This window comes from Gavia stellata, chromosome 1 (assembly GCF_030936135.1).
Source record: "Gavia stellata isolate bGavSte3 chromosome 1, bGavSte3.hap2, whole genome shotgun sequence".
Taxonomy (NCBI): Eukaryota; Metazoa; Chordata; class Aves; order Gaviiformes; family Gaviidae; genus Gavia; species Gavia stellata.
Genome location: NC_082594.1, coordinates 98,389,103 through 98,459,482, shown reverse-complemented (window position 1 = coordinate 98,459,482; position 70,380 = coordinate 98,389,103). Strand labels below are relative to the sequence as shown.

General features: G+C 43.6%; 2 protein-coding genes across 3 annotated transcripts; both read right to left on the bottom strand.

Annotated features, from left to right (window-relative positions):
* Positions 1-11,356: 11,356 nt before the first annotated feature.
* Positions 11,357-50,901, bottom strand: C2CD2 (C2 calcium dependent domain containing 2). Its single transcript, XM_059820288.1, has 14 exons — positions 50,620-50,901; positions 48,329-48,427; positions 37,930-38,049; positions 37,361-37,462; positions 33,352-33,474; positions 32,931-33,051; positions 29,717-29,825; positions 26,579-26,640; positions 24,044-24,183; positions 23,582-23,753; positions 22,666-22,779; positions 20,105-20,232; positions 18,643-18,955; positions 11,357-13,243 (listed from the first exon to the last, which is right to left on the bottom strand). Exons 1-14 carry the CDS (start codon positions 50,899-50,901, stop codon positions 13,017-13,019), a joined length of 2,112 nt encoding a protein of 703 aa, XP_059676271.1. The 3' UTR covers positions 11,357-13,016.
* Positions 50,902-67,130: 16,229 nt separating this feature from the next.
* On the bottom strand, positions 67,131-70,322 carry ZBTB21 (zinc finger and BTB domain containing 21). 2 transcript variants are annotated; one of them, XM_009816072.2, is made up of 2 exons: positions 68,726-70,307; positions 67,131-68,122 (listed from the first exon to the last, which is right to left on the bottom strand). In XM_009816072.2, the coding sequence occupies exons 1-2, from the start codon at positions 70,305-70,307 to the stop codon at positions 67,131-67,133; spliced, it is 2,574 nt and encodes an 857-aa protein (XP_009814374.1). The 2 variants fall into 2 exon arrangements, with proteins under 2 accessions (XP_009814374.1, XP_009814373.1); XM_009816071.2 differs by having other exon boundaries at positions 67,131-70,322.
* Positions 70,323-70,380: the final 58 nt, after the last annotated feature.

The window sequence follows — 70,380 nt, the reverse complement described above, 5'->3', positions numbered from 1 at the left end:
CAAGAAGCCCAAACGTGTGTAGGTTCACAGGCATTTCTCTCTGAGGCAATGCTGTCTCACACCGTTCCCCATCCCTCCTCTCGCCAACCTCCAGCCTTTCCTGCAAGTCCCCTGCTATAAGCTCCTGCGGAGCCTCAGAACAAGCAGGGCCAGAGAACTAACCAGCAAAAACCACTGCAGAAACAAGGCCCATCTGGTTCCGTGCAACATTTTATTGAACAGTAGGTTAAAAAATAATCTCTGTAAGGCAGCTCACTTATTAAATAAACACAATAATCTTAAGAACCTAAAAACTGCAGAACGTAAAAACAATCACAGATTTGTTCCAAAGGCAAAGGTATACTGTGGTAACAAGCATCAGAAAACCTGGGAAAACAAATGCCATCTTTGTCACTGATCTTCCATGAAATGGTAACTCACCAATTTGCTTTCACCCATAAAATAAGGATAATCTACAGTCACTTTTATAAATCAGTTTTGGCAGCGTGTATTACAAACTTTCATAAACGCTATTTATTGCTCCTCAGTGATGTCTACACAACCTAAATTATGGTTGGCAAGTAGTCTGTGATTATGTATGACTAAGATCATGACACAAGCAGTATCTAAAAGATAGTTTTCCCTTTTCTAACCATGAAAAGGCTCTCCTTTCAATTTTTCCAATGCCCCAGTGAGAGGCAAAGCAACACGAAGATCATGACCCAAGTCGAAGAGATAACGAGGCTGCAGAAACAGCAAGCACATTGGTCAAGAACAGGAAGGAGTAAGAGACTGAACCCATGAGAGGGAGGAGGACAGCAGGAGAGGAAATGTGAATGAAGACACACTAAGCTAGCAGAGCCTGGTTCATAAAAAGATAAAGCATTTGCTACTGCAACAACAAAAGCCAAGCCAAAGATACATACAAGCACAGCCGTTACTCAGGATCAGCGTAGGAGCAGGACTCCCCGTTACGAGTTTACTCTTGAACACTGATGCTTCATATGTTCTGCCTGGCTGGGCCGTGGAAATATGCCTCAGGCTGGAGCCTAGAGCATCACCTATTTCTGCACAGGTACTGGCTCTACTGACTTCTCAGCCCAAGTGAAGTCCCTGTCCCACACAACCCCTTTAACTGTTTCAGGAAGGACTCCACACTTGCTCCAAGTCTGCTGCTAACACCACAACAGCACCTGGGCATGCTAGGGAGCAGTATCTGATACACAGCTACCAGCTGCACCCATGCTCCACTCCACCTCAAGCCTCCACCAGAAGTAGCAAACAGGTTCCTTGACCAATCCGTAGGCTACTCCCAATTAGCAAAGGACAGTCCATCGCCACACGGAAATGTGCTGGGTGGAAAGCCAGCACGTCAACTGATGGGAACACAAAGTGACACCTTGTCGCTGTGGCTCTTGGTCGTGGCAGGAGAGATCCTGCTGCCCAGTTATCTGGGCAAGACCCTAAGGAGGATTTTGGTCACCGAGTCTGGGCACCCTGGCATTGCTCCACAGCTCGTCCCAAGCATTGCCCTCCTCCACTCCGCCAAATGTCAACAGCACAATCCCTCCTAACACCTGCTTCCCCAGTAAGGGGCCAGCACTGCCCACCTGCGGCACAAGCTAGGCCTTCCTTAGCTACGGCTTTTGGGGACTGGACTCATATAATAAAACACAAACATTTATACAATAGCCCAATGCTGAGCACAACCAGCAATTCATGGAATTTCCCTAAAGCTGTTTTCCTGAAAACACTGTAAACAATGCAACAGGTATTTAGGGAAACTCTGAGTATAATGGTGCAAAACAAGCCACAGAAAGCACATTGTAGGTTGATGTAAGAAATGGTTTATTTTGCTTTTTAACCAAGATGTTTTATGGATGCTCTGCGCTATTTCAAGAGACATACGTCCAGTTATTTTTAGATAGTTTGCGTCCTAACAAGACTTTAATCCTAAATATGGCTGACTTAACAAATATCCTTCTCTGTCAATGGTTCAGATATGCAGGGGACACAGTGCAGCAAGACCAGCAATACTGCTGTGTGACCTGCTCGTCAAAGGCATTCGCCTTCTAGGACTTTCCTGTGTCACTTTCTTCACAAACAGCAGACTGATGACATGCAGCATTACAGAAGCAGCAACGTCAGTCTTGTTCTAGGGGCCGTCAGATGAGAATAGCAACAAAGGGGCGGAGAAATCATAGTGGCATAAATGTCGTTCAAGGTGATGGGGAGAAACTGGAAAGGTCCCTCAAACACCTCACATAGCTGATAAGGACACTTACCAACTTGTGTCCTTGACAGGACAAGAGGAAATGGCCTCAGGTTGCACCAGGGGAGGTTCAGGCTGGATATTAGGAAAAATTTCTTTACTGAGAGAGTGGTGAAACACTGGAACAGGCTGCCCAGGGAAGTGGTGGAGTCAGCATCACTGGAAGTGTTTAAGGAACGTGTGGATGAGGCATTGTGGGACATGGTTTAATGGGCATGGTGGGGTTAGTTGATGGTTGGACTTGATAATCTTACAGGTCTTTTCCAACCTTAATGATTCTGTGATCTCAGTTATTATCTGCATTAGCATAGTTTTCATTTTTGTAGCAAGTACTTTTCATTTTCCACATCACAAAATTTCTGATTTGTCATCCATCTTTCCTATGCTCAGCACAATGACCTGCTACGCTCTGAAATAAACAGGAATGGGTAATGTATTATTTATTAAATAAACTCACACCTCAACAGGCAGGTGTAAAAAGAGGACTACCTGGCATTAGTATTTGCACCTTGTTACAAATTCCTGCGTGGTCTTTTTTTCCCCCCTTCCTACTTTACAGAAAGCGTAGGAAAGAAAGAACTGCACCAAAGTGGGTTTAACGATTCTGCTTTGCAGACACATACTAGTTCTCACCCATAGACTTCAAAACGCCTCACAAATCTCAACTGTATGTCCCAAAAGTTTTTGAAATAAATGACACTATGCCACCCGCTCCAGCTGGTAAACTGAGTCATGAAGTGCCATGCTAGCTCACATGATGGCACTGAAGACAGACTTCAAATTTTTTTACCGTCAACTGCTGTTGTTCTGGGTGATGTCTGGGGGGGGGGGTTTGGTGTTTTTTTTTTTCTTTTCAAGCATTTGTATCAGAAAAATAATTCCCTTAAGTCACTCATCCTACCGCACAGAATTATGTTCTTCTCTTGCAGAGATAATCAAAGCTTCTGGGAATTCCAGATGTTTTTATATAAAACAGAGAGCAATCATTAAGCAGTGAATAATCAGGTGAAAAGCTACACAGAAAAAATTAGACCACAGGTACAAGGCCTAATTCTGACTGCAGAAAAAGAGCAGAAAACCAGAATTTTCTGCTTGTGTAATTAACTGAGTGACTTTTATGCCCGAGACTAGAGCTCACAGCTAAGCACACAAACTCCAGCTGCAACATGGGCCTCCAATCATTTTTCAAACTCAAGGGAACCCAAATGAAGACACTGAGGGGCTGCAGCATCACAGGTATCTGCTTGCGGAGCATGACGTGCAGTGTTAGTGTCAGGGAACCACTCAAGCCAGAAGCTATCAAAAAATGTAAGACCTGGTGCAAAAGCATACTTTCCCCTAGCAAACCGCTGAAGAAAGAAATCAGGCTCCAGTGGTAAGTTGCGTAATTTTGATCTTGCAAATGGATTTAAAAAAAGTAGGTAAGAAGAATTAAAAAATAAACCCAATCCCTAGAAAATCTGTATTTGAATTTAATGACCAACAAAGTAAAATTAAAGATTCCCTTTCTTGTTTCTTCAGTTTTCCATTAAAGTTCTAGAATGGGCTTCTGCTAGTGTGAATAAGTAACCTGAAAACACATGCGGATGGGTACTGGAAATACATATGTGCAAGCAGAATGCACTTAAAAATACCCATTGTTTTCTTCATGATGGAAGTCTAATTTGTTCATGCTATTGCTCAAAGTAATCAGAAACTACGTGGTAGAGTATCTGGTAAACTACAGGGAGGCCTTGCATTGCTAAGTAATTATGACCATTCTGTCAATTACTGTTGAGAAGGGGAACAATTTCAGCACCAGTTAGGGGGAGCAGAGAGTAACAGAGTGGGTGTCGGCTTTATGCCACCTGCCCTTTCCCACATTTCCTGTGATCACGTTCGCCCTGCCTAGGGTGATGAAGTATACGCAAAGTTTAATGAATGTGAGCTGAAAACGAGCATTTTGCAGAAAAAACGTGTATATGAGGCGCTGCAGACTGGGGCTTTCACCCTTTTGTCTTGCCAACACACCGCACCTTCTTCCAGAAGGCAGGCACCCGGAGACCCAGGGCAGGGGAAGGGCAGAGCCGCCAGCCAGCGGGTCAGCCGCCGGCCCCGTGGCCGGTAAGGGCCGGTTCCCATACTCGGTGACCGGACCGGCCTCCTCCTCCCACCCTCTTCCGTTTGGACCTCGCCCTCACACCTGGAAGCAGCGCACCGCGCCACCCCCCCCACCCCCCGCCGAAGGCGAATCCGTGCTGCGCCGAGGCGCTCCGCGGCCCCTCGCCCCGGCTGCCGGCGGGGAAACGCCGCTGCCCGCGGCACCAGCCCCAACAGGGCCGTTTCCCGCACAGGGCCCGCGCCCTCCCCGGACCAACGGCTTTACCGGCCGAGCCGAGCCCCGCCTGTGGGGACAACCCCCCCGTCCCCGTCACACAGCCCCAGCGGCTCGTCCCCCCGCCCGCGGGCCCCGCAGGGCGCCGCCGCCGGGGCGGCCCCAGCCCGCCTGACACACCGCCCCGGCGGGGCCGGCGCCCGGCAGCGCGGCGAGGTGCAGCCCGGCGGCGGGGCCGAAGCCTCACGGCGCCGCGGGGCGTGTGTGAGCGTGTGCGGGGGGTGACGAGGCCTCGGCGCGGCCTCGCGCCCGCCGCGGGCACGGCCGGCGTCGAGCGGCAGGACCGCGCCGCGGCCGCCAGCAGCGCGGCGGGGCCCGGCCCGCGATCCGGGAGCGGCTCCGCCGGGTTTTGCCTCGGACCCGCCTCGCCCCCCTCCCTACTGCCCTCCCTCCGCGCGCCGCGGCGCGGCCGCTGTAACAAAGAACAGGCGGCATGGAGGAGGAGGCGGCGGCGGAGGAGGAGGAGGCGGCGGCGGAGGGGCCGCAGCCGCCGCCCCGGGAGCCCTCGCCGCCGCCCCCGCCTCGGCCCCGCGCGCCCTGGGGAGCGGCGGGGCGGCGAGAGGAGGCGCGGCGGGCCGGGCCGCACGGGTCGGGCGCGGGACGGCGGGTCGGGGGTCCCGCCTGGAGGGTCCCGTGCGTGGGCCGGCGGGGGGGGGGGAGCGCGGCGGGCGGGAGCGCGGGGAACCGGCGTTACCTGCCTGGGGAATGGCCAGACCCGGATCGGATCCGGACTCCGGGTTCCGATCCGCTCCGGAAACCACGCGACACCGGAAGCCGGCGCGGCCGGCCGCAAAGCACGGCGGGAAGTGCAGTCCACCCGCGGCGGGGAGGGCCGGACGGCCCCGGCGCCGGCGCGAGCCGCCACCGTTAGCGGGGGGCGGCGGCAGGTGGGGAGCGGCCGGGGAAGGGGCGGGGGGCCGGCGGCGGCGCTGCCCCTTGGCCGGCGCCCTCATCGCCCCGGCTCGCCCCTGTCAGGACAGCGGTCTGCCCGGCGGCGGCCGCACCTCCAGCACCGCGCGGCGGGTTCGCCCCGAGCCGGGCGCGTTCCCGGGCGGGGACACCACCTGTGTGAGGGGCGGCCGCCCCCTCCCGGCCGGCTCCGCCGTACCGCCCTCCGCACGGCCGCCGCGGCGTCTCGGCCCTGGTCTGGGCTGGAGGAGGAGGGTGGCTGCCGTTGAACTGGGCTTAGCACCCAGGTCGCACAACCTGGGTTTTTCCTGTCCCCTCCTGGGCAGTGTCAGCCGCGAGGTAGGAGTCCCACAAAAGCAGTCTGTCAGACGGGGTTGAGGGATCATAGAACGCCGCATCAGGCACGTAGCAGGCTGTAGGCCCTATGATTTTTCCCCAATTAATCCCTGAACGAGGACCTGAGTGCCTGTCTCGTGTGTACCCAAGCCTCGTTAAGGCTAACCAGTTCAGCGCTCCAAAGTCTCGTCAGTCTGGCATCACCAGGATGTTCTCGGGGCCTGCTTTGCTCGATGGCAAAGGCACGGCCACACATACCATTCAGGAACAACCAGTGATGCCTATTTTTTTATATAGCAAAGGCACGGCCACACATACCATTCAGGAACAACCAGTGATGCCTATTTTTTTATATAACGGGCTACCGCTGAGACCTGGTGCCCAGGAAACAAAGGACGTGGACTCTGTGCCCTCCTCAGCTCAAAGGGTTTTAAACCCCCAGTTCAGGTTACTCAGTGCTCGCCCCTCTCCCAGCTGAAGCGTGCGCTGTGCAGCCAAGAACACCCCTCCAGAGGCAGAGGGCGAGGCCAGGGCCAAGAAGTACCTGCGCTTTATATATTCAAGCAAGATGCCTCAACTTTTACCTCTGGTAAGAAGTGCCACATACATACAATGGAGTCCCTCCAAAGCCTTACACAGTGCTCCCTGCTGCTGTGGTATGACTGGCCAGTCTTCACAGTAAGAGCACCACTGGAGATTCAAAGATGGTGGAAAGCAGGCTCCAGCTCTGTCCTTTCCAGGGGATGTGCTCTTCTCACTGCTACCTCTTTAACAGTTGGCTGAGGCCAGGCCCTTTCTCACTTCTCACCTTACCCATCCCACATCCCCTTCTGCACAAGCATCCAGTTTCAAGAGAAAGATGTAGAGACTATCGTGACTCTCTTTTTTTTAAGTGCTTGGGTAAACTGAAACAATGCAGCATTTGAATTTTGAAAATTTTGTTTCTTGGCAAAACAATGTTAATTTAAGGAGAGGGAACAGTTTGTTCTTTAAAAATGACTCACCAGAAGTTTTCAATGAGCTCAGGAGTAGTAAGGGAAATTTTTCAAGGATTTAACCGTATGTACAGGTCATTTGCTTTTTCAAAGACTTAAGCCAACTGGCCTTTAGTTTTGTATGGTCTGCTTTTACTTATTTTCCCTGTACATCTCAGTGCATATTCACATTCACAGTGCTGTCTTTGGGCCTCTGCCTAGGTTTCTTCAGCATCCAGTGCACAAGGGTGGTTATCCTACTTCCAATGCATTCACTTTGTCAGAATCAGTATTAACTAATTCAGAATAGTTGTCTGTATGTTTCCTATCCGAAGCAGTCTGGATCCTGCAGCTCCAAAATTATTTCTTTTTTTTGTGTGTCAGTATTCCTACCTTTCTGCAGAGTTAACATCAGTCTGGGAACTTGCATCTTACACTAGGCTCACTGGGGTAGAGAGATGAAAAAAAAAAAAAATCCCTTCCCTTCATTGTTTAAGAATGATGAACTGGAGGAAAGAGTATGGTGCCAGACTTACTGCTACATCCATTCCTGCTCTCGCTCTGATAGGTCTTGTCACTTTTGCCAGCGTACACAAATGGCATCACACAAGTTAAAAAAACTCACCCAAGATTAGAGCAGGAAGGAAAAGTAAGAAGGTTTGTTGGGAGACTATTAGGAAATTTCAGCTAAGCACTTCAAGCATACAGAATAAACAGGCATAGAAATGTGGGCAGTAACTCCCAGTAAGTTAATGTACAATTTCCTTGCAAAAGAAGGTACAGCACTCACTTTGGGGAGAGAAATAAAACCACTATCATGACTATTTTCATGTGAATGCCTATTTTTGTGGTTTGTTTTTTTTTTCTTTTTTTCCTCTCAGTCTGGTAGGGCTTTGTGGCAGCATTAATTTAGAACATAGCTCTTTCACTAAAATGATCGCAAGAGAACCTTATTCCCTGGCCACGCTCATTCGAGTACTGGTGTCTTCTATATAGGACCTAGGCCCTTACACTCCTCTCCCTTTGCCCCCAAAATTACAAATGGTTTCAGGATAATACAACATAACTTGGAGGAACAATAATGAGTAACTATGAGTTTGACAATTCCTTCTTCCATTAGATTCCCACCCAGTCCATGTTTCAGACAATTTCTCAAGGTACAAGAAGGGGCTACCTGATAAGGCTGGGGATTTCAGAAACAACCCACAGCGTCAGCACAGCGTAGGTGGAGAACTCTGCTCCTGAATAAACAGCTAAATGGACTGTGTTAAGCAACAGGTCGAATTAGTGAAGGAGAGTAGAAAACCATCTATTAACGCTTGACTGACTAGGTATATACGACAGCACGCTACACAGATACAATTGGCTTTTATTGTATGTACAGCAGTAGTTACTTCGGTAAAAAATCCTCAGGCTTTTTAGTGATATAATAAATCTGTACATCATAGTCTTCTTAATTGCACCAATGTAATTTTGTGTACACACAGAAAAAAGAAAAAAAACCCACCACAGAAGAAGTGACTATCACAGTTGAATGCTAGAAAAAAATATCAGAGCATAACACATTATTGGGAAATACAGAGTTATAGTATTGGAAAGACCTCAGACCCATCCTTCCCAGTTATTTTCACACCATGCCAGCACCTTGCATAACAGCAGTTTGGATATCCTGAGTGAGATGGTATTATTCACCCTTAACTTAGAGTAATCATCTTTGTTATATAGTTAATCTTGAGTTGTTTGTCACCAAGGCTGTGGCTTAGCAATGTACAGAAGCATATGCTGACTCTAAACACATGAATAAATCCACTTAGGTCCTGTGGAGGCCAAAGCATGAGGTCAGCTGTTCCCACTCACACTAGGAATGTCTTAGCCCGCAGCTAGGGTATACTTAATTCTGCACCAGGATAAGCACTTACCGCAAACTTCAGCTCTGCAATTCAAAAACTGCAATAAACTAAAATGAAAAAGCCATGCAGCTTCCACCTTGTATAGAGCTTTTGCTCCTTGTAACACCAAGGAGCTACCAGAGCTAAAAAAGACGTTAAAACAAGAGCAAGACTCTTATTTTTCTTCCCCATACGCATTTGGTAGCATTTTATGTAGTCAACTTTGCTTTTTCCTATGATAATTCGCATATCAAGAACACCAAAACTTTACAAGAAATACACAGCAGAAAGCTTTCACTTGAAAGCCACCTAGAACCAGCGAGGAGATGCAGTACAGGAAATGCTGTAAGATTTCACTGATCCTCAAAACTGGTATCATTGCCAGACAACAGAACTCCTCAAAAAAAGCAGTGCTGGAAGCCAAGTCCTCTCAAGAGCCAGACGGTAACTACAGGTCTGTATGACCTGGAACCCCAACCTCTCTCCCAAAGAAAGAGCAGGGGAAAAAGAAAATCTAACAGAAAGCATAAGAATAAAGCCCAGTATTTACGACTGCGCAGCTTATGACCTGTCCACTATTAAGTCGAAGAAGTTTGCCAAAGTTGTTTTGCCTTTTTAAATGAACTTTTTTCCACTACAGCATTCCTTCTCCTTCCTGCCACCTGAGGTTCACAAGTTTCATATATAGTTAGGAGTGAAATGACTGTCATTTCTTCCTGGGGTGAATTGGATATGAAATACCAGTGACCTAGGGATAAAGGACCCCTTGCTCTTTAAAGTGACTTTTAAAGTGACCTCAGTCACTTTAAGAAAGTTACCTAGCTTGTATTCACACTTGAGATATTAGGTAGTTTTATTGCTTTAATCTACAAAGAAAAATGTAATTCTTGTACTACTTACTCGGTCACAATCCACACTAAAGCCAAGGCAAATCTTCGTTAGGTAAGGATGCAGGTTTTCTCCATCAAGGCAAATAAAAAGCTAAAATGCCATAAAGCAAGACAAACCACAAACCCAGATTAAGAAGGTTCAATTATGGGCAGAAAAATTCTTTAGAAAGGAAAAGCAAGCCTTCATCTCTTAGTCCTCATAAAATAAATACCATGCTTTCTTTGCTGTACAGAACATCCAGAAACACAAGTGTGTTAAGAAAAGGTGCAAAAAGGATGAAAGATTTCAGGGACTGTTTCGAAGCTATTGTTCTGAAGCAATTAAATTAGAAGACAGAAAATAAGAAGTTTTCAGTGTAATATCATGCACAGATTTGTTCTACTGTTCAAATGTGTAGTTATTGAAATTATGAAGATTGCAAAACATAAAAGAGCAAAATTATTCCCTCTGGCATCCTTCACACAACTGCACAGGAAACATGCAGCGTCTGTGTTAGTTATGCCAGTTTATGAACCCAGTCCTCCCTACCCAAACCTGTAGCATAGCTCCTGCTGGTTGTCAAGACACAGCTCATGCTGACCTAAATACTAGTACACAAAAAATGTACATACTCAGATCTCCTGATCTTAAATGACAACCTAATCATCTTGGAAGGCTGAATGGGATTCAATATCATGGGCCTTTGGGGTTGCCACGACTGAGCAACTCAATTCTCCCTTTGTGTTTAGTACTTTAGCTTGTTTTTACAACAGGACATAAATTATTTGTGGAGGAGTAGGAAGAGGTGAGGAACACACCAGCCAGATATGGAGGTCAACCATCAAACCAATCAATGTTTATTTTCCTGAGGAATGAAAGGAATTAAAAAACAAGATTCCCTTTTTACCCCAAATGCCTTGCTTTCCTCATCTTAAGAATTCATGCTCTCTCAACATATGCGAGCCCAAACCTTCACACAGTTTGCAGTATAAATGTTCTTGGTTCCACACCATCAAGACATGCATTTGGGCAATCATCAAGACCTTAAGAACCAAAAAACCACTTCAGTGTGTATCTGTTCTTTGGGGGGAGCTACAAGCAAACCCTACTCCTGTATTTCTACAAGTTATTCAGTGTTATTTCCACCCCATTCTACAGTACATTATAAAGCTTCTGTAAATTAAAATCCCAGTTCAGTAATTTAAGCAGACTTCAAGTAGTGTTATGTGCTCTCTTTACATTCTCAATTCCACAGCTCCCCCTTAGTGTAAGGAAGTGCTACCCATAGAGCTTAGTCTCACTTTGATTTCTTGAACTCAGTGACCAGTTGTGGTTTTCTCCTTCAGCAAACGAGACTGAGTAGTTAAAACATGGCAGGGATTTGACCCCCCACCCTGCCCTGTCATGCAAAGAGCTCCTAGTAAAGTCAAGGGAAAATGTGTATGTTGAGAGACCATAACGTCAGGTTTTTTAATGCTTATATCATGAACCACTGTAGATCAAATGAAGAAACCTAACTTCTACTTTATATTAAATTAACAATCAACAAAAGCATTCAAGCACATTCAAGCTGGACAAGCCTGTATTACTGAACTGGGATTTCTAAGCACTTTACAGCTCTAGAAGACTCATTTGTAACCAATTTTCAAAATACAGAATATTAAAATGCCTTCAAGTGTTTTCATAATAAACAGCATGCTTAAATGTACAACTATTTGATAGTCTGGAGTGCTGTACTACCACAGTGATTTTAGGAGGTTACACATAAACAGTATTTTTAAACAGTAGGCTCAGTTAAAAGATTTTGATAGTTCATTTCTTCTAGTATTTTCTTGGTAAAAAAGAAACCAAAACCCCTCTACTTTTATAGTCTTTGTAAAACTATTTACCAAGGAAAGAAAGTACATCAGAAGTTTTGAAATGTGTTTCTGTTCTTCAGTGACTTTCTATTTTTGAAGAATGGTTGAAGCTGAAAGCCCAAATAACTGCCAAAGTGTTGGATGTCTTAAGGGGAGGAAAGGGGGGTGGAGGGGAAATCACTGTTGGCAAAGCAGGCACAAATCTATCATCTATTCATGTCAGTAATTTAGATGGAATAGATGTTTTTCTTGACTAAAGAGAACAGACTTGGTCCTTTGTCCTCAGTAGGAATGTAGATGATGGAAAAGTACAGGTGTGCACAAAAGATGGTACCTGTGAAATACTGATTGACATTTTACTCTTAATAGCCAAAACAAGAACTATGCCTTTATTTTCATCGTTTTTTCCTTTTAATGTAAAGGAGCCAGCTGCAATATTCAATGAGGGGAAAAAAGTAAAAAAACTCACCCAACCAACCACTCACCACGTAACACTGGTATTGACTGAAAGACTAAGGGAATTGTTATTATTATTTTTTAAAAAGCTCTCGTCACAACTGTGTTTTCTAAGATCTCAGTAAGTGTTTGGCAAGTGAAACAAGCTGTCTAATGAAAAGCACTATAGGGTTAAATATGCTCTATTCATCACTTATTTCTCCTAGCTTTGCATTTGATATGATGGTTAATGTACTTGTCTAACAAGTACTTGGGAGAAGGAATTAGAGCCCCTAAGATAGGTTTTTGCATTAGCAACGCAGCTTCTCACACAGGAAGAGAAAAGCTACACAGAAGAACTTGTAAATGTTTTGTTTGCAAGTAGACTGAAGTAGACTTTTAAAAAAGTTGTTTTTTTAAGCATAACTTAACGCACAGAACATTAAACAATATGCTAGTATAAGTATTTGCATAATTTATTGATTTATGGCTAATATCAAAGGCATCTCTCCACCTACATGGACTGAGCAGTTATTACAGCAGGCTACAGTTATTACAGTAGGCTATCTTAATCAGCATTTTAGTTCTGCTTCTGAAAACTTACCCGTTTCCAAATTACAATACAAACTGGATCTGGGTCTCTCTTTTCCCTTTCAGCCTGACTAGAAAAACAAGTTGACACTTGAGTTGCTACTATCCCAGGCTGCAATAAGGAAGCACAGTGGTATCTTCTCTCTTTATAGTGGTTCAGCCACATAGCAGGTATGATGTTTCCGTTCTTAGCTCCCCATTAATGTAAACTAGGTGCTTACACACAGGTCCTCCCCACCTGCAGCATTCCCCATCCTCCCTCATCTTCTATGATAAACCACATGGTCCTCCAAGAGCTGTCATGATACAATTAGCGCTGCTTGTATTTGGAGGAACAACTTTATAATCAGAGAGAAAAAGCATTCTGGAAAAATAAACAAAAAAGGCAAGCTTTCTGTTTATTCCTGGACCACTGTATTAGTGAACATCATTTTATGCAAGTCATCAGCCGTATTTGTATTCTCTAGTACTGCTCTGTAAACAAATGGTCAACTGATGTGCAAGTATCCCATCAGAGAGTGTTCAGTCCTACACGTATGGTTCTGCTGAAGCACCATTCAGTTTGTTCTTGCTTTTGTTTTTGGAAAGGAGCTTTCTGTTCAGAATACGTGAAAGCGTGCCTCCCTTCTTCCGTGTTTCCTCTGACAGTGGCTGCTGCAGGTAGACAAGATCGTTGTGCGATTGACTCATTCCTGGATCCTTCTGATGATGTCGGCGGCGGAAAAAGAGCTTCGCACTTTTTTTCAAAATCCCACCTGCGGAAGCAAACAGCAGAAGTGCAGGATACTTTAGACAGAACAGGCTGTTTTCCTCCTGGAGCTCAGCTTTAACTGTAACTGCAGCACGACTGAAAAAAGCCTTGGTCTTAACATTTCTAGTTTAAGCATCACCCTGGTAACTATTCAAACAATGTTAGAAAGCTAAGAGTGTGGTGAATCTAAAGCAAGAATATTGATAGTTTGTAACAGAGAGGCCACAATAGTACAAGTTCCACCTTGGAACAAGTGATTTCAGATACTGGCAAATGCGAGCAATGATCGTGCTTTCAGCTAGAGGCACACATACATACACTACATGCTACTGAATCCTCCTTGCCCTGCTGTTGATCCAGCTCTCTCCCAGCTTAACACTACTGAGAAATTCAGACTCCATGGAAGTATGTATTTCCTCCCTTCTCCTCATTCCATGCAAGTATCATGCAAACTGAACCATGACAGACTGTGGTAGTTCTGTATCTATGCATATACACACACTTGCACAGTTAGCAGAAACATTCAGGAGAGAAGAGCTCACATATATTACTAGAGGAGCACTAAAGAAAAAAGGAATTTTCCTTCAGTTCTTTCAGAAATGATGCTGCTGAAAAGGAAGGAAAGCTACTGTGAAACATGCCTATGAGCAGTCAAATATTAATCCTCTGATTTCAGCTTCTAAAGTCAATCCACACATCTTGTGGAAGTCTGCTTCCTTACACTTTGTTAGTTTCAAATGATCTTCTGAAAGCTATGGTAGTGTTCAAACATACACATGCACAGCGCTTGGTGTGGGTTGTACACTGGGTTCTCACATGTCAAACAGGCGTACCCAACCTTTCCAATACAATAAAAGTACAGAGTATTTTATAAAAAAGAATGAAATAGAGGAAGTAATGTTACTCTCTGTTGTTTCAGAGATCAAAGGAGATGAAAAGAAAAGATTAGCCCGTGATGCACAACACGAAGGTGGCATTTTAAATTGAGGTGAAGGACACTATTGGTGCTGGACAACAGTACCTGGCAGTCAACCTGCATGCAGCAGGCCCATACAAGGCAGACAGCGTGTATTCTATATGAATTCAGTAGCACCACCTAAAATAACAATCACGAAGCATTTGCTATTTTAAAATCCTGTTAGGAATAGCAATTCACTTCAAGCAGATTAAAAATAGTATTACATCTGCTTCCAATAGGTTCAGAAATTTGCTGAAATCCCTTCTGCGGTAAATTAGGTTGCTTTATTTTGTTGTATTCCTTCCCTTGATCCCTTGTCAAACCTATTATGCAGCCAAGGCAGTTGCAGTTGTCATCTCACCAGGGACTCAGGACTCACGTTGCCAACACCAGCCACCAGTACTCTTCTCTCTTTGCAAGCTCCAGTTGTTTTTCCAGCCACAGTTCTGCCAAATTCCACCTTCCATTTCCATGTGCACACATGTGCCTGATGTGTAAGGCAGCTCGGCTGCAGCTGGCAGGGACACCACCCCAAGCTACCAGCAACACTCAGCCTGGTGTCAGTACATCAGCCCCATGCTAAAATAGCTACAGTTTTGTGCAGGATTGGGTAGTGGTGTTGTCCAAGTGGCACAAGCCAATTTGAGCAAAGGAGGACCCAGGTAGCAAGCCAACACAGGAGCCTTCTGGCAGTCAGGCTAGTACGTGAGGACAGTCGTGTCCCTGGCAAAGCTTCCACACCTCGTTCCTGCACCACTATCAGGTTTTCTGATTCTTTCTCAGTTCAGCTTTTAATTCCTGTCACTGCACGGTCTTGATTCTGCTTTTCCTCCCATTGCAAATGGATACAAAAAGCAACAGAGAGACCAATTCTTTCATGTGATACTGTGCAATAGCTAGAATTACATATTTGTCCCCCAAGGACCTGACACGGGCTGTGTGTCATTTTGCACAGCAACAGCTGCAAAACAGGTATTTGATGGCAGCTCTGTTGCACGCAGCCAGATGCTTCTTTGTTCAGACCGGAGCAGTTACAAACATGTCCTTGGGTTTATTACTTTGTATTTTAAGGACTAAGCACTCAGCACCTGGGAGGGTGTTCTAGCATGTTTTGTCTTGCTGCTGCTGAGACTTTTCTCACAGGGCACAATGGGATGGAAGCAGAAGTCAGCTGAAAGCAACTGGAACTCATGGATTTGAATCTTGACTGCTCTCCCATCACCCTCTGACTGATCTTTTTGGCAAGGCAGTACCACTTCAAGCTGTCGTCAACAGCATAAAAGAAACAGTGTTCAATCCCATGACACTGACAGTTGTTAATATGCAAAAGCTGGGGGGGATTGATGAGGCTTTGCTGCTGTGCGGCTTTTGTTTTAGCAGTCAGCTGTTCTGCCCAGCAGTCTTGGCAGCTGCAGCTGAAGCTATGCCAACCAAAGGAACAGGACGGAAGGGTTTATCTGTAACCAGCTATTTAGTCCTATCCATTCAGAGTGATTTCCCATACTAGGAAACAGAACCAAACCAAGAATGCTGCAAAAATTGTGCTGGTCGCCTGGGACAACTCGCTGCAGCTGAAAAACTGCATGCAGCACTTCCCTGAGAGCAGCACAGGCTCAGCACAAGCAGCAGCCCCCCGGACATGAAAGCTCCCTGTGTTTTCGGAGGTACTGAGGTCACTGCTACCTGGAAGCTTGCCACATCCCTGCTGCCACCCATCAGTCTCTAGCCAGTTTGGTACGTGCTGCCTGACAGTGGCTCCAGCTGCTGTGGAGGCATGCACCCCTGCTTAAGAAGGCAGGGTAGGACAAATCACAAGCTTGGCGATGCTCGTGCTATCTGCATGCTTACTTCTCGAGTTCAACAGGATTCATATACAAATTCTGCCCCTAACACCAGGAGATAAGAAGAGAGCATGTCAAGAGTGCTGTACAGACTGACTAGTCTTCATAGGCTCCTGTGCACTAGTTTAGGGTGTTCTGAAAATGCTTGTGGGGCTAGGATCACTTCTGAATCTCATTTTTCTTAATGAAGGAAGATTTCCTTCCACATCTACAGGGATACGAATAGAGATCGCTTTTTCCATTCCTTCCCAACTTCCAAAACAGTTTTTATCCAGGTGGTTTTGTAAATACCTGCTAAGGTCCTCGTAGCTCTATGAGTTAAGTTAGAAAAGAGATCTAGAAACCTGTAAGTAGCAGGTTTTAAAATAAGCATTCTGCATGTGCATATACAGTTATGGGGTCCCACATGGTTTGCTTGAGCAGATTTTGATTGCTAACCAGATACTACAGGAAAGGGCATGATGGAGAGAGATGAGGAATGTAGAGCACCCCTCCAAGCCCGCCTTGCTGTCCATTCTGCATGACCGACCTGGACAGCATGACCACCAGAAGAATGATCTATTACAGCAGACTTGTCTGCTAAGACACCTGAGCATCAGAAGGTAATTTTGGAGGGAGGAAAGAAATGGATGGGGGTAGAAGAAAACAGGTGCCAAACTATGTTTTGCTTCCATTTTTACAATGAGTATACCATTGTAAAGCTACATTTTCTTAAAAAAATAAGACAAAAACAACTTACTGTGTAGGTAATTAATTCTGGCTGGCATAGTAGTCCTCTTAAGTTTATAAAAGGGAATGGGTAAGAAACAGGAAGTCAGAAAGGTAAAAACAAAATATGCGAGAGCAGAAAAAAAAAAGACAGTGCTAACTTTAAGACATTAATACCATACACAAGGCTTCTTAAAGCAGAGCGGGGTTTGTTTTGTTTTGTTTGGTGTTTTGGGAGTTTTTTTGTGTTTGGTTTTGTGTGCTTTTTTTTATTTTAAAGGGGAGGTGTTTGACAAAACAGAAACCTTGAACTATTCAAAGCTAACTGAAGGCAGGGGCGCGGAAGTGTGGAAATGGTTTCATATCTCACTCCATAAAATGCTACTCAGCTATGACAAAGCAGAGATACAAGACTTCCACAAAGAGATCTGTGTATAAAGGAAGGGATTTGAGAGGTTTTTTTAAAGTATTTTTTCAAGATGAGTCAACTCTCAAATATAAGAGCTGCTTTGCACTTTTTAGCAGTTCTTTACTACACTGTGTAAACAGGATCTTTAGAAGCCCGATGTCTTTGCCACATACTGCACAGGGAAAAACAAAACTAGACAACAGTTCACATACAAACTTCCACTTGCTTGTTTTAGAATAACATGTTAAAGAAGAGTCCAGAGGTTTTGTAAAATCTCGTACAACTTCCTAAACTTTTCCAGGCTCCAAATGGGACATCCCTTCACAATTAACCCTCTACCCCACCTCAAACACACCCAAAACTTTCCAATGCCTGACAATTTATGTCAAATTGATTGTTGCTGTACCATCCTGATCTATCAGGTGGAGCAATACAGCTGCAAGAAAGCCAGAAAACCTCAGTGGTCTAAGGGAGAGCCTTGGAAAAGAGGTCCAGTGCATGCCGGCAAGGATTACAAATATCTAGCAATATACTGAGGTTTTGTGATAAGCCATTTTACAGTATCTCTGGGTAAGGAAAGAACAGAAAATAATAAAGTGAAGGAGGGATGGATATGGGTGAGAAACACAACAGTTTTTGCAACTTCAATGTGCCCTCCATGAGACTGGTGTGCTGCCTGTTCAGGACATAGTGCACTGCACTGGCTCTTGTGTCAGACTTCCTAATAGCCCCCGTGTTTACCACTTAGCCACAAACCAGTGCTACAGCCTCAGAGGTTAATAGATTTATAAAGGAAACACAAAGAATCCTAAGACATTTTCAAACTGCAGCTATACAGGTGTGCAACTACGTAAGCAAAATTATCTGACCTTTTATTTACTTCCTAAATTACCCTTTATTCCATTTTCTTTAGCAAACTACGTATTAATGAAATCAGTGAAAAAGGAGAAGATGTTCACAAGGCAGTTAAGAGTCAGCATACTTCTTCTGGTTTAGCTGTGGTGCTTCTTGAACACACACTTCAGTGAGGGCAGAGGAGTCTTGTGCTTAGAGATGTGAAGGAGGAGAAGAAACATACCAGACAGCAACCGTGGAACCCTGCCATTTTCATGTTAGTAATGGGGCTACTAATATAGCACAAGTCCTTGCTTACAAGAACACGGTTTTCATCGAGGAATTGACAATGCGACTAGTTATTTCTCTCCCAGATAACCGAGTTGGGCTTAGTGAGCTGCCCTTCAACTTCTGAGGGTGAGCCCTTCTGTTTCCTGATGGAGGGGAGTGTAAGAGAGCCTGCCATGTCTCGCAGAGCCAGAGAACTGCACTCTTTATGGCTGCTAATAAGACAGCTTCAACCAACACCACAATCACAAGAAGTTGAAGGACAAAAACCAGGAAGAAAGGATGAACTACTACAGTGTTGCATGACACTGCCAATTGCGTACAGAAAGCAGTCATTCACTGAAGTGAAGGTAAGGATCACATACCTTTAGATTTTTTCATGCTCTCAGTTTCTGAAACACTTAATGAGCTCCCAGATATTTCTTCACAGGTCTGGTCTAAGAGCGTGTTGGTGTCCCACTGTTGGCTGCCATTCTCCAAACCCCAAGCCTTATGGGCACTTGGCTGTGGGTCAGTATCAGGTACTATTTCTGAAGCACCTAACGACAGCTTTTCATCAGAGGTGACTTTTCCAACAGCTTCCTCCACAGTGGGTGGATCCACTTCTTTGCAGGAGCTGTCCATGGCTGCAGCATAGTCCATCATCAGTGCAGCTTCACTGTCCTGAGATAAAGAGGTCTGCCCAGTGAAAGTAAGAGATGACACTGACACAAGCCACTCTGCTGGAAAAAAACAAGCCTCCCTGCAAAAGTTTTTTTCTCTTCTGTACACTTTTACTTGTATTGCTCAGGGCTACACAAAGCCACTGTGAGGCTTCCTTAGCTCCACGAAAGGAGAGGAGCATATAGCCAAGTTTTAATAATGTTGTTAACACCAAATGACTGGAAAAAAATATTTAAGTACATGCCTCCCACCTATCCCTAGCCTCACTGCTAATAACAAGACTCTTTCGTACATGTGCTGCTGTAATGAAGTATCAGCATGCACAGACAATAATCTTTCGGTCTTTGTAAGAAAATAAACATCAAAGTGTTTCATCTTGTAGAAGGACTTCTTGGCATCTATATCAGCTAAATACAAATCCACAGAGTCCCAGTGCCCCCATTTCCCAAGTAGATACATCCATCAATGTGGCAGCTGATCCTCATTCCCCCCGCCCCAGCACAGTGATCACAAGGGGATCCATTCCCACTGACTCGGCTTTCACTCAGAGCTCTTTACGGGTTCTGTGCACAACAGGAAGGCTTGACGGCAAATGTCCATACAGCAGCCTGCAGGGAAAGGACTATAGGCAGGCACCAACCATCAGATGGGAGACTGAGGCTGTGAGTGAAGAAAGTCTGGAGGAAAGCTATATACAATATGAGAAACAGTCTTCCGTTTGCCCTCCCTCTGGAACAGAGCGCAGAGGACTATGACATTTTTCAGAGGGTTTTAAAAACTTTGAAAAAAACCAGAAAAATCTTTCATACTTTTTCTGTGCATCTTCTATCCATGGGCGAAACACAGAGAAGGACTAATTATCGCCTGTTTTCACCTGAATTGGTTTTCCCAAATCCCTAATCATCCCACTCCATCCAAGGACACCATGCATTTTTAGTCAGGCTGTCAAATGTAACAATCAAAAACCAACACCTTCCCCAACAAACCCATCCTGATTTGGCTTAACCTGAAACAGTTATTGAAGCAAATTGGCACACAGATCTAGATCCTGCAGAGACTGCTGAATGGGAGACAGCAGAATGCATGTTAGGTTAATGTCGCACTCAGTGAAGCAAAGACTTTACAGTACTAAGCATTAAATATAAGTGTTATTTTCTGCTCTACCTTGGACACCCCTGATATGATAATGGTGCTTTTCTTTCTAGGAGACTTCAGCTTCTGCTTTGCAGACTCACTTAACTGACGAATAGCTGCTTCTGCAACAGGATCGGTGCCATTCAGTACCAGCAGTTCTGAAAAGAAAGCATTATTTCAGAAGGAAGAAAGAAAAACAGGAAAAAATAGAGCAAAGAGAGGCAGAGTTTGTTCTTGACTTAAAATTCAAAGAAACCAGCAGAAATGGCATAAACATCAGGCATATCAAAACATCTTCCAATTCACCACCCAGCTATTGGGTCTTGTCTTTCCGTTCTGTTACCCATTCTTTTGAGAACAGGTACCTAAGCTGCACTTACAAACCCTTGCCCTGAACACACAGGAGGTTTTGGAAGCCTAGACAAAACATCAGATCCTTTCAATGCATTGCTACACTGCGGTGACTATAATCCAGAAGTGGTGGGTAGAGCATCAGGTATCATAATCATGAAGAGCCATAGTTCTAAAACACTACAAAGCTGGCATGTACTACTACTTCAGGTAGCTATTTTGCTCTTTTTCCAGACATCCTTGCTTGGCATTTCCAGATTTGCTACGGCACTATGATAGGATGGGGAAGGCAAAGTGGCAGTCACTCTGCTCTTATCAGCTGCCTCCAAAGCCGTAAAGTGCACCTCCTTTTCCCCTCCAAACATTACACAGGAGTATAAAACCTTCTTTATAAAATGCTCTTTAGTGACAAACACAAGTTTATTTTTAAGGATGGCCATTTCTGGCATCTATTATGCAAGTACTTTGGGCACAGCAAATACACACTAATCAAATTCGTCAAGCTTAGGAACAAACCAGGCTAAGAAAGTTAACAAGACAAAAATCCCCATATTTAATTGTCTGAGGTGGGCTTTTCTCTTAAGAGTTTTAACAACAAAAGAATACAGACAGGAATAGCACCAGTGTTAAATTAAACTGAGCAGTGTCTTTTGTTACTGTGACATTAATGCAATAAAAGACGAGGCCTGAATAATTATGCTGCACCAAGTGTCTCGGATACCTTTGGAACTTAAGACTATGTCTGCACAAGGGGTATACACGTCCACGCATGTCTGCACACTCATTATAAACTTCTACTTTTCCATCTCCCTAGCCACTGCAAAGCCCCCAGGCAGGAACAGCTCACAGCATCCAGGACAGCATCAGTGGCACTTTCTAATTCTTACTGTTGTCATCACTTAGAAATATGGCACAGCCACGGCATCTTTTCCATAGAGTTTGTTGCTATTTTGGCATGACGTTTGTAATAACTACTACCTATGTTACTGCCATACAAAATGCTTCTTTGTATTTCTTTCATTTGGCTTAAACTTTCGTTCTAGTGAGTAATTCTTCCTGTTGTATTGTATAAACATTTCACAGAAATTTCCCTGCACTCCCATAAAAACACTGTCCATACGAATGTGCTCTAAGTTGTCTTCAGATGAGTCTTCCAGTAAGTGCTTTGTATCTTTAATACCATAAAGAGTTATGAGAGTCAACTCAGAAGTCTAGCACTACCTTATTTCCCAAATTGGCTTAGAAATACCATGCTACTTCATGGTATCAGAGCACTTCTTAGTTTAGAGGTAGGGAAAGATTCAAGTGCTATTACAGCTGTTCACACTTATTGGTTCATGCTCTTCCCCAGATTTCTGTCTTTTGGACAACAGATTTCTCTCTCAGCAAGCCTTCTGACTGTTCCAGGAGCAGTCTAGATCATCTCCGGATTGTCCCATCTCCACTCAAATCTGTACAAAGAAAACTGGACTCCACAACATCTGCCATTTGCAGCTAGACTGGGTCACATCTTTCACTACTGTTGCCTACAGAGCTACAGAAAGATTGAATGGTGACCACACACAGGACTGAAAAGTATGCTGAAGATAGAATGAAGAGCTGCAACTCAAAAAGGTAAAATGCCCCAGAGCCAAAATCAGGTTTAATACAAAGTGAATTTATAATTAAAGTTATTATCAATGCCACCTGACACTGTGAAGGCACTTCAGCTGTATGCCACGTGACTCAGGAAGGTGGCCAAACAGGCACAAGAAGATTGTGTACTTGCATTAGCACAAACAAGCCCAGTGGCAGGGCTAGGAAGAGAATTCAATCTTCCTTACATCAGTACAGCCTCGTGCCCTCTGTTCAGACAGGGGGGACTTCACAAGGGCCTTAGAGGTAAGTTTCACAGGGTTTTCATTTTGTGCAGTGTCTCCCATGCCTTTTTATAAAGGAGGAAACTTTCGTTCAAAAGTAAGAGAAAAGACCGCCTGGTTTTTTTGCAGTCACCTCCCCTCTCCAAACCACAGCTCACTTATTTATTCAAAATTAGTGATTTAAATCTCCAATTAAAAACAGACTTCTATTTCAAGACTGCTATATCCCTAACCACAGTACTGGCTAACATAAACATCTCAGTGCCTGTTGAAAGGCAGTAGCCATATGGGTTTGCTGTTATTTTAACAAGATTACATTAACACCATGTGCAGCAGAGAGATGCTGCTATTCTCATTAGCAGCTTTGAACATTTCTATTACCTGTATCTGAAGATGATAAAGTTTTGCTGACTGGAGCACCATGAGAATGGACAGCTTGAATAGAGAAATCCTTTTCAATCACCTTTACTTTAACTGGAGTTTTCACAGGAGAATCTGAGGACCAAATTTTTTGGTTATTTAAACTATTCAAGACATTTATTATAAAAATAATAAGAATTTATTATATCAATGTTAAAGCCTGCTCTAATCATAAGTGTTTGAGAAAGTTGCTTAATACAAATTCTCAATGCATGCTCTCTATGGTAACCAGCCCCAAAAGACCTGTGAAGTGTAGGAATTTATTGTTTTTAAACATTTTTCTGTAATATGCTAGACAACACCCACTTAAGTTATAGATCTGCTTTAATAACTTAAAAGAATGCAGCTCTTTGTGAGACGTCACACAAAGACTGTTTAGAGGTTTTACTTTCATACTTATCCCAAGAAGAATCAGAGAATCTACTCCTGAAAGACATGCTGAAAAAAAAAAACTTTGTCACAAGATAATACCATTCCTCATTCAAGATTATAATACAGATCAAGGTTAGAAGGCACAGGGTGGTCTGTCATCAGCAAACACCATAAGAGTCTGATATTTTGTCATGTGGAAAACCATCCACCAAAACCAAGCTCTTCTGCATTATCACTCTAACATGAAGCTTTACAGTGTGTATTAAAAGGAGCAGCAACCACTCCTCTTGTAAGAACAAGCTTTCATGAAAATTAAAAACCTGATTCTGAAGAATACAAACAATGCCCCTGCCCCATCAGAGAAGTCTGGACAACAGCGCTTTTCCTTACATCCCACTCTGCCCCCCAACTTCTCCTGGTCCTTTTCTTACGTCCCGCCTCCCCAACTTCTCCTGGTCCCCATGGATAACCCTAAGAGTGAACACGAAGAAGTGTACATCCTCACCTGTGCTCAGTGGAGATGATCTCCCTTCTAGACGAGGTTTGGTTTTCACAGCAGTTACAGTAGTGACCACAGTCCCACAGGGCATCACAGTGCGATCCTTTTCTATCTTAGTGGCTGGCACTGGAGAAGAGACTTGCCACGTCTTTAATTCATTAGGTTCTATAAAAGAAAACTAGGAAGACAAAAAAAAGTCACCTTAGAAGCACAGTCAAGTAAGAAGACACCAACATTTCTAGCTAGTACTCCTTTAACATTTTTACTAACACTCAAGAGCCAAACAGCTAATTCTTTTGATAGACACAAATACCATGTGAAGTGTTACCATGCAATCAGAATGCGCTACTCTAAATCAGCCACAAATGGCACTGCGCTGCAAGCAATAGTCCAAAGCACAAGATGAGCATTCGCAAGTACTCCCCAAAGGAAAAGATCCACTGTAGAACCATCCAAACGCAGTAGTACCTCTGCACTAATGGATCCCAGCCCGGGCCCCAGCTCCAAGCTGCTCTCACTGGCCCTGCTGTTCAGTGCAAAGCTTTGCTGGCCAGAAGGTTGTTTCCTGAACAAGTCTAGAGGTACAGTCACCTTTGAGGACAAAGGTCCTAGAAGAAATAAAATCAACAAAATCAGCGCACATCCAAGCTGCCAGTATGTTTAAGGGCGAGAAGATAGGAAAGGAGGAGAAGAACACAGGCAGCTAATTGCAAGAACTGGTTCTACATTATGGGGCAGAAACATGGCAGTTTTCACAGCTTTCCTTCCATTTTACTATTCGCAGCCTGGTCTAATACTCTGCAACAGGGAAGAAAGGAGACATGAAACATTACTTATTTGCCACTATTTCTGGCCATTATTTTTCCCTGCATATGCAGGATGTTTAAGGGAAAAGAAGACATCTAATGTTTCATTTCAGAGAATACTCTGGTTTCCTGGTAAACTGGTGCATCATTAATAATATTTTTTCTTAAATTAATCTTTAGTGTAAGTTCAGCAGTTCTCTTCTTCCTCCGCTTACTTTATTAGCTACACTAGACTGGAGCAAGCTGTCAGTAAAATTACTGCACGACTTCAGGGATGAAATCCTAGTGTTCTGCGGAATTCAAAGACAAATAGAGATCTACATTATATTCACATTACTCAGCTCTCTCCTTACTAATATGATTCTACTTTGAGTTTACTATTCAAATTTCTGGAGGAAGAACAGCTAAGATGGTATAGGGGGGAAGAAAGATGATTGCCTGTGTCATCAGTTGGGACTTTTTTTCTTCAGCAAACCAGGTCGGTAGTTACACTCTCAGTAGGATGTGCAATGTTACTGGTATTGCTTGAAAGACCCAGTACTAAAAATGTGCAGATACAGGCAAGACTAAACTTTATGCAAGAAACAATATACATTTGCTGACTGTATACAGATCCCATTTTTTTGTTGAAAATAAAAACCAGCATCCACATCAGATAAAGTTTTTAAAGGATTTGCTTCAATTTGACTTTCCAATCCCTCAAATAATCACAGATCACATGCAAAGTATTGCACAACTTTGTATAACTATATTATTAAAAATAAAAATAAATACAGTAACCCAAACCCAAAAATCAAACATAGTCCACTTGGCTATATTACTTATTAACCATGGCTTAGATAAAATATTGTTATCCAATAAATTACTGCCCAAGCCTTCATCCACTATCACAAGATACCATGAGTAAAACCACCTTTTTTTTTTTTTTTAATCACTGGGTATGAAAAGCTTTGGCCAATACTTACAACTTTTTCCTCAACTAAGTTGAACATAATTGACAGTACTAAAACACAGAGAAATAGCTGAGTGTCAAAAAGTAATGCTTCTTTTTCATTTGTTTTACACCTGAAACCTGACATAAGAAGGAAAAAGCAAATGGATCCAAGAGGTGAAATACAGTTACTATTTCTAGCAACAGCAAAACTCTGTATCAGCAAGAGAACATGCAACATATAGGAGAAGAGTTTATGACATTGTGTCATCACTTCAATAAAGCCCAAGTAATGAAGTACATGGAGCAAGTTTACAAAGCTCATACAAATACCTGAAAGTGCTCTCTGGTCTCAGCACCCACCCACCCCTTACCCCCACTAGGAAGGTAATGCTTCTCCAAATAAACAAAATGCAATAGTTCAGTGGAGGAGTTTTCTTGCCACTGAAGGCTACTTGCAAACTGCGACAACAGAATCAAGTAGTAAAAAAGTTTCAGCCCCCGTGTTTTATATTTAATCCAATAGAATCAGAATTAGTGTGTTTTATACCTGATAATTGCTAGGCAGCCTCAGGGGCTTGAAGAGGAAGGATTTAGGATTAACATCCATGATTCCCCTTCAGCCACAGAAAGACCTAAAAAGCTTAACTTGAAACCAAAATTGCTTACAGTGGACCTGTTAGAAGTTTAGAAGGCTGAAATTTAGGCTATCAGCAGATGGAAGACTCAGGATTTGACAGTCTAGAAAGAAACTCAAGGCTTCTCTGTAACCTTAACTCTGAGGAGGACAGAGATACATTAATGGTGTATCCTCTCTTCTGTCCGTGATTACTAATGGAAGTAATGGTGTACATAGACAGCACTTAACCCAGGTCAATCAGTGGTGCTCAAGAACTCCGTGATTTTCCACAGATTTCAACTCTAGGACATAAATTTAAGACAGGCTTATGGAGTTCAAAACCACAAACTTAAGTTATAAATTTTCCCCAAGCTGTCCATTTCATACAAGTTTGGCTGGCTATTTTCAGCTGATCTCCCTTCCACAGCTGTTCTTCCCCTCAGGGCTGCCTAGAGCCATACTTGAGGCATACCCGATTTCAATACCAGGACAAGTCAGCATAACACATCTACACTTTAACACAGGTTCAGAAACCTGAGAGTTTCTTATAAGGCTGTACAGCCGGGTAGAACTAAAAGAGGACTAATGTCAACATTAAGCAATGTTCACAAGCTGATCATGCAAAATAATTTAGTTTTAATACTTACTATCCAACTTTCCATCTTCTACTATTTGCAGTTGCAATGCTTTTGATTTGGCACTTAGTTCACTGTGAAGCAAATGAAACTACGTTAGGTCTTCGCAGGCAAGCACATTTTCCTTCCCACTTAGGTTTTCCCCTTTCCCGTTCTGGTTGCCAACACCCTAAATTTTCTTGGCCCGCACTAAGCCAAACAGTACAACTTGCTAACCAAGGCAGGCGGCACTACATGGCAGCACTGCCGGGCTGCTGGGTACGCTGTGTGTGTAGCGTGTTTTCGTCCTCAGGTAAGACTGACCAAAGGGATCATAGTCAGAAAAACTTGGCTTGCTTCTATCCAGCACTGTTGCAGAAGTTTGACTGCCTAAAATTTCAGAGGCTTTTCTTCTCTCCAATAGTTGGCAAACACTGTCCTTCAAGCTGATGTTGGTCCCTAATCCAACTGCTACACCACAGCACTAAGAAGCTATTTTTTCCTGGCAGGATCAAATTTGTAAGTCAAGATGCTGGAACAGGTCTAATCAACAACCCGTTCAAAGCCGTGGGGTATCCCGTCAAAGCAGGAAAGCGTCCTGCAAAAGCAGGACAGATGCAAGTAAATAAACGCAGTTACAGTCTTATGCGAACAGAGACAGTATTACTTTGCCAAAATAAGACTCAAGGATGTTGCAAGACAACAAGAACTAGTTTCTGTGTGACAGAACTGACATGAACTATTAGCAGAATCACTGGCATGTGCAGTACTTCATAAGATGGACTAGACAATAGATACAAAACCTTTCCTCTAATTGACACAGTGAAGCAAACTGGGTACCTACTGAGGAATCTTCCAATTAAACTGGATTTTATAACCTTCTCAGTAGGTGTTCTGCCAAAAACCTTAAGGCCACATATGTATGTATTTTATTTTTATGTCTCCATTTCAGGATGGTGTGATCTTGGTTGCAGGCATCCCACCTCCATCAGATGCTGTGGGACATCATCTATGCAGCAGGTTTTAAGCTTTTCCCTGCCACTCCCATCCCCTCCTGCTGCACCTCCAAAACTTGAAAGAAAGTACCTTGATGTTACTCTTGCTGCTCTTCCCATGAAGCTAAAGCAGAGCCTGACACAGTGGGTATTTTTGTTTTTGAAGAAAGAAAAGGTGGGGGGGCGGGCGGGATGTGAAACTGAAAGAAGGTATACAGCCAAATCCTGATCATTCATCTGCAAAAGTCCCCAAGCTTACCTCATACACTTCTGAAAAGCAGCCAACGCTGTGGAAAACCCAGCATTATCCCTAGCGTCAAGGCCAAATTCCAGTCAATTTAATCACATCCTGCCTGCCCTCTCTCTGCACTTTCCGTTGGAAAGGGTATTATTCTGACAAATTTCCTGTCCGAAATCACTGGGAACAGGTCTGCTCTGCAACACAAAGCATGGATGCTGTTCTACCAACAGATGGCTGAAGTGATTCACAGACCCAGTGGCTGCAGCACTTTGAGATACTCTAGAACAGAAAGCTGCTACAGAAGTGCATTTTTCCCCCCCTCTTATTGTGGAGAAGAAATCGCATCACATTAATCCTTAAGTCTTGATGGCAACACAGCACACTGTCACAGAAGAACGTTGTCTGCTCTGTGGCTTTCCACAAAAACTGTAGGTCCTCATAACTAAAATCAGACTTTAAAAGGCATTGGACTGTGCATTTCTGAAGGAAGAGAGCTTCCTATCTGGTTTTCCACTTGACAGCAGGATGAGAAGCAGTTGCACACACCTCCATCAGACCACACAAAAGGGTGAGGCCTTTCAGTGTTGTTTTACAACATCAATTTTTCTTTGCTGACTATAGTGACTTCTAATCACCTCCACCCCCTACACACTCTTAGAGGGGCCTGGCGTTCTCCAATTCCTGTACAACTTGTGATGGCCAATTCTGGTGCCTTCCTTCAAATCAAGCAGCTCCTGCCGCTTTTCCCCTCAGCTCTCCTGTTCCTGCACTGCATGCTCCCATAACGTTCACAGGCGCAGTCCAGCAGACTGCGATGAGGAGGCAGAAAAAAATCTGTGCATTGCATGCTCACTCCCCAGGTTGAGGAGGAGCATGCAGAAGTGCACACCACTCCTCAGGGAAGAGAGCACTCGGCACGGACAAGCACAGGTCTGAACACACGCTCAGTTCCTTGTACGCTAAGCTTCTGCTTTGCAAGAGAAAGAACGGATACAGTGGATGCCAGGCTGGGACGAGACGGTGAAGAAAAACATCACACAAAACCAACTGAAAAGTATTTCTGAAATACGTATTTTTAGAGAGAGAGAGAGAGAGAGAGAGAGAAAAGGAACTGAGATGAGAGAGGAAAGCTACAGGAAGAACCAGAGACTCCACTGTGCATGAAGTGCCTCTCACATTAATACTCTGGTAGAAAAAAAAGAAAGCAGTATCTGCATTATATTGCATGGCAGCTTCTCTACCCCATTCCCCTGGCAAGCTGCTTCTGCCTGCGCATGTGTTTAAAAACACTAGAGAAACATTCCTCTGATCCACCCCGCCATCAGTGGCTCCCCCTTCCTCAACTCATACAACACAGAAGCTACCAGATATTTCTGCTCTGCTGCTAGAAAGTAAAAATGAAAATAGTTTTAGAACTGCTCTCTTTTGACCTTATTTACAGAAGCTGCATGAATCACAGAATACCATGCAGGCTGCCCAAAAGTCCCATTTTTGTTCTACAGAAAAAAAATGTAGTTAGTTTTACACTCCCTTTTTAATCATAGCCACCGTTTCTTTTTGATGGTCAATCTTCTTGCACATTTACATTTCCCACTCAGTGGGGGGAAGGGAGACATCAGATTTCCTCAAATGCAGTTTTCAAGGTAAAGTGACTTCAAAACCTTGCTAACACTTTTTTTGGCACTGTATAAAAGAACAGGGTAATTTATTATGCCAGTTACTACTGTCATTTACTAGAATCAGATATCTACCAGGGAAGATCTAGAGACCTATTTGATCTCAGATCCATGCATAGTGTAATTAAATATCCTGAATTTCTGAGGCCATTTGATCAGACATATTTTAAAATGCCACTCTTCCCTCAAAAACCTCACGTAGATTAAGTAAAAAAAGACGCTTTACTATAAAAGTATTCTGAGTAGGTAAGTTACTTACAAGATAAACTCTTCCTTCCAAAAGGGATTTGCAGCATTTTTGGCTACAGAGCTGGAAAACTTCTGCATAGGGTCATTCAACTGAACTATACACGCAAGGTTTGTGCTGCCTGTAAGGGCAAGAAAAATCAATATCCAGTTATTAATATTCCTTCGCCAGGAGGCACACTTACTCAAAAGAAAGCGAACCCCCTTCCTTATATAGTGCGCTTTTGAATAGAAGAAACTCTTCCTCATCCACCCACAGAATAAATTTCTTCCCTCCCCTCTGTTTGGGTACCACCTACATTAATGAGGATGGTCAAGACTGGATTATCATTGTCCCATGCACAGTTCTACACAACGTGAAACATGACGACCCCATTTAAATTCTGGCATGAGGCAAAAAAGTGCAGGCATAAAAAGATCAAAAAGGATGGGAAGACAGACTAAATAGCAAAGAGGTGGCAGTGTGGGTGCGAGGCAGGGAGGGAGTAAAGTTGCTTTCAGCTGCTTTAAAAAAACCCAGAAGTTTTCAAAGTTCCTACTGGCCACAACCACAGTGGTTTCTTTGGACATCAAAGCAAGCTGCTTCTGCTAGCAAGTGAATGATGACAGTAATGTTAATTAACAATGGCTTTGTGGACTGTGGTTTTTAACAAGTTCATGGCATTCTAGACTACTGGTGCAGAATTATCTGTACCTTGATCTTGGAATTTGATAGCGTGGCAAACTGGCATATTACAGTAGATATATTGCTGCTCCAAGGGGAAATAGTTAGCATAATGTTTTACTATTAAACCAGTTTCTTTTGTATGGCTTTCACAGCCATACACAGAAATCATTTCAGTCCCAGGGTTCTAAAATATCAAGGAAAGCGGCAAAAAGCTCAGTATTGACTGCGTGCAAAGCAAACAAAAGATATGCTGCCTCCAGTTCTCCAGAAGAATCTAGGTTTATATTTACTACTATCAACTCTCAGTTGTCCTCTTGTGGTACATCAGGGCTCTGGAAGAGCCCTACCTGAAACAACAGAAGCAGCTTGGGCCTGGCAAGGTTATCAGAGGAAACAAAGCATTGTGTACACGCAGCTTATTTGGGATCCAAGCTAACCCTGGAGTAAGTAGTTTAGCTGCTTTCACAGCACGCTGAGCCTGAGTTAATGAACCTGGGGTGGTTTTCTGTTAACCCAGCCATATGTCTCTGCAGCCTGCTCTTGCTGCCAGCAGAGCTCAGCAGCCTGCGGCAGAAACGCCTGTATAGCTCTGCCTGAAATTACACTGGAGCCACTTACCAACTGATAGTGAACAGGGTATTTCAACATTTCTGCCCCACACACCCTTGTGTACACAACTAACAATTTTTTCCTTAACAGCAGAAATCACTTTTGCCCTAGATGATACACTGTGGACCATATAGTACTAAATCTAGGATAATCTTTGTTTACGTACACAAACTAAGGAGATAAAAATGGGCACAGCCCATAAGCAGAGGCCAGCTCTGCTACTGGTTACTTACCAGTTGAACTAACATATCTACAGGAAAGCCACAAGCTCCTATAAATCATGTTAGCATCCATGGTTTATACGATGATAATGATCAAGACAGACAAACCGCCCCTCCCCAGTCCTTTATATGTCTATGCAGGTTAGCCTGCAGTAGTGCACACTCTTATTGAGTCTCAGAGTTGCACCAGGATAATTAATTATTGCTGCAAGACAAGGCCAGGAAAAGGCAAGGGAACAACAATTAAAAGGCAGCAAGCTATGTCCCGAAGGTAGCATCTTCCCAGCTGTGCAGTATTTCCACTGGATTTCAAGTGTACCAGCTAAACCCCAGTATGAAGCTTTATTTCTCATACTCAGTTCCAAAGCGTTTACGCTCCCAGAGTTGCTAGGGAACCAGCAAAATTCCCTCTATTTCCTTTTAGAAGGGCAAATGGTGATTTTGCCTCTCAATATCTAGGTTCCCAAAGTAGAGCACATTAATTGCCCCCTCTTCCTCTCATTTTCAGGGACGGGGCAGAGAAGCTTCCCATAAGATGAATTCTCTGTTGCATGCACTATATGGACATAAAGGTATCTCATCTCATCTCATGAGTTCTGAAGGCGGCCAAAATGATCTGCTCTTTTGAAAAGCTTAGTTTGCAATACAAAACTGTAGGGTAATAACAAATTTTGAGTGAGTGAGTGAGTTTTCCTGCAATCTACAGTTTCCAGCGCAGTTTTATTTATATAGGACATTTCACCGCAAAGAGTTCCAGAACAGCTTTAAAATAAAACAGTTTGCAGAAAGTTTTAGGGGAATCAATTACAGCAGGATGAGCAAAGCAGCATTATGCAAGAGTCTGAAGCAGAAACCTACTACATCTAACTGAAAAAAGGAGTATAGAAAGTAGGATATATTTATCCAAAACTAGTGCCTTGCCCAATATAGCAGCCACAAGCTTCCATTAAAGACTGTTAAGGAATTGTTAGTGACCACAAATAACAGAGCCTCAAATTTGTATTTCCGCTGACAAAATCTGAAATACGCTTGCTCGTGCCTCAATCAGTGATGCAGGCGCGCCTGCACTTGAAGAAGTCTGAATACTTGCTAGACAGGCTTGGTGCTTCTTTCCAAAACCAACACTGCAACTTCACTAGGCAGTGACCTTCTTTTTGGCTTCACTCTCCACTTGCAAGAGGTACTCCCTTCCCTACCCACAGAGGTACTTTATTGAGGGGAAAAAATCCCCGACAAAAACCCCCCACCTTTGAGGAGAGTTTACACAGAGGAGGAGAGTTTTAGATGAATCAGAAAATTGGTCAAAAGTAAAGAAAAGCAGCTGTAAAAATAAGGTAATACTGAACCAAACCAATGTCATTGCTACCAGTTAATGAAGAGTTGGATTTGAGCCCCCCATCTTGGGTACACCCAAAGTGATAACTGTTAGAAATTAAAACTGAACTCCCGAAAATAATCAACCAACTTTATAAATATGTTAATTTCAATTTGTTTTCAAAAATTATGTATTTGTTTACAAGAAGATCAAGATGTTTAAATACTCAAATAAACCAAAATATACAGAGTTTTGTACAAGCATGACTGAGTCTGTTTCTCAGAGTACAGCAATTTCTTACATCTTCTTTTGAGCTACGGTTGTAACCAAGAACTTCCAAATTATTTCATCCGAAAGGAAAAAAACCCAACCCAACCCTGCTTGAAAATGAGCAGCATTGCATGGCCTATATTACCTGCAGCACTGTGATCAGTTAGATTTACTGCGATGTTCCTCACCAGCAGTTTGAGTTCATGAGCCCTTGGAGGTTTAGGCGGACTAGTGCCCTGAGGGAGAAGGCTTATGTTCTGTACATTCTGTGAAAAGCAAGAACAAGAGGGATCACGCATATGCAAATGCCAAATACCTTTAACTTCTGTCACACTGACATAGGGAAGCAGATGTATGATGGGGTATACCATCAACAGATAGCCACACGAGAGTTATGATCACAAAGCCTTCACTGCCAAAGGCTATGTTGTTTTAAAGAATGCATTCCAGTTGTTTCTGATCACCGAATGGTGTTAAAACTTACTCATTTGTGCGTCATGAATATATAATAAAAACACTATGCAGAAGGAGACTTCTCAAAAGATTTAGGTAGGAATAAGACTTACCTGAACCTCCTTTATATCTGTAGGCCTCGTACTCAACACTACAGATGGAGAAACTGAGCTAAAGAGGTTCTTCAAAACATCTCTGAGCGTTTCAGATATTGCACATGTCCCTGCTGTGTGTCCCTAAAAGGAAACAAACAATCACGCTTCTCAAAACTCAGAAGAAAAAAAGTTAAGGCAAAATTAATTTGGTATATCTAAACCACCAAAGCTATCGAACATGAACTTTGTCAGAGACATGGTTTCTGTTGCCAACAACAAAATGGACCAAGAGATCATGTGAATAATTACTTAAATTCCTATATTAAACATTAAACATTAAAGGAAAATTAGAAATATACACTAAAAAAGTCACAAAAGTTCTGAGACTTAGGAAGGCAGAGCTATTAGCCACAAAGCCAGAAGTTTCATTAGCAGTTTATATCTTATGATGGTGTTTTAAAGTTTTTGTACTGCTTTGCACCCCACTGAGAGAGCAGATCAGGTCATCAGATAAGCAGATCGGCACTGTTCCACTGATTTAATGGGAGTTATGCCAGCTTGCAACAGCTGAGAACAAGCTAATCCCGTGCTGCACTGAAAAAAATTTATTATAGCATCTCTTGGAGGTCTTCAACCTTGCTGAAAAGTGCACTGTAAGGACAGATAGTCATGCTGCTCTGGGGGACTGACTCGTACAATTGTCCATTCAGTGTCTCATGGCAATCTGCGCTTAACACCACTGTCTCTGAGGGATCAGAACAGACCACAGATTTTGCTTACACACGTAGCCTCACACGATTAATTGTAAGGTGTATGAAAATGGTGAACCACCCTTGCCCTCCCTGTGCTCCTGGAGAAGCCTGCTTCCCATGTCATGCTGCTCAGAAAGTCTCTTCTGCTCAGTCACCTACAGGGAGTGGATTTTTAAATTAAGCTATCACAGAAAGGGCAGTTTGTGCTCTGAAGGTAGCACAGGAGAAATCTCAGTGAGGTTTCTTTTCTAAAGAAAAGATTGAAGTAGGAGACAAAGATCTGACCTAAACAACAGAGGGCTCATCTTTTCTCACCTGATACCACACCTGAGAGACTTTACTATTACAGAACAAGGCTTTAAAAGAAAGGGAACTGATTTACAGACGCAGATACAGAATAGCTGGAGAATGCAATAATCACACAAAGCAGAAAAAAAGGCACCCTTCTGCATGCTGCTGTCTGACGGCAGCATGCCTACTACCAGCATGCCACAGCCAACAAACCAGGCCCTGCTGCAAAGACAAGGCACACTTATGACAAGGACACCAGACTTGCAGCAGCAGGGAGATCAAGTGGGTTCCTGAAGGCCTAACCCTGGTAAATTATCTTGATAACACTGCGGCTGTGCACCATGAGCTTTCAGCGCTACCTGACCCATGCAGCCACGCTGCACAGCGAAGCCTCAAGGCAGTACCAGCTCAAGCCTCAACCAACTTTCCCTCTGCAAATGCAGGAGAGCACAGGCTTTGCTCTGCGACCCTGGACACCCTGCATCACACTCCTCTATTGCAGAGATGTGCCCCTCAGCATAGACTTGTTGGCATGAGAGTAATTTCAAAAGCCTTAGTCCTTTCTTAGGTGTAGAAGAATGATTGTGCAATGACTTCTGCACTCCTAAAGGTATGCTTGCAGCTTGCATGACAGGTCAAACAGATTTGGAGTAACAGCCCCTTCCCAATTACCCAAGCGTTACAGAAACATTTTGGGTGTTTCATAAAAATCCCAGGAATGTTGTGTACAGAAATCCTGTTTCACTGCCTTCTTACCTAAGCGCCCTTTGATGACAGGTCGCTATGGTTAAAAATGTACAACAGCATCGAACAGTCCCACAGAAACCCTGCTTTGTTCACACCGTGCTCCCTCAAACAACTGCCAAGGAAAGAGGCAGTGGCACAGTTCTGCAACTTGCAGATAACACTCTTTTACTTTTAAAAATATTAATGAAGTAAATTAGGCTGTCCAAAGCTTCAGTTTCAGTAATTTCCTTACTTATGTTATTTAAATAAGCAGGTAAATAGTAGCTAGTTTTTACTGTTTTGGAGGTAATTCCCCTCGCCTGCCCTTACCTAAACACTGTTTGATGAAGAACGGTGTCAACTTGTAAAATACCAGCTAACTCTCGCTTTGCCGCCAACCTAATCTGACGTTTGTTATTTAACGGTAACAACAGCAACAATAGTCATTGGACTTCTACTCGCAAGTATTTTCTGATGTTTCCATAGCTATCTGGAAGGCAGGTTGGTTAAGAGCTTCCTTTCAGCCCAACCTCATTTTTAGCCATCCTTATTCAGAAAGTAATGCTCCATCACGACACCCTCTAGAAGGCAAGCCATAGTGGCTTAAAAGCCAACCAAAAAGGCTTAAGAAAACACATTTTACTTTGGGTTTGACATGGGCTGGAGGCGTACAGCCAGCTACCATGGCTAGCTTGAGGCACACAAGCACACAGGGTCACAGTAGCACAACCACATGCAAACCCAAGCCCTGCCAGTCAGCCCGGTTGCCAAATGCAACTCAGGTTCACCCAGCTATTATCAACAGAAAATAGGTTATTATATCCACCTTGTTTGACTGATGACAAAACCACTGTGTAGGTAAACACAAGCCATTAAAGGTATTTATTTGTACACACAATATTGCTTCCGAAAGAGGAAAAAAGACACAAGAGCTGACATTTAAGTTTAGGAGCTGAAGCAATTTCTGAGGTATAGGTTGCTCACAGGTATTAGCCCTTTGTTTATTGCCTCTCCTCCTCCCTAAGCACTAATAGAAACTTTAAAGTGAAAATAAAGCCCTTAACTATTAAGAACTTAACAGGCTCATTTTAAAAACGCAGGCAAAGCACAACAAGTTGCAACTCCTTTGCAACCCTGGACTCAAGCATCTCTCAAAAAGCAGGTTGTGAAGTCCAGTGACTGTACCAGAGTAATCTGCGTCTGTCAGTAAGTATTTAATGACTGTTCAATATGTGGATAATCAGCATGCCACCCCAGCATGTGAAGGTCATTTACACTGCTACGTGTGCACAGTAAAATCTACATTAAAACACACTTCAAAAGACTTGTCTGTCTTTAGTTATGAGGTTCACATTGTTGTGTACAAAACCCATGATAATCAATTATTACGACTCTAGGTCACTCAGTACAGGTCTTTAGAAGCAGCTCTACTATACAATAAACCTATTTTTTAATGAGGCCTTCAGTCGGAAAACCAACTTCACAAAACACAAACAAGTCTTCGCCTACTGTTGTAAGAAAGGCTTAAGTCATCAGGTTTGTGCCAAAAAAAAAAAAAAAAAGAATTTTGAAGGGTCAAAGGCAGAGGAGAGTCTCAGTCATGAAGAAACTCTTTCAGGGGAAGTCCCAATAAAAAAACCCCAATGAATCAGTGTTTATATACTAAGAGAAGGTGCAATTCCAAAAGCTTCAAGATATTTTTAGATCATCCATAATTTCCTTAAATAATTGTATTTTTTCAGAGCTGTTTCTGAACTATTGTTGCCATATTTCAAAACTGATTTAAGGAAGGGGCAACTTTGTAATTACTTTGATGGACATTATAATTGATTTTTTAAATTATTTTAGAAGTGCTCTGAGAGAAGGTATTTAGGAACAGACATTTTTCACACCTTTGAATTTGGATGAAAAATGTTTGCAAAGTATTTGTCTGTCAAATACAGACTTGACTTATTTTTAATGCTTCAGTAATTCTTGAGAAATGCTCTTAGATTTCAGAAATGTAAGGTTTTGATGGATAAGCCATGGCAGATGTCATTGAAGCAGTTCAAGATGGCACTGCTGACAGGTAACTGCTCCATGCTTCTACCAAAGGCAGCCAGCAGAAAGGAATGGGCATTTTTGCTTCAGCTCTTCCAGCCTCACCTGACACCTTAGCTCTAGACACTTCTACTGCTAACCTAAAGCATTACACCAGGTTTTGCGAAGGGTTGGAGACCCATCTACTCTACCATTACAAGTAAAATTCAGTGACTGACCTCCTGCACTGTTGGCTGGATTTCAAAGTTGGTTTCATCGGCGTTAATGAGGAACCACTCAACTCTGACATCTTCTCCTTTGTCTTTCACGTAGAGCTGAAGCTGTGGATAGGAAAAGTTATTGGAGAGTGTTCTGGCATCCTGTAAAGAAATTGTAGGTGAAGCTCCATACTAAGGCTCACCGAAGGAAGAACGATACCAGTTTATGAGTAAGTGACAGTCTAAGAAGGCAGAAGTTACTTAAGCTTTGAGAGTGCATGCTAATCAAAAAAGGGTATTGCTGTTCTATTCATCCGAGTAGCCCACCCAACATGTTATTTATCCACAGTCTCCTGAAGACGCAGCTTAACTTAAAAATTTATCACTTACCCCAGAGGGAAACTGTAATATTATTAAATGTTTTACCAAAGTAAACATGACATGAGCTTGTATGCATTTTGCAAGTAGGAGATTCAGGTCAGCTGCGGCATGAACTCAGCTGCGGCATGAACTCAGCTGCGGCATGAACTCAGCTGCGGCATGAGACATAACAAAAGGAAGAAGAGAGAGAACAACACGTAACACTTTACCTGCAAGTGAAGTGGAGACAGTTTCACGCTGTACGACTGACCTTCTGCAGCCGCAGGCGAAGTATGCGAAACAGTGACAACAAATTTAACAGAATCTCCCACAACATTGCAAGAAACCACCTAAAGAAATAAAAGGGGTGAGACACAGGAAGGGAAAAACAAATTAGTCTTCAGAAGAAGGTTTGGTGAAGGCAAGAAAGGAGCTAATAAAAGGAAGGACTTTAACCTACCGGAATTATGCTAAATTCTGTAGGTGGGAGACTTCTAAGCAATTTCACTAACATCCCTACCTCCTTCTGTACATTCACTTCTAAAAACTGCAGTTAAAGTGTTCGCTTCTGGACATGGAATCTAATACCTGGAAATTCTGGTATTTTCCAAAATTTCTTTTGTATTGTTATCCAATACAAAAGTAACTCCTCACCTGACAAAGACTCCTTTGTGTTTCACATATATAGATATTAAAAGCTCAAAGATCACAATTTTGCATAAGGAAGACAAAAAAAGTTTGTTGTTCTTCCTCTTCGGCTCTGAACTAAGTAGCCTACCATAGGACAGCTGGTTTTACTAAGCAATGTTTGGTTTAGTGGTATCCTACAAACGTGAAACTTTGGCATAACCCTGCTGCTGCAGAAGAGGATTTTGTCCGAGTAATTCCAGTTCCCGGTGGGGTGGAAAGGGACAGAAGTCTTTAATAGTTTATTCAAGTTTTTGGCCAAACCACCTAAAATCTGGTGACGAAGCTAAATGTCTGGGAAAAGTTTGTATGCCACTTGACTGCAACAGACTTTGTTGAGTTCACTCCCTCACTTTTATGAACAGTAATTTAAATTGTTATCACACTGAGTTTACAAACACCGAATGGTTTTTCCTCCCTATCCTCTGCAAGCCAACTGAGGTGCCGGAGCTGCTGTGCAAATTCCCAGAGTGTGCAGAAAGCGCCTGGCGGCACAGTAAAGTCCCAGGTACACAAGTCAGAAATCACTCTTAACACCAGTGAGAGAAGCTTACTTTGCAAACAGCTCTGCTGGTTGAAGACAGCTGCTTGTCACTGTCCCTCTCTGGTTACTGTCCACACAGCTCCACCATTGGAAAGGATAGCTAAGCTCTCCTTAGATTGACTCAGGCGAAGTTAAACAGGTTAATGCAATACACAGACAAATAATTCGCTGCAAGATTTGTTTGACGGAAACTCTGCATACATGCTATTAAATTATGTTTGCGCACTTACTGCTTCACTTATGGGCACTGGAACGGAAGCTGAAGGCTTTAAAATGAATCATGTACCTTCTGGAAGATCTTATCAGTCTCTCCTTAAATATATTTCATCTCCCTGGGCTCTATAGCATACATTTTCAGAAGGACCAGAGCATTATCAAGGGCTTCAGAGCACATCCATTAAGGTAGAGACTTAATTACAAAGGAGCAGGGGGAGGGGGTGGACATGACAAATAAAAATCCCAACCACACCCAAAAGCAACAAGATTTGCCTTTTCAGGTTTGTCTTCTGCAAATTACAGTTTAAAAATGGACAAATCAGTTTCCCTCACCTCTCCCCTTCCCCAAAGTCTAAATTCCTTCAGAAGTGATTTCTGACCCTTAATCGCACATAATCAACATGAACACCCACTATTATGATATAACATAAAGGATTTTTAAGCATTTTTAATATCTAACAAGACCAAAGAGCCTAATTGCTTATTTTACTTGTAGTTGAGTTGAAACACAGAATCACTCTTTTCATTCACAAGGATGGATTGGCATGGTGACTCTTTAAAGACTTCGAAAATGAATAGGTTCTTCCCTCTTTTTCGATGGCAGAGGAGGCAAAAGGACAGGTCTGATGCAAAAGCTGCTGACACTTGCAGGTCTTAAGTGCAGTGGTTTATCATCCATGCACATTTCATCCACATATGCATAGGAAATTCAGTGCATTCAGAACAAGTTGGACTTGCTGCAAATGTGATGCAGAGCCATTTGTCTGGAATTTCTGGATGTCTAAGAGCCAAGGTTGCTAGGTTAGCAGTTGATTACTGCTTAAAAAAAAACAGTGTGGCAGGAGAGTTGGTAGATTAGTCCATGTGACACTTCTTTCTTAGTCACGTTTACTTCTAAGCAAAGGATGGAAACAGACACTGCAGGTGGTGGAACTTTCACTCTTCCTTCTACACCTTGTCAAGAGATGCTAAATCCATTTTTTTTTTTTACATTTGTACCGTTAGTTTAGGAGCCCAAACCAGTAGGGTTTAGGCTTTTAGTCTCCTTGATTAATTTATTCTCTGCTAAAGACATCTACCAAGTCCTACTCCTCCGCTCCCCTCATTTTTAATAAAGTAACTGTAGTCTTCAGGTACAGAGGTCTGTTAATTTTTAACACAATCAGAAAAAAGAGTGGTTCCACATTTGTTAATGGACAATAATACGTCATTATATCAGGTGAATCCCTTTGTTCTGGGAGCAGGACGGATTATGGAGTCACAATACTGAGAGAAGTGGAATTCTGGGCTAGAATTTGAAGAGAAAGCGATTCTGTTTTCATCTAAGATGCTGCCACAAGTGGTGAGAAGTTGATTAAAGAGACCGCAACTGCTGCTTCCCTTTTTAAGTGACATTCCTTTAGAAGTGTAGCAGATGATTTTGATAGACCAGAGCAGAAATATGTAGGCCATTCTCCCCAGAATGGTCAGATGAAGGAAAATACTGAAGCTTCCTGTGCTACACCCCCCGCTTCCTCCTTGCCCCATCCAATCTGCTTCCTCAAATTCATTTTCTTTGCACAGATGAAGAGCAGGAGAAGGGAGGATCAGGCAAAGCACCCCTTTCTGGTCGACAGGTGAAAGAAAGAGGAAGGACAGATGTTCAGAAGAAAACAGTACCACCTGGATTGATAGGAAGGGAGTTGCTCTTCAACTTCACTTATCTTCCTCATCTCTCTCTCTCCCACCCCTCCTTACCAGGGACATCCCCAGTCATCAACACTTTGTGTTTTAGAGTCTAGAAAACCTGTCATTTTTGTAACAAACTGCTCTTTAAAAATTAAGCCCTTGCACCATCGCACAGCAGCTGTGGCCAGCTAATTCTGGACGCCCAGAGGGGTCACCCCCCAGCTTTCTTTTGTTATCTTACATCTGGACAAGCAAGATCTCCCAAATTAGCAGAAACGAGGTGAGGTGAAGTAGCAGCACAAAGAAACCAGGACTCTTCTACCAGCAGGACCAAGGTATTTTCTCCCTCCAGCACCTCTGTAGCTCTAGCCTCCCCTGGCACAAACACCCAGTCACCAGCCAAGGTCTCTCCATGCACTTTGGGGATCTCCCATGGAAAGGGTTCCCAGCCCTTCCTCGGGTGCCTGCACTGGCGAGGATGTGCCCCTGCTCCTCCTCAGCCCTCTGCCATCCCTCCCCACTCTCAGCTGACTCCTGGCACCTGATCACCCCCATGCCAGGGTTATTCTTGCTATCTCCTCAACACCGTCCAGCCTTCCCCCTCGCCTGCCTCCATCCCTGACTGCACTAACCCACGATGTGGGTGAGCTGCTGTGGCAAAACTCCTTGACCTGGCTGGGCTCTGTTCCCCATCTGCCTGACACTGGCACCCAGCTCCAACGAGCTGCAGATGCTGTAACGCACCTTGCTTATATATATCTAAAATTGTTAGTACAATTATCCTAAAAAAATTCTCTTTCAGATAAACATCTGCAGGAATGAAGGAGACTGAAAAAGCACTACAGTTGGAGTGAGACAAATATTTTTCTGAGAAACTCAAGTGTCCAAACTTGTGCACCCACAGCTATTAAAGCCCTTCCCCCTGCTTTGCCCACCCCTTCTATATCTTGACTTTTTCTCTTTGCGGTTCCTCTGGACAGAGCTGCAAAATTTCAGTTGCTTTCCTTCCTGAAGTAGCAGCAGAAGCTGCTTCATCTCAAGGAGCACCATAGTGCCTCTGCTCCTCACATGTGGTGTCCTCTTGCCTTGAGGTTTCAGTTTTGGCCCTGGCACCCCGCCAATTCATGCATTACACATAGCCTTTGAGTTACTCCTCCCTCCCCTCTCCACGCGCGGCAGCAGGTTCCCTCCCGTGGCCAAGGGAGGGTGAAGGGCCGTGACTTCGGGGGGAAGTTCTGACAGCCCTGCCAGGGAAGGTCGTCTTCACCTTCCCCAGGCCCCGACCACACCACGTGTGTGTGTAAAACCCTCAGCATTACAGGCCTTGATTGCTTTTTTTCTGGAAGGAAATCAGTTTTACTGCACTTGGTATTTATTTCCAGAAAGGGGAGGTTACTTGAGGTTACTCAGTAGTAAGTAATAAAAACCTTCAACATTTTCACAAGAAAATGAGTATACACCATGAGGCAGCCACACAGTGAAAGCTGCCTTGATCTCAACCGTAGGGACCAGTACGCTATTAGATTTAGGATCCCCACAATTCCCCACATTTGTTTTGGAATACTACTGTGAGAAGGAGAAGGCTCCTTTTTTTGGCACAGAAAACTTATCTTGTCAATGGCTGCACAGACAATTTGTGAGCTCAGCTTAAAACCTCACCACAAGAAAATTCTCCAGTCAGGAACTTCTGCCTTTTGATAGTCATAACACTGAGCTGTTCAGAAGAATTACATGATCTTCCTCGGTTACCAGAGCCTATGCACTAACTTCTTGAGGGGTTTTCTTCACCATTTCCTCTTTACCCAAGTAGTTCACCAAGTGACCCAGCCAAACTGAAGGAGGGAAGACAAATGCAATGTCTAACTCAGGCACAGCTAGGGGCCGATTTTTAGAAGCCAGTATCAAAGCAAATTTGCCTGCAAATATAATGAGACAACCCCAGACCAGTTTTCCACAATGATGGTAAACACCAGGGTGAAGGCAGGGTGAGTGATGGAATGAGTGCAGGAGAGAGAGAGTTACCATGTCAGCAACAGAAACAAAGCAGAAACTGATAAAACATGAATTTATACACTCCTTTGAGACCGACAGACATACAAATCCAAAAACGTGGAAAAAAGGGGAGGGGGAATAAAACAAACAACCAGGGAGTACAAGCAGACAGGACAGGAAGAATTTTCAGTCCACCTATCAAGTTAAGTAAATACCAAATGGTGCAAGGACAGGAAGCAGTACTTACATTTAAGGAGGGGGAAAATAAATAAATACCAGAAATAGACTTGCTAGTTTGGCCTCACTAACACGGAAGTCTTTACAAACCATTTGAGAGACAGCATAGCTGAAAACATGGAGACCAACAAAAGACAATAAAACACAGGAGATGTTTGCCAGTTTGTGCTACAGTAGCCTGGAGAGAGATTCAGTTGTGGAAACACAGGCACATCGGGCTGTTGAGTGCTAAGGCTTCCCTGACCCCTGCACCGAGCTGGCAGATGTGGCACAAGCCATAGGAGGCCCTCACACATCTGCAGGAGCAGCTGGAAGACAGGCAGGCTACCTGGCAGTGCCAAAATCAGTATTATCTTCACTGAAGCAAACAAATCCGCACCCTGATGTCTTCCTTCAACAAGACACTCAGTTCTTAAGTAGGTTAGACCCATTATGTTGTCTTCTCTATTTTAGTAGGGTCACCCCACTGATAATTAAGCTTGTACTCCATCATTCCCACGTTAAGGTGAACAGGGATGTGTTTGAAAGGGAGAGGACAGTACAGTGAGCAGGGAGGTGAAAGCTGGAAGCAAGTTACAAAGGAGCCTGTCAGGCACCGACCCTATTGCATAGTTAATGTCCAAAATCATCCAGGGGAAATCTGACAGAAAGCGAGATGCTGAAGAAAGCAAGCTGGGAAGCAGCAATATAAAGGAAGATTAGGACATCACACAGAAAAGCTGAAAAACCTTGAAGACTAGAAGAGAAATGCAATTCAAAATACAGAGCATGTGTGTATGAGGATTAACAAATACCACTCCTACATAGGGCAGCTTATCACTGGGAGAACACCAAAGGAAGAGAGACCTGGATGCATCAAGTCAGTCACAGCATGAAGCAGCCATGGAAGAGGCAGATCGGAAGCCTAAAACGCATCAAGAAAGTACTTTCAGAGACACAGAGAAGCAGTAATCTCCTTGTACGATGAGACCTCACCAGTAGGGCTGCATGTCACTTCAGCCATCAAGTTCAAGAAAATGAATTTAACTGGAGCTGCTGCAGCGAATGGGTGCACAGGAGTGACTTATGAGGCAGGACAACGTTGTGAAAGGAGACCTAAGGAACAACTTATTTAGCCAAGCTAAACAAAGGCTGGAAGGAAATACAATTCCTTCACAATGTATTTACTGACAGCAAGCACCATGGAAGAAAAGCAAATACATTAAGGATAAAGGATTACACTAGTACAGAAACTAAAAAACAAAAAAAAGAAAAAAGCTGCATGGGCCATGATGCCACTTAGGCTTGTAAAAAAACCCCAGTCATTAAAGCAGCAAAGCTCCAGGACAGCTTTTCAAGCAAAACAGGGAGTTAAAAGACAATAGGAGCTGCACATGATGGTCAGGGCAGCTCACCCCACCAAAAATAATCACAAATAAACACACGTACTTAACTAGGAATGATCCCAGTTCGTACTGTAGCGGTGACAACGAGAAACCAGTCTTTCCCGGGGCAGAAAGCAGCCTTTGCTACACAACGTCTCTACCTGCTTCACAGCAAGTGGAACTGGAAGTCCCAACGCCCCAGCGCGGCACGAATGCAGGCTGCCAGCTCGCAGCAGGGTGCCTGCAGATAAAGTGATACCAAGATGAAGCTATGAGAGCCGTGTGGGTGAAATAAGGCCTCTTTGAGCATGCTGCACTGCTCATGGGAAAACAGGACTTCTCACAAGCCTGCGAAACAGTCCGCCTTTCTCTTCAACATTTGCCCCAGCAAGATTCATCACACAAAAATTAACATGAAGCTTTCATATTTGCTGTTGCCTGCTGTGATCTAAGACAGTCATTCCTTGTATAGCAACTTATTATCACTCATTAAAGGAATGGCACTCTGAGGGCATTTTCACCCTTTCTATTTAAGCATGAAGCAGGAAAAGAAGGGAAACTTCTGTTGTAGCCTGTTCATTCTAAACCCTCTGTGCCAAGTCCTCAACAAGAGAATAATCTTTTTTGTTGCCTTTTTTGTTGTTGTTGTTGTGAAGTTCAAAGCCTCTGGAAATAGACTGCAGTAATGGAAAAGTTGGCAGAATTAGCTAAGAATATTCCTAATGTTTACTTTATTAAAACAAAACAACCAACACCACACAATGAAAACAGGCCATTTCATTCTATATATTTAGGCTCTGGCCCAAAACTGGAGTGAAGCTGACGTATAAATAGAGGCGTTGTCAAGAAGCAGCGTGATGTATCCTTCAGCCACAGAGCAGCTCTGTCCCTGTCACAACGGCTTTGGCCAAATTCACAACCAGCAGCTTCCCCAACCATGTCTGCAGCACTGCACTGTGAAGCATACACCAGTTTTACAACTTTCAGCTTCTTCAAGGCAAGGACAGTATATATATACCTAAGGACTGCACGTGTCAGCACGTGTCCCGGTCATAAACAGGGCTGTCAGGAGTAATATAATAATTACAGTCTGGCTGGCAATCCCGTATTGTTTCAGAGCAAGACTGCATGCAAGCCTTCCCAAGCAGGAGGCTCGCTCCCAGCACCAGGCAGGCCCATCACCTGGGTGTGCCCCAAGGCCCAGTGTTCAAGAGGACGGAGGACCACCCACCAGAAAAGACATACCACAGGGCTCTATCAGCATACAGCTGCATTAAAGTATTACACATCCCATGTTTACTGCTATTTTGACCTCTCACCCTCAATCCTCTACTTCCTTTGATGACCACAACCTCCCTGATGCAAGGTCAAATACATAGGTTCAAGCCCTGGCTGCTGAACCAAGGCACCTATATGCTCTTGCCATACAGATCACAAGTAAAGCAGCATGTTGATCCAGTTGCAGGAGAACAGTCTTGTGCCAGCTGATGCCTCAGGCAAGTGGAGAGCTCTGTGGGATGCTACAACATTGATAAACATACAGCATATGGTCACAAACTACATTCAGAGCCAATCACACGAGTAGCGAGTTACACACACGTATCAGAAGTTTGAGTTTGGACAGGTTGCAGAGAGAGATTTCAATTTCATATGCAAAGATTAAGAGTTTGAAGAGCAGTAGAAGGAAGAAAACACCACAAAAAAAGCCCCTTTGGACCCTTGGTGTTACCTGAGGAACATGTAAGAGAGACAATTACCATATGAGAGAACTCCTGAGGTGTTTAGAGAAAGGTATACATTTAAGGAAGGAGGGAAAGTAGCTACCCGAGTGCCGTGCTAAGATTATTACACACAGAAATCCACATACATATTCAGGTTGTACCTTAACTGAAGGAGTAATTCAGAGAAATTTTTCCAGCAGCTGTGCACAAGATTATGGAAATGGGTTTTGAGACAGTTCAGAACAACCCAGTTTACGTAAGCAAACCTGTTTTAATCCAATACATTTTTAAATGTGCTTATATTGGTTTAAGCTGCTGTGAAACCACATTAGATTGCTGGCTGCAGTGTAACAGCTCGATTAACATACTGAAACGGCTCAACCCAAGGTCAGACAAGGACCAGAGACTGCACAAGGGAGGGTGCCGGACTGCAAAGCCACAGGTAGAGGAGAGCAAGAGAATGGCTCTACAGCAGCCAGCAGTTCCCCAGGCTTTGGCTGCTGCGGAGACAGCACTTGCTACCTTCTGCTGCCCAAGTTTAACCACAGCAGGTTAAGATGCCCATGGGGCACTGCAGGTGCTAACTTACCTCGCTGCTATGGCAGTCAGAATCTACATTTAAACAACACAGAAGTTAACTGCGGACTGCAGCAGAGATGTTCCCAGTGGTACAACATGACCTCACAGAAATCCAGGACTGCAGCATCGTGCCTTGGTTCTGGCATGCAGGCAAGACCAAAAGTGGGTTTTAGCCTTGAGATACTGCTCTCATCGTGATCCAGCCACGGCCACAGTACTTTTGGGCACAGAGCTGTCCCTATGCACCCCTGCTGAACTTTGATGCTGGCCAAGGGCAACCAGCAGACCCAAACCTCCTGGCCATCTCCCATGCAAACACATTTGCAGCCCTGCCCACCTTCCAGCAACATTTTAGACCCTGCACTGCAAGACACCTGTTTTTTGTGCTGTTAGTCACTAACTTTTATTTGTAGCAGATCTCCCTCGGTTCCTGGCTTCACACATTACACAGCACACCACTTTTAGACCTAGCAGTCCCCTCTCCTTATAATTTCCCATCGTGGTGTCTTCCAGTGGCATGGAGTAACACTAGTGCCAACTCTACAGCCCTACCAACTCCAGTCTCTCTAGCCCCACTGCTGGGGCAGGGACCACTGGTTGGAGGAGAGGAAAAAAAAAAACCCACACAGAAAAAAGGGAGTAAAAAAAAACAAGAAGAGAGAGAACAAGTGCACAAACAACTTTACATGTTGGCAATCCCCAGCTGCCACCAATCAGGGTGTGCCTATAAGTTGTGTATCAGGCAGATAAGCACACATAGTTTTTAAAGGAATCATAGTATAGCTGCTTAACATCTAAATTAGACAAGCAAACCAAAATAACAAAGCAAAACAAGAAGAAAAGCATTAGGCTAATTTGATGCAGGTGCCTAAAGCTGAGCACCAGTTCAGATGTGAGACGCAGTTAGAGTAACTAGGATGAAAATGCAGAAGCTATCATTGCTAATAAGCATACATGTATTTTTACCCTGTTCTAAGAGCTACATTCTGCCTTATTTTCATTTTATATGCACTAAGCACGGGGAAAACCACTTCCCAGTATGTGGGGTGAGGGTGGGAGAGGAAGGAGGAGACCATTCGCTCCTCACTGAATACAGGATTCAGTAGAATCAAGACTTTGCCCTCAGGACTTTGCAGCTGTTCCACTGATCCTTACCGGGCTCTGACTTATGAACCAAACCTGTAATTAGCCACACAAACAGCAAGCAAGCAGCAGACAAAAGATTTTTTTTCCTGTCCCACAGGAGAAGTGTCCCTTTCCTTCTTCATGAATTCTCCACCCCGTGCTTCAGCAATAGGATGGGAAACCATCATACGTTGGTGGGGGTGGGGAGAGAGTGCTGCTGTATGAATGCATAGAAGGCGTACCTACAAACTTGGCATAACCCTGGTTATTGTTCATTTGGTAGAAGCCCTGCGGCACATTCTGCTCATGACTTGCAAAAGAAGTGAATCAATGTGAAGAGTTTGCACAGGTTCATTAGAAAAGCAGCCTCTTAGCAGCCTCAACAAACTTAGGTCAAGCATACAGAAGTATTGACAAATAAAAACTCCCACTGATGCTTGCAAGAAAATGCTTCCTGCCAGAAAGTACACTGAAACAAAACAAAACTGAAGTTTACCTTCTCTTGAGCTGACTTTACAACACTAACAACTTGTTTAACTGCTAGCTCAAGTGGTTCTGGTTGGTCATCTTCCTCAAATGTAAGCAACTGTGAATCCTAAGAAAGAAGAAAAAAAGAAGCATTGTTAGGTGATGAACCCATTGCTTGAAAATGAGTGACAAAAATGCACTGCCAGTGAAGTTCCTGGAAGAACCAGAGACCGAATTGCAAATGTATGTCAAAACTCGTAGGTATTAATTGCACAACACCTCACTACATAATACAGGGTAGAGCCTGAAAACCTATACTTAGGACATAACTATAGGCCTGATCATAGCTCATCTTTCTCTGTAGCAGAGTATCAAGGTACACAGCACAGCAGAGAGTAAAGCCCATGAGAAGGGACAGAGTTCAGTGAAACCACTCTACCTGAGTAAGGATTGATCAGTGCTGTAGTTTTAAAAGGAGTTTTTGGTTTGGGCTAGTAATACAGCTGCACTAGGTTATGCCAAAACTAAGAAAACTCAAATATCGTCTTGCAGAGGTGAGGAAAGAAGCCTTCCCCTCCCCAATCCTTCCTCATGTGTGACGGCAGGCAGTGATGACAGCTACTCAGTCTTCACATAGACAGCGTATACCTGCTTTGGCAGTGAGGTCATGCTTTCAGAGACATCAGCACTCGCATTCTCCACCTGCCACCCACACCAAGCAGTCAGCGCTGCTTCCCTCATCACCCGAGGCTGTTTTGCACACAGGAATTTCATTAGCAGTGTGCCACTGACATTGTTTTGGGAAGCTGACAGCAGGAGCCACGCCACGCTGCAGTGCCAGGCAGTGAACTCATGGCAAGAGACGGCTCCAGCTGCTCGCCCAGGGAAGGAGGGTGTGTGTGCCCCTGTTAAAGTGGCGTTGGTCTCTGGCCAGGAACGGGAAGCTGCCACTTATTTCTAGTTAGTTTCAGTTCCTAGCACCTGTGCCCAAGCTGTCTGGGCTCTCCTCTTCCACAAGCGCAAAGGAAACCTTCGTTTCTCAGCGCAACCCGTGCTTTCCTGAACCACACCATGCAATTTGAAAGGGCAGACGAAGTATTTTCTTCACTGCCCTAACTTACAGTGATGCCTGGAAAGTGTTAAACTGCTTTCCTTATCTTTCACACACACGTTGCCCCGCTCTTCCTTCTCCCTCAGCCTGCCCCCCAACATGTAAGCAGAAAGCACGGTGGGGCCGCCGGGAAACAAACCCCCTAGACCTAGGGAGAAGGCTGTGCACAAATTCAGAGACCTGGGTACACGCCACTTCCTAGATAGTTTAGCTTCAGCATTTTCCACTGACATGGCAAGGGTTCAGTCCTCAGGACCAAGGAATTAGGTTTCCACGGCCTCACCTAACTGCCTTGCCTCTTAAACCTGAGCATACCATTACAAACCACGGAGTGCATGCCACGCTGCACCCTTTGCTAGAAGGGTAGGATGGGATGAGAAGGGATGCCTCGTTTTGCACATTTCTTACCTGACCTGGGTTAAAAGCAAACCGAGCAAAACCCAAGAAGCCCACACCCCGCAGCTGTCTGGAGGACGCTAGCCCTCAGCCTTACACTGACACGCACAGGGGTTCAGCACGGCCTAAGACGACGCGAAGGAAGGCCAGCCCTGGGAGTTAGTTGCCAAAGGACCGGCCGCAGGCCCCGTGCCGAAGACCAGGACAGGAAGTTTCCATTGTTTCCTCCTCCCAGCGCCCGAACAATGTTATCGGCGGCACAAGCCCCTGCCAGGGGCCGCGGGGGTCATGGTTTTCCTCCCGGTCCTTCCCTGTGCCCACGCGTGTGCCCACTCTGCACCTCTGGCTGGCTCCTTCCTGCTAATTCCTGCCAAGCAGCCACCAAACACATACAAAGGTACATACATACACACACACAAACATACATACACACACACACGTCTATATGCATACACACACGCACGCACACGGAGGGGCAGTAACACACCGGCAGGCGCTGTCAGCAGCATGCTGGCGGCACCCCCATCTATCTTTGCAGCAAGTCCCGGTGTGCCTACAGGCGCTCCTCGCCCCGGACGGGGAGAGCCCCCGGCGGCACCGGAGCACACGCCGCCCTCGCCCGCCCCGCCCCGGCGAGTCGCCCCACGGCGCGGAGGCCCCCGCCCCAGGCCTCCGGCCCCAGCCCGGCGGGCGCGGGGAAGCCGCCGGCGGCGCCGCCCGGAGCCCCCCGGCCGGGCCCTGCGGCGGGGCGGTCCCCGACCCCCAGCCCGCCCGCCTGCCCGCCGTCCCTCACCTGCGTCCCCGGCACTCACCGCCCGCGCCGCCGCCTCGGCGCTGAGCGCCGCCACCCAGGCCCGCCGCCACTGCCGCCGCCAGCTGCCCAGCGACAGCGCCCAGGCCAGCACCGAGCTGCCCTCCTCCAGCAGCTCGTCCCGCCGCGGCGGCGGCAGCGGCGGAGGCGGCGGCCGGCCCCGCCGCAGGGCCAGCAGCGCATACTGCACCAGGTAGACGGCCAGGGTGGCCAGCGCCGCCACGAAGAGGGCGACCAGCGCGCACCAGCGCAGCTCGGCCAGCCCGCCCGCCAGCCACGCCATGGCTGACCATAATGGGAGCCGCGCTACCAGCCCCCACCAAGGCGCGCACGGCGGCGGCGGGGCCCGGCAGCGGCCGCCCGCGCAGAGCCCGAGCCGGCAGCGGCAGCACAGCGCCCGGCCGCCTGCCCGGGGACGCGCCGCGCCTCACCGCCCGCCCACGGCGCAGTCACCGCCCGGCCCGGCCCGGCACGCCCCTGCCGGCGGGGCGGCGAGGGGAGGCCCGGCCCCGGCCCCGGCCCCTGCCCAGGCGCTGCCGGCGTGGGCGGCGGCGGGGCGGCCCGTGGACGCGGCGGGGGACTGGCGCGCTGCCGGCGGGGCCGGGCCGCGCATCGGGCGGCGGCGGCGGGCGCTCGGCCCGCGGCTCCCCCGGCGTCCCGCAGCAGAGCGGGAGAGGGGGCGCCTGGTGCGCCGGGCGGCGGCGGGGGGCGGCTGCGGCGGGAGGGAGTGGGGCTCGGGGCGGGTGTCTGGGGCGCAGGCAGCCGCCGGCGGGTTCCTGTGCGCCGTCAACCGGCGCTCCTCGGAGAAACCATGTGCCGTATCGGGCGGTGCTGTGGGCGGAATGGGACGAGAAGAGCGCGTCCACGGATGGGCGGAAAGGGGGAGTTTCAAGAGGGGCGGTGGGGCAGGAGAGGCGTTCGGAGACCGGGGAAAGACAGAGGTGTCGAGCTAATAATTTTCGGGTTTTTTCATATAACGAAAGGTTTCCCCTTACATCAGTGTTACTTAGTGATGTCGTTTGCACGCTAAGAAACAACTGCAAATGAAAAATCACGTGAACAGACCGTCTCATATTTGCACACAATGGATAAATGTGTCAATGCCTGCCTGTGGGAGAGCAGGAGTCTGTTACAAAACAGGCCTTTTTCCCCCCAAAAGAAAGATTATACAACCTTTGTGTTTCAGAGGCTGAACCTAGTTTATGTCAGAATTACAAAGTCCAGTGGATAAAATTGCCACGCTGCCCCTCAGTAGCAAATGGGTGTTTTGTGAAGCCACCCCTTCATGTAATAGGGTCTGTGACTTGTGGGTCTGTGATCGGCCTTCCCGCTCATCCCTTCACAGTGCTGCGGGAACGGCTAAGGAGATTACAAGGCATTTTATTTTTCCCTCTGCTTCCTATCAAAGGGCAAACACAAGCTTCCCTTTTCCTCCTGGTGCTGCAGCATCTCCTCTGCCGAGGATGTCAAACGCACCGGTAGGAGAGAAAAACATTTCTGTTTCATTGTGACCTGCAGCCTGGAGCGCAAATTCAGAAGAACTAAGTACTTTCTGCAAACCATGCTGAATGACTGTTGTTATCAGTAGGAGGGTTGCAATAAAGGGGAGGAAATTGTCTTTTTGATAGTAAATAAAAGTTTCATAATTATTTATTTCTGTCACATTTATTTTTAGTAAGTTCCTGTTCAGTTTTCAGAGTACTACCTTATCAGCTCTTCGCTATTTGTGTCCTCATTTTTCTTCTGCTTTTCTTTGCCTGCTCTGTTTCTTTCATAGTGGCTTTCTCTACCCATGGCAGCTCCTAGCCTATGAACATGGCTTGTACCTTTTGCCCAATACACGCACTAAAACAACCAGAGATTAAGTCATTGAGGTTGGTAGTGAAATGTCATTGTAAGTTCTTGCTCCACTCGGGCTTAGGCTATTGCCACTGTAGCCTTAAAAGGCAGAAACATCTCTTCCTTGCTGGAAACTGGAATTCCAGACCATCAGAGTGCGTGCCATGGGCCACAGAGAGGAATTACCATGGGTCCCACAGTGCCTGGCTCTGGCGTGGCTCCCTTGGGAGCCACGCGTATGGCAGGTGCCAATGCACAGAACCCATGCAGGCTCACAGACCAGGCAACAAATGCTTCTTTGCTGGACATTTTCAAGCAAATTTATGGCTAGAAGCAGAGGTAAAAAGAAAAGGGAAGTGAGTGCGTTACAGAATCACTGCATGGTTGAGGTTGGAAGGTCTCTGGAGGTCATCTGGTCCAACACCCCTACTCAAAAGCAGGGCCACCCAGAGCTGATTGCCCAGGACCGTGTCCAGATAGACGGCTTTTGAATATCTCCAAGGACTCCACAACTTCTCTGGGCAACTTGTTGCAGTGCTTGGTCACCCTCACAGTGAAAAAGTGGTTTTCCTTATGTTCAGACGGAACCTCCCGTGTTTCAGTCTGTGCCCATTGCCTCTTGTTCTGTCACTTGGGCACCACTGAAAAGAGCCTGGCTCCAACCTCTTTGCACCCTCACTTCAGATATTTATATACACTGATAAAATCCCCTCTGAGCCTTCTCCAGCCTTCCCCCCCAAGTTGCCTCACCCTTTCCTCATAGGAGAGGTGCTCCAGCCCCTTAATCATCTTGGTGGCCTTTCACTAGGCTCTCTCCAGTGGAGACCCAGCACTCCAGGTGTGGCCTCACCATTGCTGAGTAGAGGGGAAGGATCACTTCCTTCAGCCTGCTGGCAACACTCCTCTTAATGCAGTCCAGGTCGCCATTAGCCTTCTTTGCTGTAAGGGCATGTTGTTGGCTCGTGTTCAATTTGCTGTCCACCAGGACCCCCAGGTCCTTTCTGCAAAGCTGCTTTCCAGCTGGGCAGCCCCCAGCATGTACTGGTGCCTGGACCTGTTCCTCCCCGGGTGCAGGACTTTGCACTTCCCTTTGTTGAACCACATGAGGCTCCTGTCAGCCCATTTCTCCAGCCTGTCAAGGTCCCTCTGGATGGCAGCATGACCCTCTGGTGTATCAGCCACTCCTCCTGGTTTTGTGTCATCTGCAGACTTGCAGAGGGTATGCTCTGCCCCACCATCCAGATCATTAATGAAGATGTTGAACAGCATTGAATCCAGTATTGGCCCCTGCTGTACACCACTAGTTACAGGCCTCCAACTAGACTTTGTTCCACTGATCACCACTCTCTGGGTGCAGCTGTTCAGCCAGGTTTCAATCCACCTCCCTGTCTGCACATCCAGCCCACACTTCATCAGCTTCTCTATGAGGACCTTATGGGAGACAGTGTCAAAAGTCTAGGTAGACAATGGCCACTGCTCTCCCCTCGTCTACCAAGCCAGTAGTTTCATCGTAGGAGTTTATCAAGTTGGTGAAGCATGACTTCCCCTTGTTGAATCCATGCTGATTACTCCTCATGACTTTCTTGCTCTTCATGTGTCTGGAAATGGTGTCCAGGATTAGCTGCTCCATAATCTTCCCAGGGATCGAGGTGAGGCTGACCGGCCTGTAGGTCCCAGCGTCCTCTGTCCTGCCTGTCTTGAAGTTAGGAGCGGCACTTGCTTTCCTCCAGTCCTCAGGCACTTCTCCCAACCACCATCATTGTTCAAAGATCATCGAGAGTGACCTTGCAATGACATCTGTCAGCTCCCTCAGCACGTGTGGGTGCATCCCATCAGGGCCCATGGACTTACATATGTCCAGATTGCTTAAGTATTCCCTGACCTGATCCTCTTCCACCAAGGGTATGTCTTGTTTGCTCCAGACTTTCACCTTGGTCTCTGGGGCCTGGGACTCCTGAAGAGCTGTTACATCAACATTTAATACAGTATTTATGAATATGGGGGCTAGGCCTCTGGGAGAAGGAACAGGTTCTTGCCTGAGAAGCAATTTGATCATTTTGTGTTGTAAATACATTGTCCACATTTGCACCTTTAAGCTGCAAACTTGACAGGGCCAGAACATGGTTTTATCTGCTGTAGTTAGTTTACTGCATGGGCATACAAAGAATGGGCTACTCAGAGGTCAACGCACTTGCCTGAGACGCAGGGAAATCCCACGCTCCATTTGCTGACCAGCTGCCTTCTGCCTGCCCGTCTGACTCCAGGCAGGTGATTTAGAGTACACCTACATGACACCAAGGAGCAAGCTGCTGAGATCTCCAGAGATCCACAATGAGAGCCATATTGCTATGTTAGCACAGCACCATACATAGGTTAATTGACCCTACTGAGAGACCAGATTTATTAGCTGGGCACATTCATTTTAAGATCCAAACCAGTACCTTTGCTCAGTATTGCACGGTGCTGTACCAGCTTGTCTGCAGATAGCTCAGGGACTTGAATACAGCACTGCACTGTGGCAGACAAACCTGCCCTTAGCTTGTCCCATGTTCCAGTTCCCCACATACGCCATGTAGATAATTTTCTTCAACTGGCAGGAATTTTGTGAGTCTAATTAGCGAATATGAAATGACAAGAAAGACTTAAAGGTTATACTGAGATATTGAAAACAATTTTCCTTTATAGAATTTTATCAACTATCTTGTTACTAGAAATATTTTACATTTTTACTTTTGAAGTATAGCAAAAATATGTGGCAGCTAATATTTAATTATTCTCTTTTTTTGTGCACCTGTGAACTTGGAATAGCCCTCTCTGAACATTCAGGATCTTACCAATCAAAGTGTCGCTCTGGGGATGCAATTAGTAAAGTAATTAGTTTTTCATAATTCCATGCACTTTGAAGCTGGGAACTGTGATTCTGACTTGCTCCTAGGCTCTGCTATGTGCTGTGTTTCTATTAAGTAACTTCTGTATTTCCAAAATCCCAGCTTTTCTTTTAATTAGCAAGTGTATATCTCTGTCAGTGATGGTTGCAAAGCAGGTTTAAAAAATGCAAAGTGAGTGAGATGATTGATACAGAGTTGATTTTACAAGGGTTTTGGAACAAGAGAGTTATAAATGCATCATTCATTGTGTCCTGTTTTGGTCCTTTGAAGTATGAATTTTGTTAACTGTTTCACCCTGTGTTGCAAAGACAAGAAGAAAACCACAGGCTTGTAGCTTACTCTGACCTAGTCTACGCTAGACTGTTTTGCTGGTAGATCTACCCTAGGCACATGAACAACAAAGAAATATCTCACCCATTAACTAGTGCTGCCAGGCTCATCATACATCTGAGTTTCCAGAGATGCTCTTTTTCACCCCTCAGACAGAATGTGGGCAGAATTTTAGGACCTTGACTATTCATTTGAAATTTCCAGATTTGTTGGAGATGGGTGGTGCTAGATCTGAGACTACCCTGAGTCCCATGGTATAGATATAAGCAAAGGGAGCAGGCTGAGATCATAGTTATTTAATCAATTTAATCTTTAAAGCTGTAAGCAAAACAATAACAAAAAAAAAAAAAAAGCTGCAGGTTCAATCACTGCAATTAAATGAACACTTATACAATTACAATGCACAGAGATAAAATCAGTCCAAACTTTTCCCACTAATTCTCTGCCTCTGAGCCCCACCGTATTTTTTTACACACATGAAAGAAAGAGAAGGTTTGTCAGAGGCCATACATGCAGTCTAACATGAAGTCTGAAACGAGTGTTTTTTGTCCGGATGGTATAAAAGTGTTAAGAGGTGCTTATTTTGGCCAAACTGCACTTTGGCCAGCAGAGCTTTTTCCAGTGTCCCAGGACTCTGTGTGATGCCGCCTTTACCTGTGAGGTGGCTATAACCATGTCTTCATTATGAGATTTTCCTAGCCTAACAGTCAGCCTGAGGTGATACCACTGCACACTTTAAATTGACAGCTCTGCTGGCAGAAGCAGACCTGTTAATCTTCACACCTGAAGTGTGACCCCTTGGCATGTTACTTCCCATGGAAGAGGGGACCATGTCCCCTTTCACATGTAGCATGTCAGCCTCTCTCCCACGCTTACACCTGCTATGCCAGAGGCAGGTAACAGGCATGTCCTTCTACCTGCTGATTGTGGCAAGTTTGCTTAGGTGTTGCAGGGCAAGGAGAGGCACAATGCTAAAGCCAGAAGATTAATTCCTCCATTTGGTCCTGCTCCTACATGTATTCTGCAGTCTGTTTTCTGCAGCCCCTTCCTAGGTGAGATTCAGCACGTGTCACCCATCTTGTCTCACATGACTTGACATACCAGAAACGTTGTCCCCTGCTTTGCAACAGATGTCTGAGAAAGAGAGTGATGGGTGTGCAAAGGGCTGGAACAAGGGCCAGGTGGGATGCCCAGAGAAGCCTTGTCACTAAGCAAGCTTTCATAACTAGCAGGTAGCATGGGGGCAAGGAGGCTAGCACTGGGCTTGGTCTTGATCTGGAATAACTCCCCCCACCTCGTGTCTTCCAGAGAACATCCTCTCCTTAATGAAGGAGTCTTGTTCCATACAAAAAAGGCTCCGAGATGATATCATTAGACCTTCACTTTGACTAATTGCTGTTATTTTTGGTTCTTTTGCAAAATCAGGAGATATCTGATCTATCCAAGCACCAATTTTTATTGAAAAAAAAGTAATATATCCACTATGACCTCATAGTAGAAAAACTTCAATTCACATAAGTCACTTAGTTCTTCTTTGCCCAAATGCCTACATCTCTTAAGTGCTTAAGAAGGCACGCTGCCAGGAGCTGAGTTTTTCATTAGATCAGAAAACTGCTCTTACAGCTTTGTTATTGTGTATGTTATTAACATACAGGCATGGTCCTGAAAAAAAATCTTGAAAAAACAACCACGCCCCATAAATATAAATGTTGACAAATTGGCTAAGTGTCAAAACAAATGGGTCACAATGTTTTATTTTGACCAAACAGACTTTCAAGTTTTGTATTCAGATATAAAGCAAAATGGCAAAGCCATGTTTCAATCCTATTAGAGCAGCCATGGACACAACTTGGTACACCTTGGATACTTGTGCTTTCTTTTGAAGCCATTAATGCACCGAAAATACAGCCTGTCAAGGGAAAAAAAACAACAACATGAGAAAGCACACAAATAATGGCACCATCGTGTCTGTATTCATTGCAGCACATCAGTATTTCACCCATTAATTTTAGAAGTCTCTTATCATTTTGTCATATTATAGCTATTTTGCTTTTCTTTGTAGGATCACACTTTTCCAACTCTCCAATACCTGGTAAATAATCTGTTCCTAAGTGGTCACAACTTTGCAAAAGGAACAAAGGCTAACAACAGACGGTTTGTCTGGAATTGCCGATAGTTTCTTTTACTAGTTGTATCTGGCACTGCAATGGAAGAAGGAAAAATATTTTCGAGAGTATTATTTTTTCTATGATGATGACTCTCCAGAAATATATTTACTAGACTTCAGTAAAATACCGTGAGTTTTTAGAAACTAAAACATGACAGATGAGCTTATTTTCTTTTCTTCTTTATTTTCACCTGCTGGAGCCAGGTACATTCTCTCCACCAGAGAGCGCAAGTATCACCAGAGGTGGTGGTGCTGGGGTGGAGAGATTGCGGTACTCTTCAGCAGTCTTGTGAGCTTCTTTCCTCAAGAACGGCACTCTAGACATGATGGGTGATTCCAGCTACATGAATTTTCGTGCCTATGGGGTAATTTAGGCCCAGAGTTGTGTCCAAATGGTTAAGGCTTCCCATGTCCAAGACAGAGCTGAAGAATCTCCTGACACGTAGATTCTTCTGACACTGGAGATCTCCTGACACTGGAGAGATTCCTGCCTCTCCTTCTGAATCTTGGGCTCCAGCCCAGGAACTGCTGACTTCCCAGGGACATGTGCTTCTCCCATGCAGTACAAACACTCGTATGCTCCTCAGACACATGCTTGAGGACACTAAGACCAACTGGCTTTGGGAATGTCGGGCATCAGAAAGAAGAAAGGACTTGGTAAGTGATAAAGATGATCTTCAAGTTTTAGACTGAGAGCAAAGGCATTTCAAGCAATCTTGTAGGAAATTAATAGCAAGAGTATGAAATAAAATAAAGGCTTGTGAAAAATCTCAGGATCCACACCTTCCTCTAGAATAACAATGAAAATGCTCCAACTCAGCTAGGCGGCTAAGAAAGTCCAAGGGTGTGAACCAGTTTTGTGTCACGTGTCATCCCAGAGCACACCCCCATGGGTACAGTGCTAAGGCTAAAAAACTTAAGAGTCTGGAGCATGTGGGTACAGGCTCACTCACAATATAGTTATGTAAATCCTGCCAGTTACTTGAAGGAGAATGCAATGTGTTATGGTACAGGCAAAGGTTAAAAAGCTTTTAACTCCTCAGTCATGAGTTCACATTATGTTCAAATGTTATCATAATAGGTGTTAACCTACAACTAATCCTCTTGCATTTTCTTAGACAATTGTCCGCACTGCAGAAACCATTGGTATAGACTGGCCTCCTCCTTGGCAGTCTCAATAGGGAGCCAAGGATTGAAGAGTCTGGAGATGCACCTCATCTCTCCACTCCCAGCTGTCAGTTAGGCAGAAACCATGCTGCTTAGTGAAGAAAATGCTGGAGAAGACAGCTCTTAGTCGAAAGTGTATTACAACATGCCTTTGACCTACCAGGGAATTTTCTCCAGACTCAGCAATTGCTGTGTAACAGAGCCATATTTAAACACAGTCACATGCATGTTTATATACATACATACATGTATCTATAGAGAGAGGGGTTCACCTTCTGTGTGGTGCTTTTGAGTGTGGCTCTTCCGGTGGGTGTGATGTTGCAGTCTTTGTTTCTGGCTCCTCCTAGTACCTGTACACAGGGTTAGAGGCACGTAATAGATTGTAGGATCACCTCCATAAAATGAAGGTTCTATGTGGTTCTTCCCCTCTTGAGCCCTGTAGTACGTAACACTTGCTAAAACCTACCCAATTTCAAATCTCATTTTTAATACCAGTGATTCTCCTCCAGACTTATTAAGAGTGACAACTTGGTATTTTATACGTTTTTTTCTCATGCTCTTAAAAAATGCATTTACATGCCTCAGTCAAATTTCTCCTGAAGTAAGTAACCTGAACGCAAGCTAACAAAGCTAAGTTTCCTCCTTGTGGCGTTTGGCTGCTCGGTTGATTGATGAGTGAAGAAGGAGCAGCAGCAAATAGCAGCTGCCTTGTTAATCACAGCCCTGGGCTGCCACGCAGAGAGGAAGTCTTTACCTTTCCCTCTATGGGTGGGAACAACTGTGTCTGTTCCGACTCCGCACAGGGTGCCCTGCAGAGCAAGAGATGTGCATGAAACCAAGGACTAGCCAGATGAGGAAGGAGTAAGTAGGATGGTGGTCAACAGAGCTGTATTTATTGTTCTATTAAGTTTTTGTCTTGTTTTAGATCCCTCTCTTTTTAGGACCCACAGGTGCAGGTGGCAATGTGGAGAAACTGCAGATGTATCTCCACAGGTACAGCTGCCACACCTGGTGAAGCCCTCAGGATGTGCAGTTTCCAAAGCCTGTTCCAAGAGGACCCAAACTTCCCTCAATGCAATATTGTAGGGGAAATATTATTAAACAATCTTTTGGGAAGTTTTTCGTCCCTTCAACTCTTTCATAGACTTTATAGCATTAGACTATAGACTATCATAGTCTATAGTCTAACATAGTCTTAATGTTATAGCATTATATAACATTAAGAAATTGTTAAGGGTTGTATCAAAACTGCAGAGGCAATTTAAAGCAAATTCTTTGTTAACAGAAACTGGCTTTACATTCGATGTACTCTTTCAACACATGCAAAATGAAGGGGAAATAAAAGTTGTGGATCTTGCTTCATTGCAGCCAACACCTTGAAAATTTCTATTGCCAGAGTATTTCAGGACTGGAAACAGAGATACTATCCATGTAGGTTCAATAGTAAAAAATATCTTGTTAGTGTTTGTGTATTAAAAAAAGAGTGACAACTGGAAGCATCCTATGAATGGAAGAGTAAGTAAAAATGACTGGATTTGTTCGCAGAGCAACTGTCTTAGAAGCGGACGGCTGGAATTAGAACACAAAATAACAATGAAAGCAGGTGCAATTCTCATGGCGTTATGAGTAACTTCTTATCATTTTGGTTTTCTTCTTGACTTTTATGTCAAATATAGGTTGTATGGTCTCTAGAGCAGACATTTTCTGTGAAGCATCTAAGCAGATGTTAGACTGCTCTGAAACAGTAACAGAGAGAGGACTATAAGCATATCTTAACTGGATGCAGAAAGAGCCGGAGGAGATCCTTACACTGAAAGGAGAAAGAGGGGGCCAAACCTTTGGTGATTTACCACTCTGTGAATGAGTCAGAGAGCAGCTCTCTCCCCTCTCTTTACTTTTTCCACAGCTCACCTAACTTCTGATGCACAGGGATGCTCCATGGAGGGACAGGCCAGGAGCCCTTTGTCCCTGTTTTCAAGGTTTAAGGAGCATCAAAGGCCCAAATCCTCTTGACCTTGGAGTGCGCTTTCAACCCTTGATTCTGACCATTTGGCAGACCTGGTACTTCAGCTCTGCTCTATGTTTCACCTGACCTATTGCCCTGCTTACTCTGACAAGACAGTACACATGCACATGGTGACAAACATTGGGGTAAAAAGCACAGATAACTGTTCAGCACATGCTCTTGCTGCAAATCGTATCCTTCCCACTAAGACCATTCTTTGCTAACCAGTCAGTGGTTTTTACAAAACATCTTGGAGATTAACTCGAGACCTTATCTCCTCTATTAAATGTGAGTGAAATCGGTCGACAGGTTCAACCAAACTGCACAAATTCAAAATGGCAAAGGACAGCAAATGTGGAGTCCAAGAAGTTGAGAGAACTGGCCTAATGAGTTTTCAGAGGTAGGTCTCATCTACTTTGAAGAGAGGAGCCTAGTAAACCCTGTTCCCAAAAGATACAGAGGTCATTTTTTTGCATCATGGGAATCCACACACTACATTCCCACACAGGGGTTTTTGAAGAGGGAAATACACACAGCAGAACTGCTTTGGATGGGAGCACTGCAAAATACCATAAACATTCCTGAGAGTGTATTTTCAAACATCTGGTTCAATCCAGTTTGAGATGAAAGAGATACTCAGTTGATATAACCTTGCTTCCACAAAGTCCCATTTTAATCACTGATTTCATAGGAAGCAGAATTTGGGCTGTGCTCAAGATTTTAAGAGATTGTCTAGAGCAGTTGGTTTTCTTGTATTTTCCAGTAAAAGATTCAGTGGGGCACTTACTAAAACAAACAAAAAGCCATTATTTTAGTAATGTAAAAACTATCATTTACATCCAACAAATAGATCAAAAGATACTCTTTTATAAACAAAATTCCCATCCCACAGACACAATGGTATGTACAATAACATCACACTTTGCCAAGAGATTCCAGTATAAGACACCATAATTCAAAAGAAACAAAGTGTAAGTTTATTGGACGCCAACATTTCTTAGTCAAGATCTAAGTAAAGAAAACACACAGTAGAAAATGTTGTACAAAGCAGCAATGGATTTACATTACATTAAAGAAAAAGTTACCCTAAGCTATTAAGTCTCAGTCCTAAAAAAAGTAAAAACCCATCCTTAATTAAAATTCAACACTGGTGTATTGAACTGATATACAATGACTATAAGGTATACAGGATTATAAAACCAGCTTCTTTTGTCTTACCTCTATAATCCTTTAAAATGACAAGTGATTTTGTGTAACTAATTGGAAAATTCTATAGCAAATGTATTGGAAAATTCCAATTTCTAGAAGCTGTAGGAAACTATTCCCCTGTACCCAAGCACTAAAAGTGATCCCATTTTCCTGCTTTTTAAAAAGGGACACTGTCAAGAACAAGCCTTAAAATGTGTACTTTATATGTATTTTGCATGTTACATTGCAAAAGATAGTTTGTTCTGGTTTTATGTACATTTTTTAATTAAAGATGCTGCTGCAGGAGTGGGAAGCTTGTGTCTTTAAAAGGTAATGTGTGTCGCTGAGAAACTGGAAAAGGAAAAATGGATTGAGTCCTTTCTTCTGGAATAGTGAGAGAAAAAGCAACATGAAAAATAAGCTCAGCCCACAGAATTCAGATACATTTTTCAGACATCCTTGCAACAACTGAGGATGCCCTTAATAGGCATTTTCATGCCCAAGCAGCTCAAGTGTTGTGACTCAATTCATGTTTTTAAATTCTTGGATTTTATTAATATCAAGTATTCTTAATACAGATAAGTACATTTACTGTATACAACCTTTCTCTTGATAGTGTCCCTTTATGTACAACAGTTATAGTACAGTTTTTCACAAGTCATTTTAAATAAACAAGAATCAATGACATTAAAAAATACTATCAGGCTGTGTTCAACAAAAACAAAAAAAGAGATTTTAACACTGATTCATTAACAGCAACATTAAAAAAAACCCCAAACCCTAAGCTTGCTTTGATTTTTATCTAAATCTTCTGATAGGAAAATGTAAACAATTTTATTGAACAGTATAGGCACATGCCAGATTACAGGCTCATGCCATATAGTTGCACCCTCACTGTTAGTGCCAAGAAGGTAGGCATAGTCTGTCCCTATCCCATGTGAGGAACTTCTAGTTTTATCACTGGAAGCCTGGAACAAAAACAGAGTACATGTAGCTTCAGACCAAACCCGCATGCCCTACTTGGGGGAAAACAAACAACCAACATCAGACATAAAATCTACTGGATGTCACTAGAAGGCCTGCCTAAATAGGAAATGCAGGAACAAGTCCCTTGCAGTTGTGTTTTGGTTTACGGATAAGGCTCTATCTCCGTTCCGAAATACACAAGACAAACTCTAGTGTCACCTACTGCTTCAGCAGGTTATCTACTCAATTAACTGTCACAGGGTGTTTCACTCCCCCTTATCAGAAAAAAAAGAAAAAGGAAAAGAAAAAGCACAGATACAAGAAGTGGAGACAGCATTATTACTGGTTCACGTCCTTTTTTTTTGTAAAACTACAGAATTATACCCTAGCTGTATACGCAGTTTTTAGGTAGAGGAAAATTCATTTCAACTTTTGGTTCTAGGACTTTAAAAAAAATCTCTATGTATTTTTCTGCCATTGCTCACTTTCAATGGTGGATCCTGGTCCCAATTTAGCAAAGAACTTAAGTACTTCTAAAAAAGATTAAGACTGATCTCAATGAAACTTAACCATAGGCTTAGACGCTTTGCCAACACAGTGCCTGAAAGGAAAAAATGTCCCAAACCAAAACACATTTCATGGCTCAACCCTGCTCCTCTTAAATGCAATCGAAGTTTCCACTGTACTTCCACTGAAGCAGGATAGTTCTCTGAGATTTATCTGACAGATTATAAAAATAGAAAAAAAAGAATTAAAGTTTCTAATCTATATATTAAAACATCTGCACATTCCTGTCACAAATTTTAAGGAAAAAAGCAAAACACTTTTTATATTTAACAAGACCTCTAAGTTCGTGTCACTTTAGTGCACAGCTACAAAATGAAGCAAAATATGATGAAGACAGGTTTTTGTATCAATAAATTTGCCTTTTATTTTGGCTGTGGCCAAACTAGACAATCTACAAAAGACCTTTATTTATAAACAAGCAACTAACATTTTTTCCATAATTTAACTTTTAAAACATATATTAAAGTTATATAAGTGGAAGCATATTTATTCCGTATCCTCCAAAATAAACACTTCTATCAAGGGCTTTTTAAGATACTGTATAAAAGCTAATAGAAAACCAGGACTGCTATATAAACATCTCATATTTAAACTTTAAAGATCCTGAATTCTTTTTCTAAACAACAGGAACTGAATTGAAAAAAAACCACTGAACACGCTCAAAGTTAAAAACAAACAAACAAACAAACACAAAAAACAAACAAACAAAAAAAAAAACCCACAAAAAAACCCCAACTAAAGAAAAACTTAGGAGGCTATTTAGACCAAAAATATTTTATGTATTTTTTTAATAATACATAGTATACTAGGAAAAAGGTGACGGTTTCTTCAAAGATGTTGCACAAGCTTTTGATTTAAAGTTTGTGGAATTTATCATCATATCACATAGCAGAATCCCAATTGGAAGTTAGATGACTATGACATAGCTGAACTAGTTGCCATCTTCCTTTTCCTTTAGAAAGCATGCTGATTTTTAAAAGGCTACATATAAACTTTCAGACTGTTGTGTAGAGGAATCATTGGTGAAAACTTAGAAGCCATTTTACAAAAATGTGTTCATATTATATATTCACAGATTTCTTAAATACATTTAAAGGATACTTAGCAAAGCTTTATGTTTTTCTGATTTTGTTAAACCAGGTTAAGTGCAATAAACATTTTATTTTGAAGTTGTTTCTGATAAGAAAAAAATTTAGTCTTATTAGGTGGAATAAAAAAGTCAATAACTAGAAATGTCACTATTAAACAAGTACCTTGTTTTAATTGCAATGTCACCGAAAGAGTTTAAGTGATATTCTAACAAATTCCTGTAATCATATTCAGACACAATTTGCCTGAAAGAGGACAAAAAAGGACAACACGTTACTATTAGAAGTGTTTAGTAACAATTTTAGATTTTAATCAAAAATGAAACAGAAGAGGCTTGAAACTAACATTGCAATTTTTTTGGTATCTGAAAAAAAGTCAGTGGTCCATCCTGAGCCAATTCTTTTACACTTAACTTACAGGAAAAATATTTAAAAAAAAAAAAATCTGTTGGAAAAAAATGGTGGCACACTTGGGCTTTCACTGAGAAAAATCTACTCCTGTGTGTGCCTAACTAAGGATGGCCATCCTCAAATTCTTAGGAGTTATACTTGTGCTTAATTTTGCTAGATCTTAGTGTCAGCTTGCAATTCTTCTTACTTTTGAGTTTGGGATGCTGAAAAAAAATTCATAGTTACATACACAATTAAAGCCTCACTCCTGCTCCCCCTGAAACTGGGGACCAAACTCCTGTTGCTTTCAGCAAACACAGTCTGGGCTCTGCCTAGGTAGTGTGGTGTGCAGTCCCACTCTCCCAAGCCCCACGGGGTAAAGTTGGTCAGGATCATAAATACTGTTTGCATCATTTACGTTCACTTTAATCCATCATTAAGTTTAAATTCTAGCAGAAGAATTTTTCACTGTTAGTTTACCACCTACTCCTGGGTGATTATTTCTTTTACTTACAGAAAAATTTTGGACCCTTACTATAGCTTCCGGTAAATATCTATGATCCTACTTAAACTAAATGCTCCAGTTGTGATTTGAGGTAAAATAATGGAACCGCACAGAATATCTGCAGCCCATTATTACCACGATTTTCAACAAATTAGAAAATTGCAACACAGTATCACAAATGATAGAAAGCGGCAGAAAGAATATTCTATGCATTGTATTCATAAAATGCAGTGATTGTAGTGTGATGTTTTTTCCTCTGCTTTGAGCTGGATATGTATGCTTAATACAAATTTCAAATACATACTTCTTCATTTATACAGGTGTCTATATAAATATTTACATTTTTAGTTTTTGTTAAAACATACCTTTGTACTCATGGCCAAGCTTATTACTGTGTATAGGAACACAACTCATCTTCTGTCCCTTAATGAGCTCTCTGTTTTTGATTTAGTAGTTATACATTCCTTTGTAGTTAGAATTACAAACAATTGTACAAATAGTGGAAACAATATTATGAAACTTGTCTGACATCCATTCAATCTTAGTTCATATTACAAACAGTACCATTTGCATTATGATGGCTGTTAATACAATGACTTTAGCTACCGAAGTATCTATAGTAAATTAGTCTTTGGGACATCATATAAAGCAAAGTACCCCCTCCCCCAATTTTCCTTAGAAACTTGTAATTAAATGGCTGAAAGCAGGCTTGCTGCTACTTTTTATATAAAATCTGAGTAATAATATTGCTGACTTTAGATTCTATTTTAATTTGCACAAGTTCCCTATAACAACAAAACAATTCTATGTTCCCTTAAAATAGCAAACATTCGTATCCAATAACATCAGGATTACTCAAACTTGAGGTTTATTTGTTATTGCTAAAGGTTTCTAAGACCTAAATCAATACAGCAAGACACTCCATCCACTTCCTCCTTAACTGCAAGTACATGGCAACTATTTATATGGAGCTTGTGTGTTGGTTTCTTTTAAAAAAAAATTAATGAAGCTGGCTACAGTATTTCACTACTATAAACTCACAGTTAGAATCCAAATTGTTGTTGCTCTTTCATTTAATATATAACCTTATATATAATACACACGCACACACCAACATCACAGGATGAAGATCCATGCATACAATCCAGATGTGATGGTATTTCAGTGTTAAATGAAATAAAAATCATTCTGTTACTGTTAGATCCCAGACCACAGTATTTTAAAGTACTCTGCTTTCTACCTAGTAACCAAGTTAATTTACCTTAACCTTCAAATCCAAGCAGCATCACAAATTCCAAATTTTTTGTCATTGTTGTTGTTTTGATCCTCTTAGATTTCTAGTTTATATGGCATACATCTAAGATCCTGAACAGAGCCTCCACTGAACCAGCTTTTTAAGGTATCTGTTAAAGCTAATTGTGTGTCTGTTCATGGCTCCAAAGACTAAAAGCTGTCTTGAAAGTCCTATGACAGAGTTTACACATGTATTGTCTTTTGAATGTGATTGCTGAGAGTGGTGGAGCATGATAGAAGAGTGTATCTGACTCCTGTGGTACAAATAATTTTTCAGTAGTAGTGGAGCTTTCAGACAAGCCTGTTGGACTATCAGGCTCCAAAGGCTGGATTTTGGGGAGGGGTGGGGGTGGAGGTAACGGTGGTGGTGATGGGGAATTAGCTGGTGGACATATCTCAGGCTCCTTATTTGTGGACTCCTCTGCAGCCTGTGACATATGAGACTGGAAGTGACTCCACAGACGGAAATTGGTTCGGAAGGCCTTGTTACATACATGACAAATAAATGGCTTCACAGAGCATAAGAGCTCTTGGTGACGCTCCAGCTGTTTGCGTACAGTGAAAACCTTCCCACACTTTTCACAGGGCCACAAACCAGCATCTTTGTTGGAGACCACTTCCTTAGGTTCTCTGCTCGTTTCAGTGACCTCATCCTCGACATCATCTGCAGGCTCTTCTTTGATCTGAATTTTAAACTGCTTGGAAACACTTAAGTCTTCAGGTAGGCATGAGGAATCTTCCGAATCAAAATTTATTTGTTCTGACGAATCGCTGAATACACCATCTTCCTTTGCAGCAACAAAATTGTTCATTTTATTGGATTCTGACTGAGGAGGCAATCTTGACGAACTAGTTATTTCTCCATTGTGATCCAGGATAGGTAAAGAAAAGTTCTCTGATGGAGCCATTGTGTTTTGATTGTGAACTTCAACTTGATGACGCCAAATACTGAAGGATGATTTAAAGGTACGCATACACTCAAGACAAGTAAGCTTCTTGTATTCACACTTGCTTTCATGCTCATGCTTCAGCTCCGGAGAAGAAAATCTAAGGCTGCAGTAAGGACAGACAGTAGCATTTCTACAGAGTCGCTCATGATTTCCCTGTTCAATAAGCGAAGAGAGCTTAGCGTTGCAGAGACGGCACTGATAAACCTCTTTATTTTCTACTGGACTTTCAATATGAATATGATCTTTCTGCTTAGGAGCCTTATTTCCTCCAATTGGTTTCTCCCCTGGGTGCATTTTTATGTGCTGTTTAAATTGCGAGAGGAAACGATAAGCTTTCCCACAGTAGGTACAAATATAGGCTCCTTTGGTTCTCGATCTTAAATTCCTTTTGATGACTTGTTGTGCTTGCGAAGCAGACTGTCCCTGAAAACCTTGCTTGCCACGTCTTAGTTTAACTATTAGAGCTTTTTTAATTTCTCTCTCTCTCACTATATCGATCAGTTTTCTTTGGAATTTTTCATCCAAAACAGCATGCGAACTGGAAGCAGGTGAGGGATTCTTAACAATTCCATGTTGTGTCTGGCAGTGCGTCCACACTTTGAAATTTGTGTGAAACCTCTTGTGGCATATGTCACAAGCATAGGGCTTCTCTGGATTATGATACATGTTAACATGACGATGAAGACCTGCTGTTGACCTGAAAATTTTAAGGCAATGCTTGCATTTGAATTTTTTATTTGGTCTTGCTTCTTCCATCTCACTGTATTCATCTTTACTGACATCAGAATCAGGAAAATCAGCATCAAGGTGCGTAGGGCTTGAGCCTTCCTCAAAGTTATCTTCTGACCCAGGAGAACCCTGCTCATCTGCCTTCTGTTTCTTAAATGGTAGTCTTCTATCAGCTTGAAATCTCCTTTTTGCTGGAAGTCTGCTGGGCTCCTTATGATCATCCTCAGTTTTAAAAGGAAAGTCTTTATTTGTCAACGCTGAAGCATCACCCACTGTAACTCTTATTATTTCGGCAGGATCTGAAAGTGGACTGCTAGGTTCAGTTTTTATTCGCACCTCTGTGAGAGGGGAAGCAACCTCCCTATCAGTTGACTGAGAGGCACTGAAAGACCTAAGGCGATGTGGGTGTATTACCTGTGGTTTTTCATCTAAGACTAACTTCTCTGATGACTCTTTCAAGGATGACTTTTGAGACACAACATTAAATGTCTTCTGGGAATCATTAATTCCTGGTGAGGAGGATGATGATACCTGTGAAGGTTTTAGGTCAACAGAAGGTGAGTAAATAGGAACCTGGCTGTCCATGGACAGTGATCTTCGAAGGAGACTTTTTACAAGTGGCCCACTTCTGTCAATACTTTGGTTTTCTGGACCAGATCCACTAGATGGGATTACTAGCCCTAACTTTGAGTAGTACAGCAAATTCCTGTCTTCACCTTGGCTATTTCCTTTTCCTGCCTCTCTCAACAAAAATGTGGATTCTGATGTGCCACGCAGAGACAAGACTGGTGGACGCAGTCTTTTTAATGACATCTCTGTGGCCTTTCCTCTTAAAAGCTGACCACTGCTTCCTGGTTCATCACTTGCAATTTCTTTCTCTGCTAAAGGCATTTGAGGCAGTACTGTGTTCCTTTTCACTAAACCACCTCTGCTCTGATCCTCCACAGTTCCAGAAGTTTCATGAAGCTTGGTATAGCTCACAGGGCTTTCTTTCAGCCATCTCCTTTCAGTCAGTGATAAGTTGTGAAGGGTTTCAGTTGGTTTTGTTACTTGTGGTCTACTGCTAGTTTTGACAGCAACAGAGGGTGAAGGTTTTGAAGTATGGCTTAAATCATGTTGTGTTTGATTTATACTTTTCGCTTGTGCTTCAATTCTGTTCTGACAGACAATGACACTTCTCTTCTGAGAACTACTTTCATCTTCATCTTGATACAGTATTTTCTTAATAGGGCAAGCTGGAAAAGGAGCTTGAGGACTCTTAGAAACAATGTTTGTAAGAAAGGATATTCCAAGACTGTAGCCCAGTTCTTGCACAGCTGCAAGACTGCCTTTCTCAATGAACAAGGATGAAGAATAAATGTAGTTTAACACATTATCAAAAGCATCTGGTTCACAAAAGTCGAGTTGAAACACTGACTGAGACTCATTCTCCTTATTTGTGAACAGAGTCTGGAAGTATTCACTGCTGGCAGCCAGAACATTTTTATGAGCTCGAAATTTCTGATCTCCTACTATAAGAACAACATCACACAGCTGTCCTTTTAGACGCTCCTCATTCAGTGCGCTTAGAAGTGAAATGGCATGTGCTGGATTTATGTAATGCAAGAGCCCCTCCATGATGCTGATGTTTCTGAAAAAGAACAACAACAAAAAAAAGTTGTAGGTTGCCTTATGTGAACTGTTGTTAGAG

Excerpts from the sequence above, each read along its gene's own strand:
- C2CD2 (XM_059820288.1), bottom strand. The coding sequence starts at position 50,901 with ATGGCGTGGCTGGCGGGCGGGCTGGCCGAGCTGCGCTGGTGCGCGCTG. Across the intron at positions 18,956-20,104 it reads TCATATCAGGGGTGTCCAAG|ACCTCTTTATCTCAGGACAG; the intron begins GTAGAGCAGAAA and ends TTCACTGGGCAG. Across the intron at positions 13,244-18,642 it reads GAGCATGAAAAAATCTAAAG|GTGGGATTTTGAAAAAAAGT; the intron begins GTATGTGATCCT and ends TTGCTTCCGCAG.
- ZBTB21 (XM_009816071.2), bottom strand. The coding sequence starts at position 70,307 with ATGGAGGGGCTCTTGCATTACATAAATCCAGCACATGCCATTTCACTT.